The 71224-nt window shown below is 39.2% G+C and overlaps 5 protein-coding genes and 2 long non-coding RNA genes across 10 annotated transcripts; 4 read left to right on the forward strand and 3 right to left on the reverse strand.

Moving 5' to 3' along the window:
* Positions 1-2815: 2815 nt before the first annotated feature.
* LOC126619787 (uncharacterized) lies at positions 2816-5096 on the forward strand. Its single transcript, XM_050288200.1, has one exon. The coding sequence runs from the start codon at positions 2971-2973 to the stop codon at positions 4855-4857; it is 1887 nt and encodes a 628-aa protein (XP_050144157.1). The 5' UTR covers positions 2816-2970; the 3' UTR covers positions 4858-5096.
* Positions 5097-7843: 2747 nt separating this feature from the next.
* LOC126619740 (uncharacterized) lies at positions 7844-21006 on the reverse strand. The gene is made up of 8 exons (XM_050288155.1): positions 20847-21006; positions 20693-20766; positions 19462-19644; positions 19286-19342; positions 18290-18362; positions 18102-18155; positions 8343-8486; positions 7844-8149 (listed from the first exon to the last, which is right to left on the reverse strand). The coding sequence occupies exons 1-8, from the start codon at positions 21004-21006 to the stop codon at positions 7983-7985; spliced, it is 912 nt and encodes a 303-aa protein (XP_050144112.1). The 3' UTR covers positions 7844-7982.
* Positions 21007-26451: 5445 nt separating this feature from the next.
* Positions 26452-28506, forward strand: LOC126619789 (uncharacterized). Its single transcript, XM_050288202.1, has one exon. The coding sequence runs from the start codon at positions 26475-26477 to the stop codon at positions 28338-28340; it is 1866 nt and encodes a 621-aa protein (XP_050144159.1). The 5' UTR covers positions 26452-26474; the 3' UTR covers positions 28341-28506.
* A 1809-nt stretch (positions 28507-30315) lies between these two features.
* On the reverse strand, positions 30316-37614 carry LOC126619797 (uncharacterized). 2 transcript variants are annotated; one of them, XR_007622156.1, is made up of 4 exons: positions 37263-37614; positions 37093-37161; positions 36274-36333; positions 35309-35513 (listed from the first exon to the last, which is right to left on the reverse strand). It is a non-coding gene; the product is annotated as an uncharacterized LOC126619797 (long non-coding RNA). The 2 variants fall into 2 exon arrangements; XR_007622155.1 differs by lacking the exons at positions 35309-35513; positions 36274-36333 and adding an exon at positions 30316-31122.
* Positions 37615-37942: 328 nt separating this feature from the next.
* LOC126619796 (uncharacterized) lies at positions 37943-40608 on the forward strand. 2 transcript variants are annotated; one of them, XR_007622153.1, is made up of 4 exons: positions 37943-38237; positions 38341-38425; positions 39966-40109; positions 40303-40608. It is a non-coding gene; the product is annotated as an uncharacterized LOC126619796 (long non-coding RNA). The 2 variants fall into 2 exon arrangements; XR_007622154.1 differs by having other exon boundaries at positions 40017-40109.
* A 268-nt stretch (positions 40609-40876) lies between these two features.
* LOC126619795 (uncharacterized) lies at positions 40877-42692 on the forward strand. Its single transcript, XM_050288212.1, has 5 exons — positions 40877-40954; positions 41052-41193; positions 41720-41734; positions 41813-41857; positions 41982-42692. Exons 2-5 carry the CDS (start codon positions 41071-41073, stop codon positions 42099-42101), a joined length of 303 nt encoding a protein of 100 aa, XP_050144169.1. The 5' UTR covers positions 40877-40954; positions 41052-41070; the 3' UTR covers positions 42102-42692.
* Positions 42693-52538: 9846 nt separating this feature from the next.
* Positions 52539-58414, reverse strand: LOC126619794 (novel plant SNARE 11-like). Of its 2 annotated transcripts, none has more exons than XM_050288211.1 (10): positions 57729-58376; positions 57536-57628; positions 55981-56074; positions 55804-55841; positions 55188-55276; positions 54203-54282; positions 54029-54085; positions 53844-53936; positions 53665-53739; positions 52539-53012 (listed from the first exon to the last, which is right to left on the reverse strand). In XM_050288211.1, exons 1-10 carry the CDS (start codon positions 57803-57805, stop codon positions 52923-52925), a joined length of 786 nt encoding a protein of 261 aa, XP_050144168.1. In that variant the 5' UTR covers positions 57806-58376; the 3' UTR covers positions 52539-52922. The 2 variants fall into 2 exon arrangements, 1 of the variants encoding a protein (XP_050144168.1); XR_007622152.1 differs by having other exon boundaries at positions 52923-53012; positions 53852-53936; positions 57729-58414.
* Positions 58415-71224: the final 12810 nt, after the last annotated feature.

Consider the following 71224-nt stretch of genomic DNA (forward strand, 5'->3'; position numbering starts at 1 on the left):
TTCAAGAATATTAAAAAACTTGTAAAAGAAATGAATTTCTAAATCATGTTTCAAAATTTCTGAGATTACTCTAAATTCAAATATTCTAAAACTTTCGAATTTAAAAATTGTGATCCGATCTGACTTAATTCTACAAAAAAAAAAATGAAAACGTTGTGTTTCCAATTCATCTGTCTGACAATCATCCCCAACTGATTGAACCCGATCAAACTGCCTAATAATACAATCAATTAACTTTCCAGAGAGAGGCCAAAATATCTCTGCGAGTCTTCCTAACCCTCAGAAGGATAGACTGCTATGACGAAACCATCAAATGGTCCCCTTTAAAAACAACAAAAATTAAATAAAATTATCTTTCTAGGGCTTGGGGTTGAGCTCATCTATGCAAACTTTTTAGCTCATCTATGCAAACTCTTTTTTTAAATAAAAAAAAATTAGAACGTGTTGATGCACAAAATCAATAGGGACTTCGGTGCAACAGAAAATGTTAAGTTTGTGACCTTCGCTAGATTGCTCCAGTCACTAGTATGGGTAAGTATGTAAATGGATAGAGACAAAGAAGCAAACACAAGATGTACGTGGTTCGCCTAGATTGACTACGTCCACAGAGTAAAGGATTCTCATGAATTGTGAAGGGTTAACACAAATACATAGGTTCAAGCTCACATTTAGTAAGTGCTAGTGAATGATTTAGTACAAATGACATTAGGAAATATTGTGGGAGAATGATCTCCTTTTATAGAAGAGAGTTTCTAGCTTTGTTCTGACATTGACACGTGTCGTGTTGTGATTGGCTTCCGATGTTGACACGTGTCGCGCTGTGATTGGCCTCCTGGTTGGAGGGAAACTCTTCTAGGTCCTTGACGGTATAACGTTGATCGGTGCTCGGTAATTTCGGGATTGATCAAGTATGCTACAAACAGAACGTAAGATCTCTCACTTACAAATGAAGAAGAATACCACTAGACTGTAGTACTAAGGTGTTGTTATAATGCATTACATACTCTAATGTTCATTTACCATAAATGTATCGTGTTTGCGTCGTATGAAATAATCGTAAACTTAAACCCAATTTGTTAACCACCAATACCTATAATTTATCGTGCAAAATCTTATCGTTTTATTGTGTTGTATATTACTATCACATCAACTTCTGACTTAGATGCATTTAATCCACGAAAATCGAAATTCACTTTGAAATTTGAATATTAATTTGGTACATGAAATAATTTACCAAACAAAGATTCAGTAAAAAGTGACTACAAATACAACCAAAGGGTAAATAATGTATGAGAACCAATACATCCTAAAATACACCTTGTATACAATCAGAGGGAAGAAATCACTAGACCGTAGTACTAAATGACATGTATTTATTAAAATCCACAAAAATTCACTTTACTCATTCAATTTCTTCCTACCTGCTACCACTATTTATTTTCATTTCCAAATTTTCATGATGCCAAATGATCGTATTAGAAAACCTACTTGGTCAATGACGAAGATAAAAAGGAGTTTTGGTGAAAGTCGTTGACAAGAATGGGTTGGTTGTGTTATTTTTTATTATTTATCGGAATTTAAATTTGGAGGTTAAATGTTCATAAGTTGAGAATTATTACCTCAAAATGAGTTAGTGTCACGCACATGAGGCTAAATTAAAGGGCAATCTGAAAAACTAAATGAGAAAATTGTAGCAATGGTCTCTCAACTTTAACCTCAATAGGAGAAATGATCCCTCAACTTTAGCCCAATTGAAACAATAATTCCTCAACTTTAACCCAATTTTAGTAATGTTCTTCCAACATAGCTCATTTTGACGGAAATTCTGACATAGTTGACAAAAAGAACCATAGTTATACGTTTTAGTGAGTTAAGGGACAAATAGTAACATATTTTTAATTGAGAGAGCATCAATCTAATTGGATTAAAGTTGCGGTACCATTATAACTTAAATGAGATAAACCATACCAGTAAAAGCAATTTACATTGTAACAGCATCGTCGTCATCCTGTCGATGTTGAGATTTTGTTTGAACTGTTTGATTTGATATGCAGATACCCTACTTGGCAAAAGTCTCCTTGAATTGCAGATTTGTGATGGCACAAAATAATAAGGAGGTGATTAACTAACTTGTAGCTAATCGTGCTGATATGACAGTAAGTACCAGAAAGAAAAAACACGATGAACCAACTCCGGAGTTGAGCACAAGTTCACATGCACAACAAACTCGTATTCTAAATCCCATTGCAGCTGTCCAGGAGTCAAGGAATTATCCGAAGATCGCTTAACCGTAGCAAGAGGGAACAATCTCATTCTCCTTTTCTGTCCAGGAATCCATTTCTATCTGTTTCTCTTGTATTACTTCTATCTAGAACCGAATGCGGAAAATATGGGAAAGCATCTCGTGATGTATTTAACCAGAAAAGTTGTGGTGCAGGCCAATATCCCCACCATTCTCCAAGAATGCCAAGTTGCCAACTATATTATTTACATTACTAAGGAGTGGGAAGTGGGTTAAACCTCACAATAGGCTAGCAAAAATGTGGTTCAAATTCGCTCTTGATGAGAATTAAATCTAAGACATCTTACTTATAAGTAAAAGGAATATCAGTACTAAATGACATGTATTTGTTAAAATCCACAAAAATTCACTTTACTCATTCAATTCTTCCATTTTTTTTCTTCCTACCTGTAACCACTATGTATTTATTAAATCTTTTGCTTATTAAAAAGTGAAAGACGGTTGCAGTCCTAATTCTATTAAAACTGTGATTTTTATAAATCCTAATAGATTATTAATCGTATTACTTGGAAAACAAGGATAAATAATCATGAGAATTACATGACACGCACAACTCCCGGACCCAATTTATATCCTCATATCTTCTTCTCCAACAAATAAAGATCCACAATTCCTACTCCAACCGCCACCCAACAGAGAGGGACATAATTTGAATTTGAGATTTAGAGATGAAGAATCTGGCCAGGGTTCTGAAATTAGCAACACCAGGCAGCATTGTTTCTTTTCCTGCACTGACAAGGGTGGTTGGTGTCGCTCCTCCTCCGCAATTCCACCTCGCAACAAGATTCATAGCGTCCAAGGTGGCCGACGCCGCCGCTAAGCCTCAGATTATGGCTTCCTCCTACTCCTCCTCCTCCTTCTACAGCGACCCGTGCCTCGATATCTTTTTCAAGGTGCGACCACCACCAGCATCTGCCGCCCGTACTTCCCACACTGACACTGCCCTCATCAACTCTCTCGAGCAACGGCTCCCACTCGCCTGGTCCCACAACCCCCTCACCACCCTCAAGCTTATCTTCAACCTCTCCACAAATCACTTCTATCCGGAAGCCTCGTCCGCGGCCACGTCTTGGCTCCACCGCAACCACCCCAGAACTCTGGCGCATAACCTTGACTCTTTCGGGGGATTGTACGCCATTGTCGAGATTCTCTACAGCCTTCTCCTTCCGCAGGACCAGCAGGAGACGGAGGTGGAGGAGATGGAGGAGAAACACCGCCAGAGATACGACCGCGATCCGCATTACAAGTCCTTGCACGACCGCGCTATGGATATTTTCGTGGAGCGGCTCAAGTCCGATATTCAAAAGATGCAGCAGAACAAGCTGGAACTCAAGCCTTCTGATTATTTAACTGATGACGACGATCATGAAGAGGATGATTCTCGGGAACATGATTCTCCTCGGGAACATGATTCTGTTATACGTCCTATTGATGCTGATGCTTTTGCTGATCTCTACGTCTCCGAGGCCGCAGACTGTTTCCTCACCACATTCCCCTCCGACGCCCATGCCATCCGCGCCATTGCGCTTCGCGAAAGCACTGCCAGGCGGCTCTTCCCTTTGGTGTCGCAATCGCAACAACCAGATCAATCATCAAAGGAGGATGATCAGTGGGAGCGGCTGAGGAAGGAGTTCTTGGCGCCCTTGCAGAAGTACTACAAGCGTCAGGGCAGGTTCAACCCGAGACGGTGGGGTGTGGATATTAAATATTTGGAGCAGGTGAAAGCCTCAGCAGCATCAGCTAGCAAAGGCAATTTAAGCTGCGTCATAGAGCCCGATGCTTTGCTTCCACATTTTATCATACGATATTTGGAAGATGCGAATGTTGGGGAGGCGGCTGAGCTTCAGTGGAATGCATTGCTGCGCAAGCACAAGGAGGGTGCCAAATTCAGAAACTGCTTCGCTGTATGTAACATGGACAGAATTATGGGCGGGGCTAGGGAATTGATTGCGAGTTTGGGACTTTTTGTGAGTGAACTGAATGAAGAGCCAGCCTGGAAAGGAAAGCTGATCAGTTCCGCTCCTCTTCCTGCTGCTGCCGGGGATGACCACGCTCTGTTATTTAGTTTTCGTCTTCCTCATCTGTATTCAGTACCCCGCAACGATGGCCTAAGGTCCAAATTATCTTTTTTGAAGGGAATGGATGGCTGCCTGGTAGTTCATTTGCAAAAGGTGTTTGATTTGATCCTCCAAGTGACTGTCAATGAGAATTTGAAGCCAGATCAGATGATCCAGAAGCTCTTTATCTTCGACGACGACATGGGCCCTGATTTTTTTGATGGCGCGGCCTGGGAGACTCAGTACGAGGCCATAAGGACCATGTTTAAGGACAAAGGGTATGGGGATGATGCGGTGCCTCACATTCTGTTTTGGGATATTTGGTGCCGGGAATTGCCTTCAATCGCTTTGCCTCGTCCAGGGGTGACGCTATTGCGTGGCAGGTCTAATAATTTGGTCAGGTCCTTCTTGGAGAATGGTGGGGATATTGGCCCGCACCATGTCATGGAAGCAGCCTTCTCGGACGAACAGTTTCAAGCTCTTGCTGTTGTGGACTGATTTGCTCACTTGCTCATCGTGGACTCCGTTGGCAACTTGGCATTGTCATTGGGTTGATGCTCTATGTTCCGTTCGCATTCATCATCTTGTACTTGACATAATTTCCTGATCTCTCCCTCTTAGTTGTTTCTTTGCTCGCTAGCTACCAGCATTTTCTGCTCCGAATTTGAAAACTATTTGGTATATTATGTATTTGGGATTCATTTACTGAAATTAAGCTTATTCAGTTTTTAATTTTACGTATAATCTTTTAGTTAGGGATGTTATTCCTTTCTTTGTTACAAGTTTGGACCAAATTAATTAAGGAAGCCTGCGCCATTTGTTATTCAGTTTTTAATTAAGCTCATTCATTCAGAGGAAACGAAGCCATTGCCATTTGTTTCGTATAGCTTCCCTTCGATCTTCAAACGGAATGGGAATTAGATGTACCTACAAAAGGGTCTAAATCACTTGAGAATGTGGAAGCATCACAACTTTTCTGGTTAAATACATCACGAGATGCTTTCCCATATTTTCCACATGCAGTTCTAGCTAGAAGTAATACAAGAGAAAGAGATAGAAATGGACAGAAAAAAAGAATGAGATTGTTCCCTGAGGGGGCGTTTGTTGCGCCGGACTGTCTCGGACTGGACTAGCTGCAGGGACTAAGCTGGACTAGCTTAGACTAGACTAAGCTGGACTAACTTAGTGAAGCGTTTGGTGCAGTGTCGGACTAAGAAGCAGGATAATAAAAACAGTACTGTTCATCAGATTTGTGTTTGCTTACACTAGAACTACAAATTTTTGTCATTGTTTAATAAAGTAATGCTACAAATGTCATGAGAAGATACTTGTGTAATAGAGTAATCCTAAACTTTATGCAATAAAATCGAACATTAACTAATGATAGTTTTCTTGGATTATAGAGTTTAAGAAAACGGAACTCATATTAGATATTTGTCTGAAGCAAGTAAAATTGCCATGGAAAATGTCACTTAAGTTCTTCACGTGCATGATATATGGTGTTCTGGTTCTCTGTTGGGTGAAGATGACTAGGATCCAATGGTGGTAGGGTTTTGAAGGAAGGGGAAACGTGAGTACTAATACTTTGGTTTCAAGAATCCTCCAAGTGTACCCAACAAACCTTGCTCAAAAGAAAAGAAAATAGAAAAGCATGGTAATTAAACAGGCTATAAGGGGCCGTCTCTTTTTCCATGTGGCATAATTCATAGCTAACTAGATTAACAAGCAAGAGCAAGTACATAAGAAGATCTCCATAATTTACAAAATACCAGTGAACTATAGTATACCATTCAAAAGTAGATCTCCATAATTTACAAACTCCTAGTTAACATTAGCCAAAATACTTCATAGTGGAAAGCTAAGTTATAAGTCATAACCTAAGATTGTACGATTAATAAAATACATTCATATCAAAAGACACCACATAATATACTCATCCGCTTGCTTTGTCGCTTAAAAGCCTTTGGACAAACACTTTCTTGAGTTCCGGTTTGATTGCCCTGAACACTCCCACATTTTTTGGTTTATCCAAAATAAGAGACAATGCATCAATTTGATCCATAGGAGAAAGACCAATTTCTTCAAGTTCGTTAGCTATGTCACTATGATCTGCAGTACCTTGAACTAAAGCTTCAGTTACCATTTGCATCCTCTTCCCACTTTCAACATAAAATTCTTTCAGTCTACTGATAATTGCCTCGGTTCCATCACTTGAACTTCCCACACCTCTTTTCCTCTTTCGTTGGCTATTTTCATATGGGATGCTTTGTTGGCTTTGTTCGTTCATTGAAGAAACAAAATTTTCACCTCCAATATCACTTGCACCAACTTGATCATGACTTTGTTCCTCCACCATTTCAGCAGGGGTTTCGGCTACATTACCCGTAGCCCGATCTTTTCCAAATATATATGCGAATCGATCTTTTCTCAACATATGAACATTTAGCCTCCAAATTTAAATTCCGATAAATAATAAAAAGGGATGTGATATCCACACACTTCATTTTACTTCTCACACACCCTTCTAATTTTCGGTCGTCGGATAGGATGAATTGAAGAAGATCAACGGATAGAAATTAACAAGGGTGTGTGAGAAGTAATTTGGGGTGTGTGGATAGCACACCCCTAATAAAAAATAACACAACCAACCCATTCTTGTCAACGACTTTCACCACAACTCCTTTTTATCTTGATCATTGACCAATTAGGTTTTCTAATACGATCGTTTGGCATCATGAAAATTTGGAAATGAAAATAAATAGTGGTAGCAGGTAGGAAGAAATTGAATGAGTCAGGTGAATTTTTGTGGATTTTAATAAATACATGTCATTTAGTACTATGGTCTAGTGGATTCTTTCCTCTGACTGTATACAAGGTGTATTTTAGCATGTATTGGTTCTCATACATTATTTACCCTTTGGTTGTATTTGTAGGCACTTTTTACTGAATCTTTGTTTGATAAATGATTTCATGTACCAAATTTATCTTCAAATTTCAAAGTGAATTTCATGGATTGAATGCATCTAAGTCAGAAGTTGATGTGATAGTAAATTAATATATATCACTCCCTGCAAAACTCCAAAATCAGAAAATTGGAAAAATAAAATTTGATAACATTATACCTAAAGAAACCCCAAATTTCCAGTCAAAGGGAAATTAATACAATCTCTGCAAAAAATAATCAAGAGACAAAAACTCAAATCCCAAAAAAAAGAATCAGTAAATTAATCATATAAATTGTGATTTGGAAGAAAATTTAGGAGGGTAAGTCTGAAACGCACTAAGAGGCAAGCCTTGTATTTTTGCAATCCTTGTCCCATTGGTCCCATCACAAACTTCTCCGAGTACGATCCTACCTTTAACTTGATTCGAAGGAAGGGCATTGAATGTTGACTCAACAAAATTTGCAAGTTATGAAGTCGCGTAACAAATTTCACCTCAAAAGTTAAAAGGCACCAAGGTAAATAAGGAAAATTCAAACCAGTAACCACAGCAACCTGAGAATTGTATTTTAGTTTAGAGAACAGTCATACATTTTCTAGCAGCCATCTCTAGTCTACCGAAAATATCGAATTTGACTGAAGCAATCATCAACACACAATTTTCAGTAGAATTAAACCAGTTTAACTCTTTGGATCATCACCAATTCCATTGTTCACTGGATCCTCCTTGTCAAAATTTGATTGAGGAAGGTGTATGCTGCACTGAGAGAGCTTCTTTGGACTGCTAGATGTCCTCTTGTTCAATGAGCTGGTATACATCTCGAATGTGTGAGTATCCATAATAAAAACTGCACATGGTATCCATGACAAAATCAGCTTCAACAATTTAGTCCAAAGTCCAAATAGTCAAATGATGCATATGAATGTTGAAGAAAAACAAAAGTAAGGAGGTTGATATATAAAACTCAAAGCTGAGAGAAGAACAAACAATATATTTCATAAAATCCACAAAATCCTATACATGGAAATGTAAATACCTACCACTTTGTTTTGATTCTTTGGCAGAATCACTAATAGTATCCAGCCTTTTCTTGCTTGTAGATGCATAACTCAGCTGCTCATTATGTGGGGTGACTGGAAAACCAGTAGTCTCACCATTACTGACAATATTAATGCTCGAATCCTCTTCATTGGAAAACAATGCAAGAATTCACCAAATCAAAAAACGAAAAATTGATCGCAGCAAAAAGTGCGGGATTTATTTTATCAAGACTATGCATAAAAATATACACAATATTTCCAACCATATAATTCCCACTAATACGATAATATCAACAGACTTAGTCAAGTTGAATGTTTATTCTTCTAATCAGTTTATTAGAATTAAAAAACATCTAGAACTTTGCTTTATCCAAGATCAGTGTGTATGCATAGTTAAATACATACACACACAAAAATTAAAAGAATAAAGGAAGACAGAAAACTGAGAACTGTATGTACACTAAGATGCATGTCAAGTATGATTGATGAAAGAGATGCTCTTTTTTCTTTTCTTTTGACAATGTAACTAATGTGATTAGAAAACTAATTTACATGGTTGAATTGCTCTTATCAAACTTTATATCAGTTTCAGCCTCAATTCACATGATTGTGGGCATGCAAACATCGTGGCCTTGAATTTAAAAAACCTTAATCAATGCAGTGCATACTCAGAAATATGGAAAGTTCCAAAGAATATTATATTTTAGAAACTTGTGTTCGAATTTCAGAGTCAATATAACAAAGTCAACCTTGAATACAATAATTTAAAACAGAGAATAAAATGTATCTAAAAAAAAGTAACCGATGAAAAAAAAGAAGAAATATGCATGAACCTTGGAAGAGAGAATAACATATTGATGAATATGAGTAGGCAAAATATAAGAGGGGAAAAAATAGACAGAACTATTAGTATACATACAGTTCTCAGTTTACTTATCTCACTAATAAAATATAAATACGTTAATTAATACTTTTACTACTCCATGATCTCGTCGAATCCTTATGAAAATGAATCCAGAACAAAATCGCGCTAAAGCTAGGACGTCACCCGTAAGTGGCGCGCTGTGTGGCCTGAGCACAGTGATAAGTGAGCAAGGGTCGCTGTATCTCCATCGGCACCCGGATGCAGTGTTAAATGAGCAAGGGGGCCATAGAAACTTCTTTTCGAACGACTCCACTCAAAGTTGTTTGGGAGCATATGCTCCTATCAACTTTACCCGGGACACACAAAAGAAGTACTTTGATCCTATTAGACGGGGGAGGGTGAAAAAGCTAGGACAGAAGGGTAGAGTTCAAGAGAGCAAAATGCGTTTAGGAACGTGGAATATAGGAACCTTAACGGGAAAATCTATGGAAGTAGTGGAAGTTATGGTGAGGAGAAAGATAAATATTATGTGCCTACAAGAAACTAAGTGGGTTGGTAGTAAGGCAAAGGATCTAGAAAACTCAGGGTTTAAACTTTGGTATTCGGGCACAAATAGAACGAGAAACGGTGTTGGCATCATCGTGGACAAGACCTTGGTACAAGATGTTGTAGATGTCAAGAGGGTAGGAGATAGAATCATGGCAATCAAGATTGTAATAGGACAAGAACTTATCAATGTGATTAGTGCGTACGCACCTCAAGTAGGGTTGGATACGAGTTCGAAGGAGAAATTTTGGGAAGATCTTGGAGACTTGGTGCAAGGAATTGCTCAGACGGAGAAGTTATTTATAGGAGGAGATTTAAATGGACACGTGGGCAGGGAGACAGGCAACTATGGAGGTTTTCATGGTGGCCATGGTTTTGGGGAGAGAAACGAGGATGGGGAAGCTATCTTGGATTTTGCAATGGCATATGATCTCTTCTTAGCCAACACCTTCTTTAAGAAGAGAGAAGAACATGTGATCACCTACAAGAGTGGGTCGTCAAAAACACAAATAGATTTTCTTCTAATGAGGAAAGGGGATCGTATAACTTGTAAGGATTGCAAAGTTATACCAGGAGAGAGCGTGGCTAATCAACATCGCTTGTTGGTGATGGATGTACATATCAAAAGAGTAAGACAAAAGAACAAGACTTGGAAGTGCCCAAGGACTAGATGGTGGAATCTAAAAGAAGAAAAACAAGCCATTTTCAAAGAGAAGGTAATCACCCAATGTGTGTGGGATAGAGAGGGGGAAGCTAGCCAAATGTGGGATTCCATGGCTAGTTGTATCCGAAAAGTAGCAAAAGAGGTATTAGGAGAGTCCAAGGGCTTTGCCCCACACCAAAAGGAATCTTGGTGGTGGAATGAGGAGGTACAAACAAAGGTGAAGGCTAAGAAGGAATGTTGTAAAGCCTTATACAAGGAGAGGACTGATGAAAATGGTGAAAGGTATAGAAAAGCGAAGCAAGAGGCGAAGAAAGCTGTCAGAGAAGCTAAGTTAGCGGCTTACGACGATATGTATAAACGACTAGATACCAAAGAAGGAGAGTTGGATATCTATAAACTATCTAGAGCAAGGGAAAAGAAGACAAGGGACCTAAACCAAGTGAGGTGCATCAAGGATGAGGATGGAAAGGTTCTTGCTACAGAGAACGCGGTTAAAGACAGATGGAGAGGTTATTTTCATAATCTTTTCAATGAAGGACATGAAATGAGTGCTTCTTTAGGGGAGTTGAGTAACTCAGAAGAGTGTAGAAACTACTATTTTTATCGTCGAATCCGGAAGGAAGAAGTGGTTGTAGCTTTGAAGAAGATGAAGCATAAAAAAGCAATAGGCCCAGACGATATACCAATCGAAGTGTGGAAACTTTTGGGAGAGACAGGTATAACATGGCTCACTGACCTTTTCAATAGGATTTTGAAAACGAAGAAGATGCCAAATGAGTGGCGAATGAGCACTTTGGTGCCTATCTACAAGAATAAGGGCGACGTACAAAATTGCATGAACTATAGGGGTATTAAGCTAATAAGTCATACAATGAAGCTCTGGGAGAGAGTCATTGAGCATAGATTGAGGCAAGAGACACGGGTTTCGGACAACCAATTCGGGTTCATGCCAGGGCGCTCAACCATGGAGGCAATCTATCTCTTACGAAGATTGATGGAAAGATATAGAGATGGGAAAAAGGATTTACACATGGTCTTTATAGATTTGGAAAAAGCGTATGATAGGGTCCCAAGAGACATTCTTTGGAGGATTTTAGAGAAGAAAGGAGTACGAGTAGCATATATCCAAGCTATAAAGGATATGTATGAAGGAGCAAAGACTGCCGTAAGAACTCATGAAGGACAAACCGAAAGCTTTCCCATAACTGTAGGATTACATCAAGGCTCATCCTTAAGTCCTTACCTTTTTGCGTTGGTAATGGATGAGTTAACACGACATATTCAAGATGATATTCCTTGGTGTATGCTTTTCGCAGACGATATAGTGTTGATAGATGAAACTCAGGAAGGGGTAAATGCAAAGCTTAACCTTTGGAGAGAAGTGTTGGAATCTAAAGGTCTTCGCCTAAGCCGATCAAAGACAGAATATATGGAGTGCAAGTTCAGTGCAAATGGAGGCCAAAACGAGTTAGGGGTGAGGATCGGAGATCAAGAAATACCAAAGAGCGACCGTTTTCGTTACCTAGGATCTATCTTGCAAAAGAACGGAGAATTAGATGGAGATCTCAACCATAGAATACAAGCTGGATGGATGAAGTGGAAGAGTGCATCCGGCGTGTTGTGTGACCGCCGTATGCCACTGAAGCTCAAGGGAAAATTTTATAGGACGGCAATAAGGCCGGCGATGCTGTATGGCACAGAATGTTGGGCGGTGAAACATCAACACGTACACAAAATGGGTGTAGCGGAGATGAGGATGCTTCGTTGGATGTGTGGGCACACGAGAAAGGATAAGATTAGGAATGAGGATATCCGGGGTAAAGTAGGAGTAGCCGAAATTGAAGGAAAGATGAGAGAAAATCGGTTACGGTGGTTTGGACATGTGCAAAGAAGGCCTACTGACGTTCCGATTAGAAGATGCGACTATGGGACAGAGGTTCAGGGCCGAAGGGGTAGAGGAAGACCTAGGAAAACTTTGGAAGAGACTCTAAGAAAAGACTTAGAGTACTTGGATCTAACGAAGGACATGACACAGGATCGAGCACAATGGCGTTCTAAGATTCATATAGCCGATCCCACTCAGTGACTTGGATTTTCCAAGTCTCCAACCGAGAAGTTTTCCTCACTCGGGAAATTAAGGGAACACTACCCCAACCTACATGCTCCACTCAGAAAGCTTCAACATACAAGCTTTAACAAAAGAAAATTCAAAGAACTTAGCGAAGAAGGCTTTGGTGTATTTAACACAATACGTTGAAATGAAGGAAAACTTATTTATTGATATCCCCGATAAGCTACAAATATGTACATATACATGAGTCAAAATAAGCACACAAGAGGGAGCCTTCACAAAGGTTGCTTAGGAGAAGTCTCAGCAGTCGGTAGAGCCCCAGAAAGAGAAGGCACCGGAGGGGGATCATTTGGAGCCTCAGTACTGGACAGAACCCTAGAAGGAGGAGGCATCAGAGGTTGATCATTTGGAGCTTCATTACGCGGTACAGCCCCAGAAGACGAAGGCAATAAATGCCTTTGGAACAAACCCACAAATCTCTGATGATCAAGTAAAACCTGACCATCAGTTTCCTTCATCTGGTCAAGCTTCCTCTTCATGTTTGTAGCATAGTCATGTGCGAGCCGGTGCAACTGTTTATTCTCATGCTTGAGCCCTCTAATCTCCTGTTTGAGACTCATCACTTCAGCCGCCAATGATTCAACTTGGCGGGTTCGAGCAAATAGGCGTTGGGCCATATTAGACACAGAACCTGCACACTGAACACTGAGAGCCAGCGAATCCTTAACAGCTAACTCATCAGACCGTTTGGAAAGTAGTCTGTTATCTTTGGGAGTGAGAAGGTTCCTGGCCACCACCGCAGCGGTCATATCATTCTTCATCACGGAATCCCCAACGGTAAGAGGACCAGTAGGGGAGACGAAGGATGGGCGCCATATGTTGTCTGGAGAAGGCGGGGCTGCCTCTTCAACAAGGTTCAAGTCAAAACGACGGTCGGAGGGGCCAGACATTTTCAAAGGTGTTGAAGAGATAAGAGGTCGGACAAATCAAGATCTTAGAAGTGCAAGAATGAAGCTTCTACTGGTGGAGATTCAGGTGTGCTTTGGAACTTAATGCCAGCCCCTATAAAAATCTGCACTCGACGAAGCTTCAGAAATCGAAGAGGCGCCTGCTCAGAAATCGAAGAGGCGTTTGCTTTCTCAAAAGCTGGGCTGCTTAGAGATCACGAGGGTTGATCTCAGAAATCGAAGAGGCGTTTGCTTTCTCAAAAGTTGGGCTGCTCATAGACCACGAAGGCCGATCTAAAAAATCGAAGATGCGCTCGCTTTCTCAAAAGCTGGGCTCCCCAGAGACCACGAGGGCCGATCTCAGAAATCGAAGAGGCACCTACTTTTCCAGCCTTTTCCAGCCTTGTCAGCACCTGTCACACGCACTCAGTTTTGCGGAAATTATGGGCATTCTGTCAAAGACTTCTGGGGAAGTAGAAAACACATGAATCTTACTGTTCAATCACCCACTTCCCACACGCAACAATAGCTCATGGGTACCACAGATAACTTTGCCAAAGTTCTCTGCCAAAGTTGAGCACGTGAAGCTTGCAGCTCCCACTACATCGCTCTGACCAAGAAGGGTAAAAGAATAGCAAAGAAACAGCACTAACAAAGTTTAGACCCATAAATTTTGAAGGTCTAGCTACCATATTATTACCCACAAGGGTAAAGGAACAGTACCACTGCTGGATAATTGGAAAGTCCCTGTGTGTCAACCTTTGTGCTTCGTGGCAAGGTAGACTAGCAAACATGCCCAACCTTTACTCACATTCGAGAAAACACTCCCAATAAGATTGCTTGCTCCAAAATCGAAGAGGCACCGTCCTCCGAATCTCGAGAGCCAGACTCTCAACATGACTACTTTCTTAAAAATCGAAGAGAGGGTAAAGGAACAGTACCATTGCTGGATAATTGGAAAGTCCCTGTGTGTCAACCTTTGTGCTTCGTGGCAAGGTAGACTAGCAAACATGCCCAACCTTTACTCACATTCGAGAAAACACTCCCAACAAGATTGCTTGCTCCAAAATCGAAGAGGCACCGCCCTCCGAATCTCGAGAGCCAGACTCCCAACATGATTACTTTCTCAAAAATCGAAGAGACACTGCTCCCCGAATCTCGAGAGCCAGACCCCCAACATGATTGCTTTCTCAAAAATCGATGAGGCATCGTTCTCCGAATCAATCGAAGAGGCGCTCGCTTTCTCAAAAGCTGGGCTGCTCAGAGACCACGAGGGCCGATCTCAGAAATCGAAGAGGCACCTACTTTTCTAGCCTTGTCAGCACCTGTCACACGCACACTCAGCTTTGCAGAAATTATGGGCATTCTGTCGAAGACTTCTGGTGAAGTAGAAAGCACATGAATCTTACTGTTCAATCACCCACTTCCCACACGCAACAATAGCTCATGGGTACCACAAATAACTTTGCCAAAGTTCTCTGCCAAAGTTGAGCACGTGAAGCTTGCAGCTCCCACTACATCGCTCTGACCAAGAAAGGTAAAAGAATAGCAAAGAAACAGCACTAACAAAAGTTTAGACACATAAATTTTGAAGGTCTAGCTACCATATTATTACCCACAACTGTAAAGGAACAGTACCACTGCTGGATAATTGGAAAGTCCCTGTGTGTCAACCTCTGTGCTTCGTGGCAAGGTAGACTAGCAAACATGCCCAACCTTTACTCACATTCGAGAAAACACTCCCAATAAGATTGCTTGCTCCAAAATCGAAGAGGCACCGTCCTCCGAATCTCGAGAGCCAGACTCCCAACATGACTACTTTCTCAAAATCGAAGAGAGGGTAAAGGAACAGTACCATTGCTGGATAATTGGAAAGTCCCTGTGTGTCAACCTTTGTGCTTCGTGGCAAGGTAGACTAGCAAACATGCCCAACCTTTACTCACATTCGAGACAACACTCCCAACAAGATTGCTTGCTCCAAAATCGAAGAGGCACCGCCCTCCGAATCTCGAGAGCCAGACTCCCAACATGATTACTTCCTCAAAAATCGAAGAGACACTGCTCTCCGAATCTCGAGAGTCATACCCCCAGCATGATTGCTTTCTCAAAAATCGAAGAGGCATCGTTCTCCGAATCTCGAGAGCCAGATACCACAAACCACTTTTTCAAAGTGCTCTGACAGAGTTAAAACATGTGAAACTGGCAGCTCCCACTACCGTGATATGACCAAGCAGGGTAAAGGAATAGCATTACTACTTGTTGTTAGGGAGACTCCTATATATGTCGACCTCCATCCCCAACGGACAGGCAGACCTGCAAAAATGCTCAACCCTTCATCACTGAGAGGGCACTCCCAACGAAGCCTTTCGAAATATTCAGCTTTCTTTCCCCCCGATAATACCTCTGCAAACAAGCTATACTAGAGCAAGAATATCTCATATCATCAGGGTTAAAAGCAAGAGTATCCCATATCATGCTTTTTCCCTGTCTTTTCTTTTGGCCTTGTTTTTACCTGCAAGACAAGGAGAAAGAGAGCAATCAGTCAGCACTTGGAATCAAGCTTCCAGCCAGGAACTGACTGCCTGGAACCCCTTACCTGATTACTTACCTGGCATTGCTCTCGAGTACTCATCTTCAACATCTTATGTTTCCAGGGAAGATTCCGCATCTGCTTGAGGAACAGATAGGGCAAGTGCGAAGGATACAAGGAAGCATGTGGAGACAAGCGTAACAGCACACGTGCCGATACATTCATTACTCTGTCAAAAGCAAAAGTATCCCATATCAGCAGGGTGGAACGTACTCTAGATTTGATGGACTTGTTTTGACCCTCAAATTCTTCAGTCGGCCTTATACTCTGGAGGAAACCAGAAAACCCTCCAGCTCAGTTCAAGAATAAGCCTGTGGAAAGTTACTTCTTCAAAAGCAAAAGTATCTCATATCATCTCTTCTCATTTTTCTTCTCTTTATCCTTCATGCTGCTGCAAGATGGGGAGAAGGTGAACAATCAGTCGGAGCTCTGATTGCTTACCTTGTCTGTCACCTCTTTCAGCAGACCCCCTAGCTCGGCGACTTGGGGGACTCTTACTACATGGTTTGTATCGCGCTTGACCAAGCCTGAAACTACAAGTAAGCTTCAAGTGAAATTGATACATTACCTTGTGCATCTCCACCAGTTAAAGATACCACCCCTGGATGGAGGAAGAGTACTTCCAGAGAAGATGCCACATCTACCTATGAGACAGATAAGGCAAGTCAAGACGACACCACACTCCGATACTTAGAAGTTTCGTGATTACGAGATCATTCTCCCACAATATTTCCTAATGTCATTTGTACTAAATCATTCACTTGTACTCACTAAATGAGAGCTTGAACCTATGTACTTGTGTAAACCCTTCACAATTAATGAGAACTCTTCTATTCCGTGGACGTAGCCAATCTGGGTGAACCACGTACATCTTGTGTTTGCTTTCCTATCTCTATCAATTTATATACTTATCCACACTAATGACCGGAGCAATCTAGCGAAGATCACAAAAAGCGATCGTTTTCGCTACCTAGGATCTATCTTGCAAGAGAACGGAGAATTAGATGGAGATCTCAACCATACAATACGAGCTGGATGGAAAGAGTGCATCCGGTGTGTTGTGTGACCGTCGTAGGCCACTGAAGTTCAAGGGAAAATTTTATAGGACGGCAATAAGGCTAGCGATGTTGTATGGCACAGAATGTTGGGTGGTGAAGCATCAACACGTACACAAAATGGGTGTAGCGGAGATGAGGATGCTTCGTGGGATGTGTGGGCACACGAGAAAGGATAAGATTGGGAATGAGGATATCCGAGGTAAAGTAGGAGTAGCCGAAATTGTAGGAAATATGAGAGAAAATCGGCTCCGGTGATTTTGAACATGTGCAAAGAAAGCCGACTGACGCTCCGGTTCGAAGATGTGACTATGGGACAGAGGTTCAGGGCCGAAGGGGTAGAGGAAGACCTAGGACAACTTTGGAAGAGACTCTAAGAAAAGACTTGGAGTACTTGGATCTAACGGAGGACATAACACAAAACCGAGCGCAATGGCGTTCTAGGATTCATATAGCCGACCCCACTTAGTGGGAAAAGGCTTTGTTGTTGTTGTTGTTGTATCTCACTAAGAAAATGTACCTCATTTCACTATTCATTTGAACTTTCTCTCTCTCTCTCCCTCTCTCTCTCCTTCCATTTGTGAGCTTTTCTGCTTGGTGGGTTTTGCAGCATCAGTTAAAGACTCAAACTTTGGCTCTTTCTCTCTCTCTCTCTCCCCCCCTTCCATTTGTTAGTTTTTCTGTTTGGTGGGTTCTATAGCATCAGTTAAAGACTCAAACTTGGCTGCTGGTTTCTTTACTGCAGAGTTTGTTTGTTTGTGTTCTCAGGAGGTGCAATTCTCTTCCTTTTCAACATATTAAGATGAAAAGTTTGTTTCTTGAACTTCGTTTTGCTGAATTTTAGATGGATTTATTGCATAATTTCTGTTTTTGTTTTACATTTGTGGTTTTCTGCTCTGAATTTGATATGACTACTCACCTTGAGAATTAAAATTATTGTATAATTATAAAATAACTAAACTAAACTAAACTATAAATTGAAACTTTCAATTGAATAATCCCAGAATTTTAAATTACTTACCTTGAGAACAGAGGATTTTGCAGCCTACAAACAAACTCCCAAAATCTGAAAAACCTACGAACCCAAAATCACAAAAACACCAAACCTAAAACAAGGGATCACATTTTCTCAGCTACCGAGCAAAAAATTACTAATCCAAAACTAAAATAAAAAAATCCCAATAACTTACGGCTGGGTGAAGTCCGTACCTTGGATTTTGAGGAAACGCAGAAGAATATAGGTTCCGATGAATCGACAATGTTCAATATCAGCTTCAGTTACCTGCAATGGATGTGTTGTTGCATCATATTCAGTTCCTTGATACTATCTCTAATCTCACCAGACTTGGGACGTATCAATTTCAACAACCTTGCAAAGAAAGCAAATGCATCCGATCAGTCAGATTCAAGCAAAATCAGTGCTATTTCTTTTATGGTAACTTTTAGTTTCACCATCAACTCCTTTCAGAAAATCCATTCTTGAGTTGAAAATATTTCTGAACCCTATGACAGTCCACTCAAAAATATCAAAAACTCCAACAAAATACTGATATAATCAACAGATATACACCCCCCAAATAAATAGATAACAACAATCAGATATCTGAAATTCATACAAAAGATCTCAAACACCAATATGTTAAAAGCAACTATTCCAAATTTCCAAGAAACCCTTTAATAACCAATAATGATAAAGTCAGAACACATTGATCTACACTACCATTTGAGAAAAACACCCACCAAAATAAATAAAAAACCCAAAAAAAGTGCATATATAAATAGAAATATCGATGGAGATATACAAAAACCTACCTGGGCACCTGCCCATCAGGTTGAATTCCATGCTCGAGGCAGTCGAGCTCCCAGCATGAATGCCCACATGAATTCCAGCATGCTCGATATGAATGCTTATGATTTCTCTCATCTCTCTCTCTTTTCTCTGATAAAAATTGAAACTTTATGAACTGCTTTTTCGATAAAATGGGAATGGACAAAGATTTGAAGTCTGCTGCTAAAAAGGGGGGAAAATATTAAAAGTTTCTCCCCAAAAAACCCCATCTCTGTCATCAAACGAAAACTCCGAAAGCAACAACCCATTTAAAATTGAACCTAAAAAATTAAAAGCTTCTAACATCTAAAATTGAACAGAACACAATCCATACAGTTGCATAAAAAAGTTGTAGATGCAAGATTAGAACAACTCACCGCAAAACTATCCACTTTGAGACCAACAGAGGCGAAGAAAGAAGAGAGAGCAGACGGCTACGAAAGAAGAGATCGAAAAGAAATGGGAATAAAAATCAACCAAAAGCAGTGAAAAGGAACTAAAACATGAAGAGAACACGAAGCAGATTTTGACATGTAATAGGTGTAGAAGGTACCTGTGGTGATGAGGAATAGATGATGATGATCTGGGTTTTTTCAATTGGAAAGATCTTGAGCAAAGTTGCTGGTGAAGAAATCACGGAGGAAGAGATGACAAAGCAAAGATTGAAGAGCGCGAAGCAGAGATGGTAGAAAGATGGTGAAAGCTGAGTGCGGGTTCTGAAGAAATGGAGAGATTTCTATTGCACAGCAGGGACAAAAATGTCATTTTACTGTATAATAGACACAAAAAGTGGGTATACAAAATTGGCAAGAGATAAACTTGTTTCCTGAAACGCAGCTATGAGTGACGGCGATTAATCTCTCCATTTATTACACAATTAAACTTGAACCTATGCATAACCAAGGTTTGGAAACCTACTAAAATTAGGAATAGGCCCTTGTAAGTTGCAGTTCCTCAAACTCCTGAAAGAAACAATAAAAACACAAAGATATTCAATCTTGACATGATTCGTCGTGTTAAATATTAAGAGCTACTTCTCGATTGTCATTCCAAACAACCAGCACCATCACCTAATGTGATATAACATCAGATAGAAACGTGAGATGTTCCCTGCACAATGGTTGGAAATTTGTTTCACAACAAAAACTATGATTCCCTCTATTGTTGCTATGATTAATCACAAATCTTTTGGATTTACACCTCCATAGTTGGAGCTTTAAATCTGATGTATGAAAAAATAGAGATTTAAAGCTCTTACAACTTACTAAAAGACATAGAATCAGAAGCAGCACTTACAACTTGAACAGTTTAGACATGTTGCTATACGAATCTGGAATTGTAATCCCACCAAAGTTGTTGTCAACTTGACTGCAAAACAAATAAGATTATAGGGCTAAGAAACTTGATACGGGATTGCATTATGTTGTAGAAAAAGGAAAGTCTAGAGAATTGTTCCCAACAGTACGAAAATGCGAGAAAGGAAAGGATGAAAACATAATTAAGGCACAAATTTATGTTCCGAAGTAAGAAAACATACAAAATTAATAAGCTTGGCAACTCCGAGAACCCTGGCAGAAGATACCCATATAAGTTGTTGTTGTCAAGAAGACTGCAAAAATGTATTGGTCTGTAATGTGATTTGTTTTCTTTTCAGTGGACATCTGATTAGAGATAGAGTTTTTTTTTCTTTTTTTACTTTACGTTAGAATATAGGGGTTGATCTATGACATCTACCAACTGATAATATATGCATGCTCTAACCCAAGAATAAAATAAGAACATACAGTGTTGTGAGCTGCAGAGCCACCATACTGCTGCGCAAGAACATCTCCCATGCTCTGGTACATATCTATTCGAGCTGCAGCAACAGTGCTATCAGGATTACACAACAATAATTATTTGAATATTAGAAAGAAAATAAACAAACAAAATGATTACCTTCCCCTGAAGAGAGAGGTGAGAAGCCTCGAAAGTAATAACCAAAATGTTGACTCTGAAAAGCTAGAAAACTTCCATGCGAAGAAGGCAGCTTCTCTAAGAGACGTGGAGGAGCTACAGAGCCATAGGAGAGTTGTTGTTGAAGATTTCCAAGATGCATAAGCCCTCTGCGAGCTTGCCTCTTTTGAGGAGCATGATTGGAAAGTGGAAATTGTAATAAATGATGATAACTCTGGCAATTTCAAAAGGGAAGTACATGATGCGGGCAAAAGGGTGGGGATAGAGGTTACTCCAGAAAAGGAAAAAGTGCTCAAGGAGTATTAGGTCACTCCAGAGAAGAGAAGGAAGAAGTGCTGAAGCAGGCAGCATTAAGTAAGAGTGCTATTTTAAATATTTTAAATTAGGCGAACGTGGATGCACGTAAAAACGTTTTGCCTCCTAGATAAATAAATTAGGCAAACGTGGACGCACGTAAAAACGTGTATGTTATTTGCTTTCTATATATATATATGTATGAATTAATATAAAATAGAGTGGTTTAATGAATGGGTTTCGCAAAACATTGTTCAAACTAAAAGTAGTTTAACAAGCGTGGAACCATGGCAGCATGAGCTGCATGACAAGAACAAAGTGCTCAAGCAGCATTAGGTCACTCCAGAGAAGAGAAAGAAGAGGGCTGAAGGAAAGGAAGAAGTGCTGCTTGAGTAAGAGTGCTATTTTAAATATTTTAAATTAGGTGAACGTGGACGCACGTAAAAACGTTTATGTTAGTTGCTTTCTATATATATATATATATGAATTAATTTAAAATAGATTGGTTTAATGAATGCGTTTAGTTTAACAAGCGTGGAACCATTGCAGCATGAGCTGCGCGACAATTCTAAACCAAAGAAATTAGGAATGGCACACTGCTCAGCTCCAATAAATTGAACAAACAATCTTAATTACGTATTGAGCTAAAAATATTTATCAACCCAGCTGAGGTGAGGGATCAAAAATTATCACACGCTCTTTTAACGTTATTTATAAATGAAATGGTTTTGTAAAACGAAACAGAAAATTACAAACAAACAAATAGGAAAACTATTCTTCTGAACCGAACAATCATTTACTTTTTCTAAAATAAAAAATTCTTATTTAGAAGGATCAATAAGGCTTTGTTGTTGTAATTTTTGTTAAAAAGTGAAAGACGGTTGCAGTCCTAATTCTATTAAAACTGTGATTTTTATAAATCCTAATAGATTATTAATCGTATTACTTGGAAAACAAGGATAAATAATCATGAGAATTATATGACACGCACAACTCCCGGACCCAATTTATATCCTCATATCTTCTTCTCCAACAAATAAAGATCCACAATTCCTACTCCAACCGCCACCCAACAGAGAGGGACATATGAAGAATCTGGCCAGGGTTCTGAAATTAGCAACACCAGGCAGCATTGTTTCTTTTCCTTCACTGACAAGGGTGGTTGGTGTCGCTCCTCCTCCGCAATTCCACCTCGGAACAAGATTCATAGCGTCCAAGGTGGCCGACGCCGCCGCTAAGCCTCATATTTATTCAAAATCTCACTTAAATAGACATAACTACCCTTAATTTATATAAATAACTAATTGTTAGACTTAATACTTCTTATGCTATAATCTCTAACTAAAACTTTCTCCTTTTTTTTTCTTTTCTTTTCCAAACGAAGAGCAAAAATTTTCTCTCAATTTTACTTTAATAGATAATCAAGGAAACCTTTCTTTCTCACATGGTTCACAGAAAACACTTTAGTATGTTATAAAACTGAACTATTAGAGTAAAAAAATAAAAGTAATTATTTTTAATCGTCGGAAATTTAAAGAATTGTACGTACAACCAAAATAAACAATAAAATGATCAAAAGAAAATATTTATTCATAAAACTCCAATTTAAAAGGGTTCTACAAAGTAGGATGAAGTTGAACACGATTCCTACAAGTTTGTTTATAATGGCCATTTGAACCACATTTTGAACACTTTCGAGTTGATTTTTCTTCTCCACGTGATGGGATCCTCTTTTCTATGCGCCCACCATATCTTCTATGTGTAATTGGTGGTAGGACAATTCTTTCACTCACATCATCAGTTACTATCCAATCGGTTTGATCACCAACTGGCATTATAGCTTCTGCATAGGCAATGACCAAGGAGTTTGTAGTATAATAATGAGAACACATAGGATAACATGAAAGTTGTCGGTGTTTACATGCAGCACAAGCATGTGAGCAAGGGAGTTGGTCAAGATCAAATTGTCGGCATGTGCAACTCTTTTCCTCTCAATTCACAACTTCAATACGAGATCCATCATATACATGAAATAAGTAAGTCGCAATGGGCGATACCTACATGTTCGCATACATATATATTACTCAAACAAAAGAAGAACTAAACAACCAAAAAAAATATTCCGCATAAGAACTACAAAAGCAATTCGCAATTAGTGATCTGTAAGAGAAGTGGATGAATACCCTGAACTGCTGCATAAAACTACAAAGGCAATTATATAAATCCATAGCAGCAATTACGTTGAAGTTCACAAGATATGGTTTTTAACTTTTTTCTTGTCAAAGCCTAGGTTTTTTTTTACTTTAGCCTTTTACGTTGCAAACATACATTTATTATTTACTAAACATGGCAGTGATGGATAAAGCTACAGAGATGGGATATAAGAATCGGTAAAAATAGTTTAAAAACTTGAGAACAAATGAAAGTGTACCAAAATTAAATAGACAAATTGAACTAAAATCTATTTAAGTGAATTCAAAATACCTGTAATGATAATCCTTGCTTGTTATTTTCTCGCACTAATTTGTCTGCCCAATCTGTCAAATGTGTATTCATTTTAGCTGCCTCAGTTCGACGCTCATAAAACAACTTCTGCAGAATATTCATTCTTAAATACTCAAGAAATCGTGTGATAGGTAGTTTTCGAGCATCTCTAGTGATTGCATTAAGACATTCAGCAATATTTGTTGTCATGATGTTGTACCGTTTTCCATCGAAGTACGCACGAGTCCACTTTTCATATCCAGCCGAATTAAGATAATCACCCACCTCAGAGTCGACTTTATATATTTCTGTCATAAGACGATGAAATTCAGGAATTCGATATGCCTTAGTAGCTGTAAAATACAGTTTGTGTGCTCTCTCATGCTTAAAATGATGTCTAATGTTTTGACTTATATGAAATATGCATGCACAATGATGGGCATTGGGGAAAACAGTTGAGCGAGCCTTCCGAATGCTTTCATGTCTATCAGAAACAAACACCAATTCATCAATTTCCCCAATTGCTTCTCGTAATTTTGTCAAAAACCAATTCCATGATGCGTCATTCTCTGAATCTTCAACTCCGAATGCTAGAGGGTATATTTGTTTGTTGTCGTCCATGCATGTGGCAACAAACAAAGTGCCAAGATATTTACCCTTTAAAAATGTCTCGTTAACCGCTACTACCAGCCTAATAACACTTCTAAATCCTTTTATGCAAGGTCCAAGTGACATGAAACAGTACAAAAAATGATTATTCTCATCTGTTTCAATATATGTTATCGTACCTGGATTTTTGGCTTCTAACACGGCAAAATAAGATGGAAGTAACCAGTAAGATTCCTCTGGTGATCCCCTAACCAACTCCAATGCATGTTCCTTAGTTCTCCAAGCCTTCACATAACTTATACTCACACCCATGTCCTTCCTCATATCTTCTATGATGTCACGTGGTCTATGTAGTCGTGATACACCCTCGTACTTAGACTTTACGCATTGACCAATAAGAGAACTATTTGCATGTCGATGATGGCGATTAATAACGTCTAATGAGCATGAGTGCATAGTAATGTATTTTCTGACCTTGAAATATGATGATTGTTGTAATTTAGAAGCGGATAGTTTCCACTTGCATCCATCGCTGACACAACCAACTTCAAACCTTTCTTTGCTTGATCTCTTCACTCTGAACTCGTAATTGTTCTTCATAGCATGAATACCTAACTTTTTTTTTAAATCCTCCTTAGTCTTGTACAATTGGCCTACAACTATATCTCCATCTGAATTGTACAGGTCTGCCTTGTCTGATTCATGTACAATATTTGTAACCTTGTGAACATTTGATCGGTTAGAGCTGGGTTCATCAAATTGCACATTACCAGGCATAACATCACATACCATCCCTTTAGGAGGTAACTCATTGAATTCAACACTATCTTGGAACACATTATCAGACTCCATATTTGGCAAATTTTCAAATTCTTCATGATACGATGCATTCTCAACTTCTTGATTTACCAAGTCGTTATCTGAATCATGTAGCACAATATCTTCCAAATCACCTTGAGTAACAAAGTTAAGACCTGTTTGTAATGGGTCATCATTATCTTCTGAAGAAAATACTTTCTGCTTTAATGTAACACACAAGGGAATCTTCCAAGACCTGGAAAGGTTTTCAAAAATAAATGCCCTCACATCATCATCATCAACTATATTTGCAGGCCATGTAGTTTCCATTGCGTTATATATAACTTTCATACTTATCTCATACTCATTTGGGTCCACATTCACAATACCATGTACTTTCTTTTGAAGCTCTGCAAATGCAATTTTGTTTGAAACAAGTAATCCTTTCGTTTTGCAATTTTTGTACGTTGAGTCAGCCCACCTCCCACCATAGGTCACTAAAATTGTCAAACTAGACATTGTCCTAAAAAATAAACAAAAACAATAAGAAAAAAAATAAATGACATACAGACACACCTAAGATTGATATATATGTGCAAATAAAGAGGGTGTTGTGAAAACTGGACTGAATCATGAGAAAGGCTGGGCGTTAATATATACACAAAGCATCATGCATTTGAGCAATGGAAGAAGGACCTTGTTGATTAAGGTGCTACTCTGGAAGTTAACTTCCACTTTTACGCATTGAAAATAATTAAATTAATATTGCTTACCAAACCAACATAAGATGAATAAAAACATAGAAAGAAAAACTTTATTCCGTGAACCCTAATTGGAAAAACTTTACTCCGTAAACCCTAATTTTTCAAATATGCATTGAAGAACTATTAGCTTTGCCTCTAACTGATTGGCAAAAACAATTAGATTTGTCAATCTTCCATTGACACAAGAAACCTAATTTTTCTAATTTTACAAAAATTGACAGTTCGTTCTTCAATAAAATTCAACCGAACGAAGAAACTACAAAAGCAAAGAGAAAACATAGACTATGAAGAATGAAAAACTTAACCATCTACACTCACCTTTGTACGTTTAGGGTTGCACAAAGTCTCCACAGTTGCCGATGCCTTCACTATATCTCCACCATTTTTTAGGTTTTGCCGTCCAAAATATCAATCTAATAGGGTTTTGGATTTTCTAGTTTATTTGGTTTTAAAGTTTAAGGGCATTTATGTCTATTTAAGTGATATTTTGAATATATTTGAAAGTGTTTATAAAAACTGACATTTTTGAAATTAAGGATTAATATTTGGCTATATTTGATAAATACTCCGGACGGACCCAATTTATATCCTCATATCTTCTTCTCCAACAAATAAAGATCCACAATTCCTACTCCAACCGCCACCCAACAGAGAGGGACATATGAAGAATCTGGCCAGGGTTCTGAAATTAGCAACACCAGGCAGCATTGTTTCTTTTCCTTCACTGACAAGGGTGGTTGGTGTCGCTCCTCCTCCGCAATTCCACCTCGCAACAAGATTCATAGCGTCCAAGGTGGCCGACGCCGCCGCTAAGCCTCAGATTATGGCTTCCTCCTACTCCTCCTCCTACAGTGACCCGTGCCTCGATATCTTTTTCAAGGTGCGACGACCACCACGACGACCAGCATCTGCCGCCCATACTTCCCACACTGACACTGCCCTCATCAACTCTCTTGAGCAACAGCTCCCACTCGCCTGGTCCCACAACCCCCTCACCACCCTCAAGCTTATCTCCAACTTCTCCACAAATCACTTCTATCCGGAAGCCTCGTCCGCGGCCACATCTTGGCTCCACCGCAACCACCCCAGAACTCTGGCGCATAACCTTGACTCTTTCGGGGGATTATACGCCATTGTCAAGATTCTCTACAGCCTTCTCCTTCCGCAGGACCAGCAGGAGACGGAGGTGGAGGAGATGGAGGAGAAACACCGCCAGAGATACGACGGCGATCCGCATTACAAGTCCTTGCACGACCGCGCTATGGATATTTTCGTGGAGCGGCTCAAGTCCGATATTCAAAAAATGCAGCAGAACAAGTTGGAACTCAAGCCTTCTGATTATTTAACTGATGACGACGATCATGACGAGGATGATTCTCGGGAACATGATTCTGTTATACGTCCTATTGATGCTGATGCTTTCGCTGATCTCTACGTCTCCGAGGCCGCAGACTGTTTCCTCACCACATTCCCCTCCGACGCCCATGCCATCCGCGCCATTGCGCTTCGCAAAAGCACTGCCAGGCAGCTCTTCCCTTTGTTGTCGCAATCGCAACAACCAGATCAATCATCAAAGGAGGATGATCAGTGGGAGCGGCTGAGGAAGGAGTTCTTGGCGCCCTTGCAGAAGTACTACAAGCGTCAGGGCAGGTTCAACCCGAGACGGTGGGGTGTGGATATTAAATATTTGGAGCAGGTGAAAGCCTCAGCAGCAACAGCAAGCAAAGGCAATTTAAGCTGCGTCATAGAGCCCGATGCTTTGCTTCCACATTTTATCATAAGATATTTGCAAGATGCGAATGTTGGGGAGGCGGCTGAGCTTCAGTGGAATGCATTGCTGCGCAAGCACAAGGAGGGTGGCAAATTCAGAAACTGCTTCGCTGTATGTAACATGGACAGAATTATGGGCGGGGCTAGGAAATTGACGGCGAGTTTGGGACTTTTTGTGAGTGAACTGAATGAAGAGCCGGCCTGGAAAGGAAAGCTGATCAGTTCCGCTCCTCTTCCGGCTGCTGCCGGGGACGACCACGCTCTGTTATTTCGTCTACCTCATCTGTATTCAGTACCCTGCAACGATGGCCTAAGGTCCAAATTATCTTTTTTGATGGGAATGGACGGCTGCCTGGTAGTTCATTTGCGAAAGGTGTTTGATTTGATTCTCCAAGTGACTGTCAATGAGAATTTGAAGCCAGATCAGATGATCCAGAAGCTCTTTATCTTCAACGACAACATGGGCCCTGATTTTTTTGATGGCGCGGTCTGGGAGACTCAGTATGAGGCCATAAGGACCATGTTTAAGGACAAAGGGTATGGGGATGATGCGGTGCCTCACATTCTGTTTTGGGATATTTGGTGCTGGGAATTGCCTTCGATCGCTTTGCCTTGTCTAGGGGTGACGCTATTGCGTGGCTGGTCTAATAATTTGGTCAGGTCATTCTTGGAGAATGGTGGGGATATTGGCCCGCACCGTGTCATGGAAGCAGCCTTCTCGGACAAACAGTTTCAAGCTCTTGCAGTTGTGGACTGATTTGCTCACTTGCTCATCGTGGACTCCGTTGGCAACTTGGCATTGTCATTGGGTTGATGCTCTATGTTCCGTTCGCATTCATCATCTCTTACTTGACATAATTTCCTGATCTATCCCCTAAATTATAATATATGGATGATTGAGTATTATGCAATCATTTACTGAAATTAAGCTTATTCAGTTTTTATTTTTACTTGTAATCTTTAGTTAGGGATGTTACTCCTTTCTTTGTTACAAGTTTGGACCAAATTAATTTAGCCTTTGCCATTTGTTCTCATTTTTTAATTAAGCTCATTCATTCAGAGGAAACGAAGCTTTCGATCTTCAAACGGAATGGGTCTAAATCACTTGAGAATGTGGAAGCATCACAACTTTTCTGGTTAAATACATCAAGAGATGCTTTCCCATATTTCCCGCATTCAGTTCTAGATAGAAGTAATACAAGAGAAAGAGATAGAAATGGACTCTGGACAGAAAAAAAGAATGAGATTGTTCCATGAGAGCGCTCTTGCTACGGTTAAGTGATCTTCGAATAATCCCTTGACGCTATATATTGCTCAGCTGCAATGGGATTTAGGATACGAGTTTGTTGTGTTTGTGAACTTGTGCTCAACTCCGGAGTTGGTTCATCGTGTTTTTTCTTTCTGGTACTTACTGTCATATAGCACGATTATAGCTACAAGTTAGTTAATCACCTACTTATTATTTTTTGCCATCGCAAATCTGCAATTCAAAGAGACTTTTGCCAAGGAGGGTATCTGCATCTCAAATTAAACAGTTCAAACCAAAATCTCAACTTCGACAGGATGATGACGATGCTGTTACAATGTTGTTTGTACCATACTTGACCAATCCCGAAACTACTGGCACCGGTCAATGTTATACCGTCAAGGACTCAGAAGAGTTTCCCTCCAACCAGAAGGCCAATCACAAGGCGACACGTGTCGATATCAGAAGCCAATCACAGCGCGACACGTGTCAACATCAGAATCCAATCACAACACGACATGTGTCAATGTCAGAACAAAGCTAGAAACTCTCTTCTATAAAAGGAGATCATTCTCCCACAATATTTCCTAATGTCATTTGTACTAAATCATTCACTTGTACTCACTAAAGGAAAGCTTGAACATATGTACTTGTGTAAACCCTTCACAATTAGTGAGAACTCCTCAACTCTATGGACGTAGCCACTCCTCCACTCCTCTACTCAGAAGAATAGTTTTCCTATTTGTTTGTTTGTAATTTTCTATTTCGTTTTACAAAACCATTTCATTTATAAATAACGTTAAGAGAGCGTGTGATACTTTTTGATCCCTCACCTCAGCTGGGTTGATAAATATCTTTAGCTCAATACGTAATTAAGATTGTTTGTTCAATTTATTGGAGCTGAGCAGTGTGCCATTCCTAATTTCTTTGGTTTAGAATTGTCGCGCAGCTCATGCTGCAATGGTTCCACGCTTGTTAAACTAAACGCATTCATTAAACCAATCTATTTTATATTAATTCATATATATATATATATATAGAAAGCAAATAACATAAACGTTTTTACGTGCGTCCACGTTCATCTAATTTAAAATATTTAAAATAGCACTCTTACTCAAGCAGCACTTCTTCCTTTCCTTCAGCCCTCTTCTTTCTCTTCTCTGGAGTTGACACGCCCCGACCCTGATATTCCCTGAATACTAGGACCGACACGTGCTGGCCGACACCTGGGGGTGACGAAAGCCATTAATTGATACAAAAGCTAAGAATAAGAAATAAATAAGGGTTAGAAATTTAAAATACAATGAGTTAACAGTTTAGGAACGTGCTCATAGCATACAACTAAACATAATCACTAAAAAGATTTAAGATAAAATTTAATGAATAAAGGAGTGAGTCCTACATTCAAGAGGATCCGAAGATGCTGCTGCGGAAGTGTCTTCACGTCGGGATTATGTGCCTTGATTCTAAGTCCTAAATGGGGGCGCAAAACAAAGGTGAGTGGACCAAGTTTATATATATAATAATAAAACAGTTATCAAGATACTAATCCCCAAAGTTTAATAATGAAAACTACTAGTATAATAAGTGATGGATTTAAATCAAAATCCTAGCATGCCAAAATATCTCAAAAGTCACATCGCGGAAACGCATCACGGAAATCAAAACAGTAAACGCATCATAAATCGTCTCGTAAGCGCAGTGTGCTGCTAGTAAGATCACCGAATAAATATAACTCCCGGCCCAATGCCTGCACCTAAGTCTCTGCGCCCGTAGCCAGAGATAACTACCACCCGGCCCAATGCCTCTTCGTGTCCCTCAGCCCGTAGCTAGGGATTATTTCTCCTGGCCTAAATGCCAACACCAGATCCTCGCCCCAGGCGGCATAGTGTCCACTAGGTACGCACAAAATGTTACGCCTCTCGTAAATAACCACTTCATAGCATAGGTTACCGATCATCGTCTACACTATAAAGAGGGGTTCAAAACATGTTCTAGCATCCTATCGTCATCTGTCAGATAGTCTACCAGTTCATGGTTTTTATAGAAAATACGATATATTAAAATATAGCTCAATATAGGCTAATAAATAATTCCTCACCAAAACACGAGACGATAATCAATATATTAAATCATCAGGCTTCACATAAATCAAATCATAAATTCGTAGGCATGCTAATCATTTATGCAATTAAATTATCAAATCATGTAATTTTAGAACGGGTCCACTCACAGTACTTAGTTGTCAAAAGCTGCGCCACTAGCGAAGACGGAAACGTCACGATAATTGCCCCTAAGCACATTAAAGAGTCCAATAAATAAAACTATATAATAGCAATTGAATTTGGGAAAACGGACATTGGAAACGGATTCAGAATGTCGAATTACCCTAAGAAGGGTCCCGGACGAAAATCCGAAAAGTCAACCCTAAAGTCAACGTTGACCGGGGGTCAACGGTCAAATTAGGTCAAACGGGTTTTAGGCTTGAAATCCGGATTATGGTTTAGGTTTAAATAAAATAGGGGATTTGGGATTTGATGGGTTTAGGGTTTTAAAGAATTTTAGGACCCTAGGGTTTTGGGTTAAAATGGTTTTAGGGTGAGAATTGGGGATTGGGCTTTAGCCCAAACACACACATACTACAAATACACACACACACACACGGCATGCATGTGCATGCATAAACACATACACATACACACCTAACACACACACCCACGGGCACAAAATCACAAGGCCTTAAGGCCTTAATAAAAAATAAATAAAGAAAAACAGGGCTTTAAGCCCTTTCATTTAAATCCGGCCCAAGGCCCTTTAGGTTTTAAAAACACATAACTAAAAATAAAAAGGATGTGGGCTGGGGTACTGGGTTGGTCCAAAACGGGCTAAGGCCCGTTGGGTTTTCTAAAGGGCCTGAGAGGCCTGGTTTTGCCGAAGAAGAAGGCCGGAGATTCGGCCGGAAAACCACCCAACTTTAAACGGCAATAACTTTGTCACTACTCAACGAAATCAAGCAAGACAAAAACGAAAGTTGTAGCCCAGAGAATGATACCTCACACGACGTCTAACTCGCCGTGGTTTGGCCGAAAAATGCCTCGAAAGCCGTCGGACTCGCCGGAAACTGGGTAAGATTCAAATGAGTATAACTTATTTAATACTCAACGAAATTGAGTGAAACAAAAAGGAAAGTTGTAGTACTCGACGAGACGAAGAGATTGATACCTTGCACGCCGGCCAACTCGCCGTGGTTTGGCCGGAAATGGCCTCGAAAGAGGCGGTCTGCGTCGGAGCTGTCCGGGTTTTGCTGTCTTCGCAGCAACTAAGAGAGAGAACGAACTGATTATGATGATGATGATGCCGTTGACATCGGAGAGGGTGGTGTGGTGATGGGTATGCTCATGGGAGGACGAGAAGGAGAGAGACGAGGGAGAGAGAGCTCGGGAAAGGGAAGAAGAAGAGGAAGAAAGAGAGAAGAGGGTTGAGAGAGATGAGGGCTCGGGGGACAAAAAAATCAGGAGGGTGGGCCCCTTGGGCTCACCAATTTAGGCCTTAAAACAATTTTTAAAATAAAAAGGGGTTGGGGTGTTTCAATCTACCACCCTTATAAAAAAATTTCGTTCTCGAAATTTAAAATAACTCACTACACTGAAAAACTCGAAAATACGAAAAATGATATATATATGTATACGTAACGAAGAAATCAAGTCAGAACGGTTGCACAAAAGGGAAAATGCCATCCCGTCGCGATCGGGTTGCAATGATTCCATCTTTCGTGCCCCCAGGCTCAAACTTTCTTTCCCCATCAGTGAAAAAAAAATAGGAAACATACTTTAATAAAATGTAAAGTAAAAAACACAAAATAATTTAAGGCCAGATAACGTCAAAATAGATATGTACTGACATATAGTTCAAAAACTCGAATCAACTTAAAAATGAAAACAGAAATACTTTTCCAAAAACATTTGTAACGCCAAAACAATTAACTAGAGTAAATGAAGTTAAAATACTTATACTGAAAATCAAAACTGAAGAATGAGAGTGGGTCTCGCCCAAGAATTCGAAATGTCACATATTCCGAGAATAGATGTGCCTTTAGGTCGAGTCCCAAGAATAACAATTCTGAATCTGCATCAACTGCTGTAGACGAATCTTCTTGCCTACTTGCTTAATGAACCCAACAAATAAGTTATCGATATTACAGTCTGCAGCCCGTAATATCGACCTCACATTTGTTGTCTCGATAAGCAACTAGTAATTTCTCAAATGGTGCACAATTTCACATATTGTAGGATCGATCCTCCAAATACAAGTTCGCAAGACTTTTCAGTCAACCAGTGTTGTCCATGAAAAACTATCGTACCAGGTCGTAAAAAGTGCCATACACAAAACCGAACAAAACAGAAACTGTCGTCGTAAAACTCTATCCAGCACCAAGCATCTTATCCTCCTCAGTTCTTCCAAATGTGACCAACTACTCCAGTGTTTTGCCAACAACGAACCAATTTGAAAACTGTACCTTAGGATTCAAGAGAAGTGGCTACCATGTTAGTAGTAGACCCAAAAGCTCGAACCAAGCAAGCAGAAAACGAGAAGTCATCTTCCTCAACACGCAGTATCTCTTGGGAACTGTTGTAGTGCTCAATCCACCTCTCCATTTTTGCTTAGTTGCAGATTTCAAGTCAAACAAGGCCAAAGTTGGTGGAAAGAAGAACGACTCGCAAATGGTCAACCTAAAAACAAAAAAGAGTACACACCTTCGAGAGAAATGTAAAGATTATCCAATTCTCGCTTTGACCGTCCTGTAGTGCCATTCTAGAATGCACCAAACAGATCTGCTAGAAATGTTTTAACAACCACGTACTCACAACAATAAGGTTCAGAAGTGAAGCAGTGGGAATATGCGTTGAGACGTACACATATCGTTGGAAAATAACCGATGTGATGCCTATGAATTCTAGTAAGATGGTGATGCAATATGCTGACCTTCTACACCAAAATCTTCACCAGTCTCTTACCAAAATACAGCTTAAACCTCATACCCACAATGAACTCTTTATGGTAAGTCTGGTAAGCTTGTGAAAAGATTATGCTCCCAACATTCATGTCCAAATCGATAAGAATTGGGCGTACGCTTCCACCAAATCGATCGATTGTGAATTCCTCGCTGCATGAGTAAGAATCCACGTAGGCTAAAAGAACACCTAAGAATTTGAGGATCAAAACAAGTCCATTAAATATAGAGTAGAAGATATCAGGATTTAAACTAGAAACCATGCCGAGAACAAACGTTTTTTTTTTTTTTTTTGCCCTCAGTGTATTGTTCCGACATGACTCAGTTCATATTGAGAAACAAACAAGCGAAGTAAGGTAAAGATGCAGAAATAGAAGTCACTGTTTCTGATTATTTTGCAAATCATCACAGTATGGTCAACTGGTTTCTTAGCCAAAAGGAAATAGGTCTAAGCTCAAGAATAGTTAAGAACTGTCAATAAGATTTGACGAGGCCAAAGACATTTCGAAATTCACAATACTTTGTGAGAGCTGTTTCAAAGTTCAAAAATTAAACATAGAACCTCTGAATCAGCAGAATGACGAAGAAGAAAGATACAAAGCAGCCTGCGTATGCATGCAGTGACACAATTGGCTACCTTAAAGTGATGATATTGAGCAAACCAAAGCTCAATGAGTCCAGAGAAGTTTAGAGTAAAGTTCGATCTTCGTACAATGATGAATATGATAGAGTCTCAAGCCATTATACTGAAAATTACAAGGCTGAACATTTAGGTGGCAAACAAGAGGCTAAATTCACTTCCACTTAAAAGTACGAAGGCTAGGAGCTAAGGTTTACCACAAAGTACCAAACCCAGGTGAAGTTTAAGGAATCTGTTTATCCAAACAAGACTGGATATTCATCATCCAAATCCAACTACAACAACAACAAGAATTGCAACTCACTTTGGAAATTAATGAGAATAGCGTCTGCTACTGAGGAGTTTCTCAAGATTTCAATGTAGAGCCGACTCCGCCCGCAATTCCTAGGGAACACATGTTGCAGAGTGGCATCGCCATTTCAAATCTACAGCTGGTCTTAACCAGAATTCCTCAAATTGAGATTTCTAAAACATGTCGCTGAGTATCGATCCGATGCTGAAAGTCGTCCAACAATTAAAACACGTCACCGATAAGGCACAATCCCGACACGAATTCTTGAATTTCAACAAGAAGGTGACAATTCAAACAGAGAAAGGTTTGCACAATTGTGCCAAATTGCACCAAACCTAGAAGTCATGACGTCCAAATGATGTCAAAACCGACACTTTAAGAGAATAGAAGAGAATCCTAAGTATGCTCTGAACAAACCACGCTCTGATACCAATCTGACACGCCCCGACCCTGATATTCCCTGAATACTAGGACCGACACGTGCTGGCTGACACCCAGGGGTGACGAAAGCCATTAATTGATACAAAAGCTAAGAATAAGAAATAAATAAGGGTTAGAAATTTAAAATACAATGAGTTAACAGTTTAGGAACGTGCTCAGAGCATACAACTAAACATAATCACTAAAAAGAATTAAGATAAAATTTAATGAATAAAGGAGTGAGTCCTACATTCAAGAGGATCCGAAGATGCTGCTGCGGAAGTGTCTTCACGTCGGGATTATGTGCCTTGATTCTAAGTCCTGAATGGGGGCGCAAAACAAAGGTGAGTGGACCAAGTTTATATATATAATAATAAAACAGTTATCAAGATACTAACCCCCAAAGTTTAATAATGAAAACTACTAGTATAATAAGTGATGGATTTAAATCAAAATCCTAGCATGCCAAAATATCTCAAAAGTCACATCGCGGAAACGCATCGCGGAAATCAAAACAGTAAACGCATCATAAATCGTCTCGTAAGCGCAGTGTGCTGCTAGTAAGATCACCGAATAAATATAACTCCCAGCCCAATAACTGCACCTAAGTCTCTGCGCCCGTAGCCAGAGATAACTACCACCCGGCCCAATGCCTCTTCGTGTCCCTCAGCCCATAGCTAGGGATTATTTCTCCTGGCCTAAATGCCAACACCAGATCCTCGCCCCAGGCGGCATAGTGTCCACTAGGTACGCACAAAATGTTACGCCTCTCGTAAATAACCACTTCATAGCATAGGTTACCGATCATCGTCTACACTATAAAGAGGGGTTCAAAACATGTTCTAGCATCCTATCGTCATCTATCAGATAGTCTACCAGTTCATGATTTTTATAGAAAATACGATATATTAAAATATAGCTCAATATAGGCTAATAAATAACTCCTCACCAAAACACGAGACGATAATCAATATATTAAATCATCAGGCTTCACATAAATCAAATCATAAATTCGTAGGCATGCTAATCATTTATGCAATTAAATTATCAAATCATGTAATTTTAGAACGGGTCCACTCACAGTACTTAGTTGTCAAAAGCTGCGCCACTAGCGAAGACGGAAACGTCACGATAATTGCCCCTAAGCACATTAAAGAGTCCAATAAATAAAACTATATAATAGCAATTGAATTTGGGAAAACGGACATTGGAAACGGGTTCAGAATGTCGAATTACCCTAAGAAGGGTCCCAGACGAAAATCCGAAAAGTCAACCCTAAAGTCAACGTTGACCGGGGGTCAACGGTCAAATTAGGTCAAACGGGTTTTAGGCTTGAAATCCGGATTAGGGTTTAGGTTTAAATAAAATAGGGGATTTGGGATTTGATGGGTTTAGGGTTTTAAAGAATTTTAGGACCCTAGGGTTTTGGGTTAAAATGGTTTTAGGGTGAGAATTGGGGATTGGGCTTTAGCCCAAACACACACATACTACAAATACACACACACACACACGGCATGCATGTGCATGCATAAACACATACACATACACACCTAACACACACACCCACGGGCACAAAATCACAAGGCCTTAAGGCCTTAATAAAAAATAAATAAAGAAAAACAGGGCTTTAAGCCCTTTCATTTAAATCCGGCCCAAGGCCCTTTAGGTTTTAAAAACACATAACTAAAAATAAAAAGGATGTGGGCTGGGGTACTGGGTTGGTCCAAAACGGGCTAAGGCCCGTTGGGTTTTCTAAAGGGCCTGAGAGGCCTGGTTTTGCCGAAGAAGAAGGCCGGAGATTCGGCCGGAAAACCACCCAACTTTAAACGGCAATAACTTTGTCACTACTCAACGAAATCAAGCAAGACAAAAACGAAAGTTGTAGCCCAGAGAATGATACCTCACACGACGTCTAACTCGCCGTGGTTTGGCCGGAAAATGCCTCGAAAGCCGTCGGACTCGCCGGAAACTGGGTAAGATTCAAATGAGTATAACTTATTTAATACTCAACGAAATTGAGTGAAACAAAAAGGAAAGTTGTAGTAATCGACGAGACGAAGAGATTGATACCTTGCACGCCGGCCAACTCGCCGTGGTTTGGCCGGAAATGGCCTCGAAAGAGGCGGTCTGCGTCGGAGCTGTCTGGGTTTTGCTGTCTTCGCAGCAACTAAGAGAGAGAACGAACTGATTATGATGATGATGACGCCGTTGATGTCGGAGAGGGTGGTGTGGTGATGGGTATGCTCATGGGAGGACGAGAAGGAGAGAGATGAGGGAGAGAGAGCTCGGGAAAGGGAAGAAGAAGAGGAAGAAAGAGAGATGAGGGTTGAGAGAGATGAGGGCTCGGGGGAAAAAAATCAGGGGGGTGGGCCCTTGGGCTCACCAATTTAGGCCTTAAAACAATTTTTAAAATAAAAAGGGGTTGGGGTGTTTCAGGAGTGACCTAATGCTGCTTGAGCACTTTGTTCTTGTCATGCAGCTCATGCTGCCATGGTTCCACGCTTGTTAAACTACTTTTAGTTTGAACAATGTTTTGCGAAACCCATTCATTAAACCACTCTATTTTATATTAATTCATACACACATATATATATAGAAAGCAAATAACATAAACGCTTTTACGTGCGTCCACGTTTGCTTAATTTATTTATCTAGGAGGCAAAACGTTTTTATGTGAATCCACGTTCACCTAATTTAAAATATTTAAAATAGCACTCTTACTTAATGCTGCCTGCTTCAGCGCTTCTTCCTTCTCTTCTCTGGAGTGACCTAATGCTCCTTGAGCACTTTTTCCTTTTCTGGAGTAACCTCTATCCCTACCCTCTTGCCCGCATCATGTACTTCCCTTTTGAAATTGCCAAAGATCATCATTTATTACAATTTCCACTTTCCAACCATGCTCCTCAAAAGAGGCAAGCTCGCAGAGGGCTTATGCATCTTGGAAATCTTCAACAACAACACATCCATTGCAGGTAACTGAAGCTGATATTGAACATTGTCGATTCATCGGAACCTATATTCTTCTGCGTTTCCTCAAAATCCAAGGTACGGACTTCAACCAGCCGTAAGTTATTGGGATTTTTTTATTTTAGTTTTGGATTAGTAATTTTTTGCTCGGTAGCTGAGAAAATGTGATCCCTTGTTTTAGGTTTGGTGTTTTTGTGATTTTGGGTTCGTAGGTTTTTCAGATTTTGGGAGTTTGTTTGTAGGCTGCAAAATCCTCTGTTCTCAAGGTAAGTAATTTAAAATTCTGGGATTATTCAATTGAAAGTTTCAATTTATAGTTTAGTTTAGTTTAGTTATTTTATAATTATACAATAATTTTAATTCTCAAGGTGAGTAGTCATATCAAATTCAGAGCAGAAAACCACAAATGTAAAACAAAAACAGAAATTATGCAATAAATCCATCTAAAATTCAGCAAAACGAAGTTCAAGAAACAAACTTTTCATCTTAATATGTTGAAAAGGATGAGAATTGCACCTCCTGAGAACACAAACAAACAAACTCTGCAGTAAAGAAACCAGCAGCCAAGTTTGAGTCTTTAACTGATGATATAGAACCCACCAAACAGAAAAACTAACAAATGGAAGGGGGGGGGAGAGAGAGAGAGAGAGAGCCAAAGTTTGAGTCTTTAACTGATGCTGCAAAACCCACCAAGCAGAAAAGCTCACAAATGGAAGGAGAGAGAGAGGGAGAGAGACAAAGTTCAAATGAATAGTGAAATGAGGTACATTTTCCTAGTGAGATAAGTAAAAGTATTAATTAACGTATTTATATTTTATTAGTGAGATAAGTAAACTAGAGGTCGCACTTGGTGCGATGGCAAGTGCCTTCGCCCATGAGCGGTAGGTCTCGGGTTCGAGACTTGGGAGCAGCCTCTCCATAAATGGGGGTAAGGCTAGCCGACATTCACCTCTCCCAGACCCTGCGTAAAGCGGGAGCCTTGTACACTGGGTACGACCGACCTTTTTAGTGAGATAAGTAAACTGAAAACTGTATGTATACTAATAGTTCTGTCTATTTTTTCCCCTCTTATGTTTTGCCTACTCATATTCATCAATATGTTATTCTCTCTTCCAAGGTTCATGCATATTTCTTCTTCTTTTTCATCGGTTACTTTTTTTTAGATACATTTTATTCTCTGTTTTAAATTATTGTATTCAAGGTTGACTTTGTTATATTGACTTTGAAATTCGAACACAAGTTTCTAAAATATAGTATTCTTTGGAACTTTCCATATTTCTGAGTATGCACTGCATTGATTAAGGTTTTTTAAATTCAAGGCCACGATATTTGCATGCCCACAAGCATGTGAATTGAGGCTGAAACTGATATAAAGTTTGATAAGAGCAATTCAACCATGTAAATTAGTTTTCTAATCACATTAGTTACATTGTCAAAAGAAAAGAAAAAAGAGCATCTCTTTCATCAATCATACTTGACATGCATCTTAGTGTACATACAGTTCTCAGTTTTCTGTCTTCCTTTATTCTTTTAATTTTTGTGTGTGTATGTATTTAACTATGCATACACACTGATCTTGGATAAAGCAAAGTTCTAGATGTGTTTTAATTCTAATAAACTGATTAGAAGAATAAACATTCAACTTGACTAAGTCTGTTGATATTATCGTATTAGTGGGAATTATATGGTTGGAAATATTGTGTATATTTTTATGCATAGGCTTGATAAAATAAATCCCGCACTTTTTGCTGCGATCAATTTTTCGTTTTTTGATTTGGTGAATTCTTGCGTTGTTTTCCAATGAAGAGGATTCGAGCATTAATATTGTCAGTAATGGTGAGACTATTGGTTTTCCAGTCACCCCACATAATGAGCAGCTGAGTTATGCATCTACAAGCAAGAAAAGGCTGGATACTATTAGTGATTCTGCCAAATAATCAAAACAAAGTGGTAGGTATTTACATTTCCATGTATAGGATTTTGTGGATTTTATGAAATATATTGTTTGTTCTTCTCTCAGCTTTGAGTTTTATATATCAACCTCCTTACTTTTGTTTTTCTTCAACATTCATGTGCATCATTTGACTATTTGGACTTTGGACTAAATTGTTGAAGCTGATTTTGTCATGGATACCATGTGCAGTTTTTATTATGGATACTCACACATTCGAGATGTATACCAGCTCATTGAACAAGAGGACATCTAGCAGTCCAAAGAAGCTCTCTCAGTGCAGCATACACCTTCCTCAATCAAATTTTGACAAGGAGGATCCAGTGAACAATGGAATTGGTGATGATCCAAAGAGTTAAACTGGTTTAATTCTACTGAAAATTGTGTGTTGATGATTGCTTCAGTCAAATTCGATATTTTCGGTAGACTAGAGATGGCTGCTAGAAACTGTATGACTGTTCTCTAAACTAAAATAGACTTCTCAGGTTGCAGTGGTTACTGGTTTGAATTTTCCTTATTTACCTTGGTGCCTTTTAACTTTTGAGGTGAAATTTGTTACGCGACTTCATAACTTGCAAATTTTGTTGAGTCAACATTCAATGCCCTTCCTTCGAATCAAGTTAAAGGTAGGATCGTACTTGGAGAAGTTTGTGAGGGGCCAATGGGACAAGGATTGCAAAAATACAAGGCTTGCCTCTCAGTGCGTTTCAGACTTACCCTCCTAAATTTTCTTCCAAATCACAATTTATATGATTAATTTACTGATTCTATTTTTTGTCTCCTGATTATGTTTTGCGGAGATTGTATTAATTTCCCTTTGACTGGAAATTTGGGGTTTCTTTAGGTATAATGTTATCAAATTCTATTTTTCCAATTTTCTGATTTTGGAGTTTTGCAGGGAGTGATATATACTAATTTTTTGGGATTGTTGGTCTTAGCAGGGTTTTCGCTCGCCAGACAATGATAGGTGAATCACCGCAAGCAACAGCAATTATGCTGCAAACTGAATCCAAGATGACTAACCTGGAGTCTTCATGGTGGTCGCACCTCTCCTCATCTTTGCTCATCCTCCGAAACCCCTCTGTAGGTTTCTGAACTTAAATTGTATTTGCTCTCTCTTTCTGCCCTTTAGAAGGGTTTCGGAAAAATAATTTTTTTTTTTTTAGCCTGTCCATAAATGGGGGTAAAGCTAGCCGACATTCACCTCTCCCAGACCCTGCGTAAAGTGGGAGCCTTATGCACTGGGTACGACCTTTTTTTTTACTATAATTTTGGTTTTGATGATAAAATTTGGATTTGCCCATTTGGGGATTTTCCAGTTCAAGACCTAGGAAACAAGTAGCAATGCAGAGGCACTGTTGGAGAGATTGTGGACCTCTGTTAAATCACAGTCTAGTGAAGGGATTAGCCTGTCTAACTTTGTGTTTTAGATGAATCCGCTTCGGAAGGGGGAAAATTTAAACCCAGAAAAAGTTGGGTTTCCTGGTGAGTTGTCCGGCAGATTTCAGGTGGCTAATTTCGTGATTACAGTTAATTTTGCCTCATGACATTGTGGTATGCTATTGAATCTAATTGGCGATTTTTTTGTATGGTTTTTGTGTGGATGCAGGTCACCAATGAACAGGTTGATCACATCTTGAGTTTTCCAACTGATTTATTCAATTCTATCGGTTTTGATTCTGTCCCTCCATAACATTTGCAGCACCATTTGCCTTGCTCTCATAATAGCTTGGCTTTCAGTTCCTCAGGTAAAGTTTCCATCTTTTTTTCTTCAGGAAAATAACAAAGATTCCAAATTTATTGAACTATTTAGTGATTTTCTGTTGAGTTTCTTCTTAAAATTTTTAATTAAATTTTTTTGAATTGAAATGGGGGGAATGGTGGATGTGAGAGTCTCTTTTACAGCAATTCAAAGGGAAGAGCTTGAGAGACAGTGGATTCTTCCCCTATTCCTCCACATTCCATTTTCCCAATTTCCAAGAACGCATTAAATTCCCTCAAAATATAAATCGAGGTATGGAAAAGCTTTGAATTCCTTGGTTTCCTCCAATTAGTATGCAGAACTTTCAAAAAATAAAGAAGTGAGGGTTGAATGTCTACCCTCATATGTACACAGAGAGATATGGAAAAAATTAGAATGGTGAAGTGAGGGTTCAATGACTTGTTTGTGTATCAGTTGCTGACAGAATGGATAGGGTGCCAGAAAGAAAGTTTTTGATAGAATTAGAGTTTGATCTCTTCATTTGGGTTGTGCATATTTCGTCGACCTGACAATCATCTCCAACTGATTGAATCGAATCAAACTGCCGAATAACACAGTCAATTAACTTTCCAGAGGGAGACAGAAATACCTCTGCGAGTCTTTCCAACCCTCAGAAGAGTAGACTGCTATAACGAAACCATCAACTGATTCCCTTCAAAAAAAATTAAATAAAATTATCTTTCTAGGGCTTGGAGCTGAACTCATCTATGCGAACTCTCTATTTTTAAAATTCGAACGTAAGATCTCTCATCTACAAATGAAGAAGAATACCACTAGACTGTAGTACTAAGATGTTGTTATAATGCATTACATTCTCTAATGTTCATTTACCATAAATGTATCCTGTTTGCATCGTATGAAATAATCCTAAACTTAAACCCAATTTATTAACCACCACAACAACAACAACAACAAAGCCTTTTCCCACTAAGTGGGGTCGGCTATATGAATCCTAGAACGCCATTGCGTTCGATTTTGTGTCATGTCCTCCGTTAGATCCAATTACTCTAAGTCTTTTCTTAGGGTCTCTTCCAAAGTTTTCCTAGGTCTTCCTCTACCCTTCGGCCCTGAACCTCTGTCCCGTGGTCACATCTTCGAACCGGAGCGTCAGTAGGCCTTCTTTGCACATGTCCAAACCACCGTAACCGATTTTCTCTCATCTTTCCTTCAATTTCGGCTACTCCTACTTTACCTCGGATATCCTCATTCCTAATCTTATCCTTTCTCGTGTGCCCACACATCCAACGAAGCATCCTCATCTCCACTACACCTACGTGTTGATGCTTCACCGCCCAACATTCTATGCCATACAGCATTGCCAGCTTTATTGCCGTCCTATAAAATTTTCCCTTGAGCTTCAGTGGCCTACGACGGTCACACAACACGCCGGATGCACTATTCCACTTCATCCATCCAGCTTGTATTCTATGGGTGAGATCCCCATCAAATTCTCCGTGCTTTTGCAAGATAGATCATAGGTAGCGAAAACGGTCGCTCTTTGATATTTCCTGATCTCCGATCCTCACCCCTAACTCATTTTAGCCTCCGTTTGCACTGAACTTGCACTCCATATATTCTGTCTTTGATCGGCTTAGGCGAGGACCTTTAGATTCCAACACTTCTCTCCAAAGGTTAAGCTTCGCGTTTACCCCTTCCTACGTTTCATCTATCAACACTATATCGTTTGCGAAAAGCATACACCAAAGAATATCATCTTAAATATTAAGTTTGTGATCTTCGCTAGATTGCTCCGGTCATTAGTGTGGATAAGTATGTAAATGGATAGAGACAGGAAACAAACACAAGATGTACGTGGTTCACCCAGATTGGCTACGTCCATGGAGTAAAGGAGTTCTCATTAATTGTGAAGGGTTTACACAGTATAGAGGTTTAAGCTCTCCTTTAGTGAGTACAAGTGAATGATTTAGTAAAATGACATTAGGAAATATTGTGGAAGAATGATCTCGTAATCACGAAACTTTTAAGTACCGAAGTGTGGTATCGTCTTCACTTGCCTTATCTGTCTCATAGGTAGATGTGGCATCTTCTTTGAAAGTACTCTTCCTCCCTCAAGGGGTGGTATCTTTAACTGGTTGAGATACACAAGGTAATGTATCAATTTCACTTGACGCTTACTTGTAGTTTCAGGGTTGGTCAAGCGCGATACAAACCATGTAGTAGGAGTCCCCCAAGTCGCCGAGCTAGGGGATCTGCTGAAAGAGGTGACAGACAAGGTAAGCAATCAGAGCTCCAAGCAATCAGTCCCAGATCAGAAGTTTGATTTCGAGTTCCGACTGATTGTTATCCTTCTCCTTATCTTGCAGGTAGCATGAAGGATAAAGAGAAGAAAAGGAGAAAAGGTGATATGAGATACTTTTGCTTTTGAAGAAGTAACTTTCCACAGGCTTATTCTTGAACTGGGCTGGAAGGTTTTCTTGTTTCCGCCAAAGTATAAGGCCGACTGAAGAATTTGAAGGTCAAAACAAGTCCATCAAATCTAGAGTACGTTCGACCCTGCTGATATGGGATACTTTTGCTGTTGACAAAGTAGTGGATGTATCGGCACGTGTTCTGTTGCGCTTGTCTCCATATGCTTCCTTGTATCCTTCTCACTTGCCCTATTTGTTCCTCAGGCAGATGTGGTATCTTCTCGGGAAGCATAAGATGTTGAAGATGAGTACTCGAGAGCAATGGGGTTCCAGGAAGTCAGTTCCGGACTGGAAGCTTGATTCCAAGTGCTGACTGATTGCTCTCTTTCTCCTTGTCTTGCAGGTAAGAACAAAGCCAAAGGAAAAGACAGGGAAAAAGCATGATATGGGATACTCTTGCTTTTAACCCTGATGATATGAGATATTCTTGCTCTAGTGTAGCTTGTTTGCAAAGGTATTTGCGGGGGGGAAAGAAAGCTGAGTATTTCGAGAGGTTTCGTTAGGAGTGCCCTATCAGATATGAGGAAGGTTTGAGCATTTTTGCAGGTCTGCTTGTCCGTTAAGGATGGAGGTCGACATATATAGGAGTCTCCCTAACAAGGAGTAATACTATTCTTTTACCCTGCTTGGTCATAGCACGGTAGTGGGAGCTGCCAGCTTCACGTGTTTTAACTCTGTCAGAGCACTTTGAAAAAGTGGTATGTGGTATCTGGAAAGCTGATGTTACGTATGAAGATTACAGACAAGCTTTATCCAAGGAGATCTGGCTCTCGAAGTTGAGAAAGCGGTGTGAGGATTACAGACAAGCTTTATCTAAGGGGCTCTCGAAGTTGAGAAAGCGGTGCCTCTTCGGTTTTCAAACAAGCAATCCTGTCGGGGATCTGTCTCTCGAGATTCGGAGAACGGTGCCTCTTCGATTTTTGAGAAAGCAATCCTGCTAGGAGTCTGGCTCTTGAGATTCAGAGAGCGGTGTCTCGTCGCTTTTTGAGAAAGTAATCATGTTGGGAGTCTGGCTCTCGAGATTTGGAGGACGGTGTCTCTTCGATCTTGAAGCAAGCAATCTTGTTGGGAGTGTTTTCTCGAATGTGAGTAAAGGTTAGGCCTGTTTGCTAGTCTACCTTGCCACGGAGCACAGAGGTTGACCAACAGGGACTTTCCAATTATCCAGCAATGGTCCTGTTCCTTTACCCTTGTGGGTAATAATATGGTAGCTAGACCTTCAAAATTTATGTGTCTAAACTTTGTTAGTGCTGTTTCTTTGCTATTCTTTTACCCTTCTTGGTCATAGCGATGTAGTGGGAGCTGCAAGCTTCACGTGTCTAAACTTTGCCAGAGATTTTGGCAAAGTTATCTGTGGTACCCGTGAGCTAATGTTGCGTGTGGAAAGTGAATGATTGAACAGTAACATTCACATGCTTTCTACTTCACTAGAAATCTTCGACAGAATGCCCGTAATTTCCGCAAAGTTGAGTGTGCATGTGACAGGTGCTGACAAGGCTGAAAAAGCAGGTGCCTCTTCGATTTTTGAGATCGGCCATCGTGGTCTCTGAGCAGCCCAGCTTTTGAGAAAGCAAGCGCCTCTTCGATTTCTGCGATCGACCTTCGTGGTCTTTAAGCAGCTCAGCTTTTGAGAAAGCAAACGCCTCTTCGATTCCTGAGATCGACCCTCGTGGTCTCTGAGCAGCCCAGCTTTTGAGAAAGCAAACGCTTTTTCGATTTCTGAGCAGGCGCCTCTTCGATTTTTGAAGCTCCATCGAGTGCGAATTTTTATAGAGGCTGGTATTAAGTTCCAAAGCACACTTGAATCTCCACTAGTAGAAGCTCCCTTCTTGCATTTCTAAGATCTTGATTTGTCCGACCTCTTTTCTCTTCAACACCTTTGAAAATGTCTGGCCCTTCCGACCGTCGTTTTGACTTGAACCTTGTTGAAGAGGCAGCCACGCCTTCTCTAGACAACATATGGCGTCCATCCTTCTTATCCCCTACTGGTCCTCTTACCGTTGGGGATTCCGTGATGAAGAATGATATGACCGCTGCGGTGGTGGCCAGGAACCTTCTCACTCCCAAAGATAACAGACTACTTTCCAAACGGTCTGATGAGTTGGTTGTTAAGGATTCTCTGGCTCTCAGTGTTCAGTGTGTAGGTTCTGTGTCTAATATGGCCCAACGCCTATTTGCTCGAACCTGCCAAGTTGAATCATTAGCGGCTGAAGTGATGAGTCTCAAACAGGAGATTAGAGGGCTCAAGCATGAGAATAAACAGTTGCACCGGCTCGCTCATGACTATGCTACAAACATGAAGAGGAAGCTTGACCAGATGAAGGAATCTGATGGTCAGATTTTACATGATCATCAGAGGTTTGTGGGTTTGTTCCAAAGGCATTTATTGCCTTCGTCTTCTGGGGCTGTACCGCGTAATGAAGCTCCAAATGATCAACCTCCGATGCCTCCTCCTTCTAGGGTGCTGTCCAGTACTGAGGCTCTGAATGATCCCCCTTCGGTGCCTTCTCTTTCTGGGGCTCTGCCGACTGCTGAGACTTCTCCTAAGTAACCTTTGTGAAGGCTCCCTCTTGTTTGTTTATTTTGACTCGTGTATATGTACATATTTGTAACTTCTTAGAGATATCAATAAATAAGCTTTGTTTCATTTCAACGTATTGTGTTAAATACACCAAAGCCTTCTTCACTAAGTTCTTTGAATTTTTCTTTTGTTGAAGCTTGTATGTTGAAGCTTTGTGAGTGGAGCATGTAGGTTGAGGTAGTGTTCCCTTAATTTCCCGAGTGGGGAAAACTTCTCGATTGGAGACTTGAAAAATCCAAGTCACTGAGTCGGGTCGGCTATATGAATCTTAGAACGCCATTGTGCTCGATCCTGTGTCATGTCCTCCGTTAGATATAAGTACTCTAAGTCTTTTCTTAGAGTCTCTTCCAAAGTTTTCATAGGTCTTCCTCTACCCCTTCGGCCCTGAACCTCTGTCCCGTAGTCACATTTTCTAACCGGAGCATCAGTAGGTCTTTTTTGCACATGTCCAAACCACCGTAACCGATTTTCTCTCAGTTTTCCTTCAATTTTGGCTACTCCTACTTTACCTCGGATATCCTCAATCCTAATCGTTTATTGCGCTGTATATTACTATCACATCAACTTCTGACTTAGATGCATTCAATCCATGAAATTCACTTTGAAATTTGAAGATAAATTTGGTACATGAAATCATTTATCAAACAAAGATTCAATAAAAAGTGCCTACAAATACAACCAAAGGGTAAATAATGTATGAGAACCAATACATGCTAAAATACACCTTGTATACAGTCAGAGGAAAGAATCCACTAGACCATAGTACTAGATGACATGTATTTATTAAAATCCACAAAAATTCACCTGACTCATTCAATTTCTTCCTACCTGCTACCACTATTTATTTTCATTTCCAAATTTTCATGATGCCAAACGATCGTATTAGAAAACCTAATTGGTCAATGATGAAGATAAAAAGGAGTTGTGGTGAAAGTCGTTGACAAGAATGGGTTGGTTGTGTTATTTTTTATTAGGGGTGTGCTACCCCAAATTATTTCTCACACACCCTTGTTAATTTCTATCCGTTGATCTTCTTCAATTAATCCTATCCGACGACCGAAAATTAGAAGGGTGTGTGAGAAGTAAAATGAAGTGTGTGGATATCACATCCCTTTTTATTATTTATCGGAATTTAAATTTGGAGGCTAAATGTTCATAAGTTGAGAATTATTACCTCAAAATGAGTTAGGTGTCATGCACATAAGGCTAAATTAAAGGGCAATATGAAAAACTAAATGAGAAAATTATAGCAATGGTCTCTCAACTTTAACCTTAATAGGAGAAATGATCCCTCAACTTTAGCCCAATTGAAACAATAGTTCCTCAACTTTAACCCAATTTTAGTAATGTTCTTCAAACATGGCTCATTTTGACGGAAGTTCTGACGGAGTTGACAAAAAGAACAATAGTTATACGTTTTGGTGAATTACGGGACAAATAGTAACATATTTTAATTGAGAGAGCATCGCTCGAATTAAATTAAAGTTGCGGTACCATTATAACTTAAATGAGATAAACCATACCAGTAAAAGCAATTTACATTGTAACAGCATCGTCATCATCCTGTTGATGTTGAGATTTTGTTTGAACTGTTTAATTTGATATGCAGATACCCTCCTTGGCAAAAGTCTCTTTGAATTGCAGATTTGAATGGCACAAAATAATAAGTAGGTGATTAACTAACTTGTAACTAATCGTGCTGATATGACAGTAAGTACCAGAAAGAAAAAACACGATGAACCAACTCCCGAGTTGAGCACAAGTTCACAAACACAACAAACTCGTATTCCAAATCCCATTGCAGCTGAGAAATATATAGAATTATCCGAAGATCGCTTAACCGTAGCAAGAGCACTCTCAGGGAACAATCTCATTCTTTTTTTCTGTCCATTTCTATCTCTTTCTCTTGTATTACTTCTCTAGAACTGCATGCGGAAAATATGGGAAAGCATCTCGTGATGTATTTAACCAGAAAAGTTGTGATGCTTCCACATTCTCAAGTGATTTCGACCCTTTTGTACGCACATCTAATTCCCATTCCGTTAGAAGATCGAAAGGAAGCTATACGAAGCAAATGGCAATGGCTTCGTTTCCTCTGAATGAATGAGCTTAATTAAAAACTGAATAACAAATGGCAAAGGCTTCCTTAATTAATTTGGTCCAAACTTGTAACAAAGAAAGGAATAACATCCCTAACTAAAAGATTATACCTAAAATTAAAAACTGAATAAGCTTAATTTCAGTAAATGAATCCATAATACTCAATCATCCATATATTATAATTTAGGATACCCAAATACATAATATACCAAATAGTTTTCAAATTCGGAGCAGAAAACAATAATTATTTGAATATTAGAAAGAAATCAAACAAACAAAATGATAACCTTCACCTGAAGAGAAAGGTGAGAAGCCTCGAAAGTAATAACCAAAATGTTGACTCCGAAAAGCTAGAAAACTTTCATGCGCAGAAGGCGGTTTTTCTAAGAGACGTGGAGGAGCTCCAGAGCCATAGGAGAGTTGTTGAAGATTTCCAAGATGCCCCTCTGCGAGCTTGCCTCTTCTTCTGAGGAGCATGGTTGGAAAGTGGAAATTTTAATAAATGATGATAACTCTGGCAATTTCAAAAGAGAAGTACACGATGCGGGCAAGAGGGTGGGGATAGAGGTTACTCCAGAAAAGGGAAAAGTGCCAAGAGTGCTATTTTCCTTCTCTTCTCTGGAGTGACCTAATGCTCCTTAAGCACTTTTTCCTTTTCTGGAGTAACCTCTATCCCCACCCTATTGCCCACATCGTGTACTTCCCTTTTGAAATTGCCAGAGTTATCATCATTTATTAAGATTTCCATCTTCCAACCATGCTACTCAAAAGAGGCAAGCTCGCAGAGGGCTTCTGCATCTTGGAAATCTTCAACAACTCTCCTATGGCTCTGAAGCTCCTCCACATCTCTTAGAAAAGCCGCCTTCTTCACATGGAAGTTTTCTAGCTTTTTAGAGTCAACATTTTGGTTATTACTTTCGAGGCATTTTGTGTTTTGATTACATCTAGGAGCACCTTCAGTGAAGAGGGGAAAAACGATCGGTATCGATAGACACCCATGGAATTCAATTTGGTTTTGGAGGGGTGGAGATTGAGTTGGGACCGAACAAACCCTTCTAAACTTGAAAGTCATGCAATTACAATGCCATTTTCTTGTCATGAACTTATCCTTGCAATGCAACTCGAATGATATCTTGCAAAAGACCTTTTTTATTGGGCTAATTAGGGTTAATTAGGCATGCAATTACAAAGTGTCATGAACATATCCTCACAATGCAACTGACATGATAAAATTTCACAAATTTATCTATATATTCATAAACTTACATGAAAAATACAATATACATATCCCACTTATATTAGGGAATCACAAAAGGACTTTCTTTTTATACTCTTGGGCTCTTTTGGTGGGCTAGACAGGAATGGGCATCAGGTTAGGCTTTGTAAAACAAGACTTGTAACTTGTGCGATATGATAAGCTAGATAGCTCACTCTATTATAGATTCATATCTCATCATGTATAATCTAGTTCATCTCATAGTTTGACATAACAAATAACGGAGTGAACTCAAATCCATTTTAATTGGTCACAACATATAGTCCAACTGGCCCACCAAACAGGCCCTTACATTCTTATATGACCCTGCATGCTCACAAAAAGTGTGGATTCACTCCCTTAATGCAATATTTTGCGTATGGAATATGGAAATGGGTTTCTTTACTTATTTTCTGGGTTGATGATGGGAAGATGTCAAAATGTAGGTTGGTTGGTCTATATGCATTTCTTCAAAACCAAACGTAGGGAAATATGTCAAACATGAAATTATTGACATAACCACTGCCCGTGCTTGACAGTGTCTACTAGAAATTTTCCCATGGGTTGGTTTTATTTTTTCTTTTCCTTGTGTGTTTTTAAGTGAGTTAAAAGAGCGTTTATGTGTAGAGTTAGCAGTTGACAAGTGTCAAATCCCGACATAGACCACATAAAAGTCACAAAGAGCTTTGGGTGCAAAAGATTTGAATTTGCATTAGCATTAAGATTAGAGGATGAGGATTTTCTCCGGATTTTCTTTGTGAGGATCCTAGGATCCTTATATTTGAGTTGTTCATAGTATATCGTGTGGTCAGCTTTCATTAAATACTATTTGTGTTTAATTTTAAATAAAAAGTAACCGCACAATGTATGATAAACGGTTAGAATGTAAGGATCGTAAGATCTCCACAATTTGAATTCGAATAGAATCCAAATTCGTCTATAATTAGGATCAGGGGTGGTCAATATTAATTGTTTTCTAAGTTAGAAATTCCTTTTATAAAAAGAAGTTGCACACATCACACGTGTGAAAGTATTATATGTCACAATTCAATACATAACTCATGGCACACGCAGCAACCATAAAGAAAATACATCTCACTATCTCCAATTCCCACTAAGTCACTAATCCAATCATTTTTCTTTTTATCTTACACCAAAAGGCATTTGTTTGACCAAACAATGTATTACATAACATCTTAGGAAGGCTGCAAACAAAAATAAAAAATAAAATATTTATCCAAAAAGACTATGAAACGTTCCAAAATATTCCAGTTTTTTATATTTATTTACCAAAATTATGTCCTGCAATCAAGTTTTGTATTTTATTGTTAATTTTGAATGCACTTTGTTTATTGTTTTTATGTTAATCATACACTTATATATTAAAAATGAAAAGCATATTTTACAAAATAAACTGGATTTATATATAAGCATATACGGTATATCAAATATTGAAAAATAATAATAAATCTGTAAGTACGAAAAAAATTCAAGAATATTAAAAAACTTGTAAAAGAAATGAATTTCTAAATCATGTTTCAAAATTTCTGTGATTACTCGGAATTCGAATATTCTAAAACTTTTGAATTTGAAAATTGTGATTCAATCTAACTTAATTCTACAATTTAAAAATAAAATTACCTTTCTAGGGCTTGGAGCTCAACTCATCTATGCGAACTCTCTATTTTTAAAATTCAAACGTAAAACCTCTCACTTACAAATGAAGGAGAATATCACTAGATTGCAGTACTAAGGGCTGGTTTGGTATTGCTGTGCTTTGAAAAAAAGCTGCTGTGAAAATAAGCGGCTATGAAATAAATCAGCAGAGCGTTTGGTAAACTTTTTTGTAAAAGTGCTTTTGGAAAAAAAAGCAGTCTGATAGTGGGTCTTTTCATTAAAGTAGCACTATAGCTCCGTGTGCTTTGAAAAAAAACCAATTTTCCAAAGCTACAAATAGCAGCTTCAGTTTTTTCCTTTGATTTCTGCTTATTCTCACAGCAGCTTCCAAAATAAGTCATTGTTTTTCAGTTTACCAAACACCTAAAACCCTCATAGCTTTTTTTCACAGGTGCTTTTTTTTAAGCACCTCACTCCCAAACTAAGTCTAAGTGGTCATTATAATGCATTACATACTCTAAGATTCATTTACCATAAATGTATCGTGTTTGCGTCGTATGAAATAATCCTAAACTTAAACCCAATTTGTTAACCACCAATACCTATAATTTATCATGCAAAATCTTATCATTTTATTGCGTTGTATATTACTATCACATCAACTTCTGACTTAGATGCATTCAATCCACGAAAATCGAAATTCACTTTGAAATTTGAATATTAATTTGGTACATGAAATAATTTACCAAACAAAGATTCGGTAAAAAGTGACTACAAATACAACCAAAGGGTAAATAATGTATGAGAACCAATACATCCTAAAATACACCTTGTATACAGTCAGAGGGAAGAAACAATGATAATACATATCTCATGCAACTGAAGCCAATAACACAAGGCACAACAACAGTGGTAAGACTGGCTTTCTCGAAAATCAGCTGGCCTTCAGAGCAAAACTTACCGGGATATAGCTTCCGTATCTGTTCCGTAAAACAGGGTAAAAGCTGACGTTCATTTGAGCACGAACCATCTTGGCAATCTCATGACATGGTCCATTTTGATCTCTCCTCAGTATGGATTCCACAGTAACTTTCGAGTCATTGCAGGAGGGGCTAATCCAGGAATATCTGGAATGTTCTTGTTGTTTGGATGAACCAGCTGAAATTCAAGATAAAAAATAAAAAAAACAAGTTAACCATATATCCACCAGACAACATCCAACCATCTGAACTCAAGTTCCTAAACAGGAACTACGTTTCTCAGAATCGCTTATAAATATGAGAAAGTTACCGCACAAACTCTCATAACTCACGTTATAAAGGTTCAAAGAAACAGAAGAAACAAATATTTCATGATCATAAGGCAAATTAGTTCATTGCCTAACTAGGTAACTAGGAAATTCAAAATCTACTTGAATCTGGAATAATGATTAGTAGGAAATTATGTCAGAAGAATACTTGCAACCAAGTAGAGACGTTCAAGTACACCTTATCGCTTCATTACTTGCTTTCAGAAGCAATGACTATACTTCCACAACATATGATATTATTTAATATTTAGAAAACGAAACTGCATTGAAGCACTGAAGGTGTTGTATGCAATTGAAGGTCAGGAATAGATCTTCAGCATATAAAAAGCGAACAATCTGAGTGCCTTCAGCAGCAATAAAATGAAAATGATGAGGGTAAAATAACAATACTTCTCTAGCATCTATCAGGCTACACTTTGCGTAACAAAATTAAGAACTCAATTATGTCGATGGAATTTAAAACACTTTGGAAACAAAACTAGAAGCAAGCGTGTTTCGTACCTTCACAATAATGATGGCTATGACCCCAATGACAATCAAGACAAGTAATCCCATAATACATCTATCAGTTGCAACCTAACAGGAAATAAAATGGGAAAGAAAGAAGTTCATAATGAGTAATAAAAGTAGCAAATATCATCAACATACAAAAAAAGCAAGTGGATAATTCAGAAATTGACCTGCCTACCAATTTCCTTGACCAGCTTAGAAGCTTTCTTGATTGAGAAATGAATAGAGTCCAGCTCGTTGACAATCCTGCTCATTTGTTCAGTCTAAACATGAAAATAAAAAAAATAAAAATTAGTTACCATGCCTCTGCAATTTTTATAAGGAATATGAGGAAATACAATTGAATACTAATTACTTGAGCCTTGAGAGCTTGTGTTGTCTCTGTTCCAACATTGATGGTTTCATGAACAACCTATTACAAACAGGAACACAAAGAAAAGTCATACTCGAATCATTTTTAACAACGGATAAGAGCAGGAACAAAGTTTTTCTTCCAATAATCAAATTGATATTTTCCAGATGCACCCACCTTTTTTGATCTCTCAATGGCTTGATCTGTCTCATTCATCATTTGGTTTCCATTATCCATAAGTTGTTGATTCGTCATAGCTGTCAAACATATGGACTCTGGTTAACAAGTAACTCATGTAGAATATATGTTTAGTGTCTTTCAGGTAACACAACATGGCATGATTTGTTAGTTGTTACATCAAGCAGAGTTTCTGAACGTTTAAGAAAATGCATCGATCATTTTCAGCATTGCATCTAAACAAAATACTAGTGTCAGAATTATTACCTGAATGCATCTCTCATAGGAACTTCTCTAAACATTAATATGCATTACTTTTTCTTTGTGATATCAAGTGTAACCTCTAACCCTATACCAATTATTCAGTCCTTTGTAATTGATAGCCAGAGGCATATATCCATTATGCAGTCGCTGTTTTCAATCATGAATTACTGCAATATAACTCATTCCATACTAGGTAGGAAATCGTTTGATAACACTTCTCACTATTTCTTAATGTTTTAAGTGAACATAGATTGACAAGTACTTTGATAGAGTCAAATTTACCTGTAACTGATTTAATGAACCTCCAACTTGTGACAAAGCATGTACATCAAGACCACCAAACCAATTATATAATACAACCAAACAAATAGAGGAAAAATTGTAAAAGGTTGTATGTGGTATCCCTTTGAGCTTCAGAGAGAGAGAGAGAGAGGATCTATGTAAGTAAACATTGCATTTCAATCAGTGTCTCTCAAGTTTCTATTTTCTTCTCTCCACATCAACCATGCAGGATGTTATGGCATCCACTATATATTTGTATGAGTGTAAGTCTGTCAGTATGAGTGAGTGAGGGTATGTGTGCATGTGCACGAGCATGTGTGTGAGCGCTATATGTAAAACCATAGAATATTAGCGGATGGGTAATATGTTGATAGTGAATTGTTAAGCCCATAATTAGTGCTAAAGTATACAAGGCCAGATTGCATGTTAACATGCTTACCCGAGGCTAGCAAGACATTTTGTTCCCCAAAGTCTTCTGCCGGCCCATCAAAGAGATCAATTTTCTTGTTTTCAAGGTTTGATGCGTATCTGTACCAAAGGCACACCAAATGTTTCTATAAAATTATTATTATTAGAAAAAAGATATATCATCAATTAAAAAAAAAAAAAAACCAACTTTGACCCAAGCATAAACCAGAACTTTGAGCATCCAATGGGACAATTTCAAGAATAACAACAACAAAGCCTTTTTCAAGAATAGGACGGAGACATGTTCATCACTACATCAGTCTAAAAAACATCCACGTTAAATATTTGGTAAATATGGGAACGTTGGATAATCATATGTGAAATAATAATTAAGACTCAGAAAACAAGGTGTTTTCTAACACAGGTATTTCATTCTCCAAATTGATATGTAATGAACCTATATATCAACGAAATATCATATATGTAAGCCTGGGGTAATAGATGTCAAAGTCAGATGGATACAATACAGTTCATCCACACAAAAATAACTAATATAATGTACACTTAAGAAATACCCAAAAAGGAAAATGAATTGGGTATTTCTGCTAAGAATCAATGAATGTAATTTCTTGCTGATGCTAACTTACTGTTTCTTCAGAGCCACATATGAATTCAACTCTTTGATCTGCACAAAAGTTCAAGCTATTAACACAAGTATAACGTGTTAAAAACAATTAATATACACAAGAAGATAATTAAAACAAAGGAAAAAAAAAAAGTAAGCATAGCAGAGTCTGGAAATGAAATAAGGATTTAAAACACACCATTGACTGCTTTTTCTCATTCAGCATTCTACTGGTATTTGGGTCATTTATTCTCTCCATATTCTTGACTTCTCGATCAAATTCTTTGATAAGCCTGAAAACAACACAACATATAACCTTATTCACAGGACACCCAAATTGATGAGTGTCACAGGTTTGAATTCAAACATCAGAAAGAAGTTGAGTTGGATAACCGCAACTCTTACAAACGAAGGCCAGAAAATCTGAAGGCAGGAAACCCCATATGCTGGCCAAAACAAATAAACTAAGCACAGATCCATAAGATTATAGCATTTGTTTCTCAAATGACATGTCAACACAAATAATACATTAGTATATGGAATTTAGGTGTTTAGGTAACAGATACTATTGGGTAGAAAAGTAAAAAGGTAACCAAGAAAATCCAGAGGTCTACATAAAAGGAACGAGTACTGAATTAATATGCATATCTGGGCATAAGAAGCAAATAATGTTCATTGCTGGTCACTTGGTCAGTGGTCACCAATCCCAAACGTGACATTAGACAAGATATTTCCATCCCTTACATAAAATGGAGCAGGATGCCACTAAATGTCAGCTTAGTTGCACTTTATCACATTTTCAGCATTAGTCACAAATTGTATAAATATTCCACTCCCAAGTATACTATTTTTTTGTCGATACAAATTTTATTACCAAAAATGGATAAACAATCATAAAAAGACATTTAAAATGGAACAAACAAAACTTTCCCCTGCCCTCCAAAATAATGGCATCCCCCCAATCTGAAAAGGAAGAAACAGGAATTTCGCAAAATTCTAAGGAACTGAAGCTCAAAGTAATGATTAAAATTAACGGTAAACCTCCGCATCTCCCTAATGCTATCACATATTGTCTAATTTATTACTGGCTACACCACCCAAAACACATCCATCACCCAACACCTCCGTAGGCCTACACACTCTTCTTCCGTCCCCCAAATGCCTTGTGCTCACAAAATAGTGCCATGAAAGTTGCCGGAATTAGGCAGCTTAAACAGCCTCCCAAAGGACCCAAACAATATCCACCCCCTATTTCTATATACCTCAAGAAAAAACATTCAGGTAAACCTCTCTGAGTATTGAGCATCTTTCTATTCTTCAGAAACAACTTCTCAGTAAATAAATTCAATCACAAACCAAAAATAAAATAAAAAAGATGCTCTAAAAAGTTCCTTTCTTTATCATCATTTAGCTTATGAATATAATTTGAGGAAAATCATTGATTCTAACTTCAATAAATTCAAGTCAAATCGAACCCTTAAACGTGAAAAAAGCCAAGTATAAATTCCTGCATCAAGATCTAATGGAGCGTAGTGTACTGAAACTCATTTATTTCTTGGCCAACTTCTTGACATTAAAGCTAATTCAATTGCATTACCTTCAATCACAGTCAAGAACCCAATTTACCATTCAATAACTGGCAGCACAGACACTCACCAACTTATGAAGAAAATTGAATTGAAAATTAACCCACACTAAGTGGACGATAAATAAAGAGGATAAAACTGTAGAAAAAGAAAAAGAAAAATTAATACCTCTTACAGTCTCGCATCTTGTCAGTGAGCTCTTCCAGCTGCCTACTCTGCCTATTCGAGTCCTTAATCTTCTCCAGCTTTTGAAACCCATTTCTGCCATATATCCAAACACTAGACTATCAGAGCCTGTAACTTTCAGGAACCACAAAATACTCAGAAATTCGATCCAAAGCAAAGCCAAACAGATGCTTACGACAATGCACGGAAGATATCGGCGATTTGTCCGTCGATCTCCGCCAGCTCTTCGCTGATTGCAGATAACGGATCCATCTCTCCAACACAAAGCAATCAAATCAAATCAAATCAAATCAAATCCAATCCAATCCAATCCAATCCTTCAGATCATCACAAAGCTCACAGATCCTCAGAAATCTCCCAATCAAATCCACTCGGCTTCGAACCGCCTAACCGAATCGAATCGAAACAAATGCTAATACAAAGAATCAAATCGCATTCAAAACAAATCGAATAAAAAAAAAATTAGAAATGCGCGATGGGATCCGGGGCAATGTGGGTTACGATGGGGATCGGAGGGTTGGATTGGAAGTGGGAACAGTGTCCCCCCGATCTGAGAAAACTCTTTCTTTATAATCAAAGAGCTTCCTCCTCGTGATTTACAGAGACAAAACAAATTATTTGGAATTTTTTTTATATTTAATTTTTGTTTTTGGTGGGGGAGTCTGGAGAGATGATGAGAGAGAGAGAGAGAGAGAGAGAGAGAGGGAGAGGGAGAGGGAGGAGCGCGTTTAAAATTTACGCCAAAACATTTGGCCGTTTTGAAACGCTTGTTGGTTCGTTACGAAGGAGGTGGGTGGGACCCCTATCCGGAAAGATAAAACGCGTTTTTGTGCCGTTGTATTGTTGTAGCCCGCCGGCGGTAGTTTTATGCACAGAAGTCGCAACGACAATACTCCAATGTTTTTCTTTCTCGGTTGGAACTTGGAGGGTTTGGGTTGGGAGGGGTTTGCTACAATTTTATTGATGCATGATACGATTCTTACAACCTCTTTTTTCTCGAGAAGAAACGATAGTTAATTTATACATTGTTTGTACGACTAAGAAAAAATGTTTACGTTACATTCCATTGTGAAAGATAGCAATGGGTCAAAGCAGTGGTAGGTATATCATTATCGTTCGCATTCCAATTAGGATTTTCCCTTCATACCCGTAAGTTTCAAATCAAGGATTCCCCATCCCCACTCCTAATGGGGAACAGCTTCCCTGCCCCGTCCCAATTTAATTTGCGGTGATAGGTACATTACTATGTCTGCTTCATAGGAAGGATGGATGGCCTCAAACTATTTGTGTAGTGACATTGAGGCAAGTATGTAGGTGCTCATTATAGAGAATGAATTCGTTGAACACAATCAAACGAGAGTAATTGCATGAAGTTCTACATGCATGTCAAGCAAGCAACTCTACAAGTTCAAATTATGCATGTAATCCTTTGACCTGAGACATTATAGTTGTCTTAGGGATACATTGCTGATCAATTGACAAGAACACATGACTGTGGAGCCAAAAACAATCAAGAGGTGACACGTGGATTTTTGGGTAAAAAAGAGAAAATTACCCTTAAGGCACATCGAGATTTCTACGTGCGAGCAGCGGGCAATCATCCCTCAACCAAGTCAAAAGTGCCTAAAATAGGTATTAATTCAAAAACTATTTCATCCATCCTCATCAAATCTTCTCCACAAGGTAACCCCCAAATCATTCATTTTTAATCATATTAATTAGCTAATTAATTGATTTATTATTCCAATAATTTACTAATTAGCTACAAATCAAGAACCTAACCCAAAAAGCCATCCAAGTGGCCGGTCCCTCTCCTCCTAAGGGGGCCGACCACACCTCTATATAAACACTCTCATTCTCTCCAAAACTCAATTCCAATTCTCTTGCTAAATTCTCTAAATTCTCCAACACTTTTTCCTCAAAATTCTAACTTTGGCATCGGAGGTTCTTCGACCAAAGCGCCGCCCCCTCCCCCCCCCCCCCAATTCATCGTGGGCGAGTGAGGTTCTTGGCCTTGACCTAAGGTGTTATTTGTTTTGTAGGTGCAATTTTGTCCAAGAACAAGGAGGAAGAAATTTGCATCCACAAATTGGTGCTTTCATTTAGAGCTGAGTCACACGCTTGTAGAAGACTCTCGCATCTAAGGTTTCTTGTTTCTTTGTCTATTTGTAGATTTTTTGTACGTTCTTATTCTAGGAATTTTTATTTCTAAAAATCCTTTGATAAAACGTGAAAGAAAAGTACAATGGCAAAAGATTCGGAAACCTCGACGAACGAAAATTCCAACGTTCAAAGATTAGGACCGCGACGATCTACAAGGCTCAACATAGCGATGAGTGGAGCGACACCTCCACGAGGCACCACCGTGGCAACCACCATGGTGGCCACCACGACAGCCATCCATGGCAAGGTTCATGGCGCCACAACCACAGCCCGAGCCATGCCACTTCAACCTTCAAAGGCCCAAGCCCTAGCCAAGCCGGCCTATGCCGCCCAAACCCAACGTGAGCCCAATGCGTTGCTAAGCCAAGCCCAAGCCTCGCACCCGTGTACGCCACACGCCGAGCAACCCACTCCTGGGGCCTAGCCTGCTCCAATGGTTTCCTAAGCATCCCAAGATTAGTCCAACTATCCCGGCTTCAAATTTCAAGACCTACAGTTAAGCTAGGGGCATCTTCCTCACATTTCTTCGCCGATTTGACATTTCCCAACTCAAATCTCACGCCCAAAGTTTACCACCCTTCCACTGCTTAAATAGGCGCATTCCTTCCAAGCTCTTCCAATCCGAATGGCGAACAACACTTGTCTCGACAAGTCATAGAGTTGACAAGCGCCCTTACACAACAAACGACCTTGGTGAATCAACTTTTAGAGCACACCAAGATCCAATGTGCCCTAGACGAGGTGTCCCGAAGTAAGACAAGGGCAGACGAGGAACCTCTCTAGCAGCGTCTCGGCAAACAGCCACTCAACCAATCATGAACCAAGCATCCATGCAGCTTACATTCCCGATTGGGCCCCCGAGATAGCATATACTCCCGTCTTAACGCGCAGAGGAGCATGCATTCTCGACTAGGCCCACAGACGAGCATACACTTACGGTTAGGGCCATACTCTGGTAATCAACATGAGTAGCCTTCCAGGCGAAACGTTTATTCGTGGCTAGGCCTGTAATGAACATCCTCCACATCACATCAGAGTAGGCAGCACGAAGGACGGAGAGAAGCAGTCACTCAATTCGGCTCAAGTTCGATCAACAGTTTGTGAAGATTTCTTTGCTTGCTAGGAACGGACCGCATGCACCGCCGCTGCGGTATGGACTGATAGGACCATATTTATGCGCTTTAGTTAGTTAGTTCTTATGCATTTATGTTGTGTTTTCTTAGTTAAGTTAGTCTTTTAAGCTATTTTCATGTGTTTTCAGGTTTTAAGGACAAAGTAAGCAAAAAGATGCAATTTGGAGCATTTTGGAGCAAAATTGAGCTAGAATGGAGCTCATGCATGTGGAGCACAAAGAATGGACGAATTTGAAGGATTGAAGAGCTAGGAATGTGTTTCAAAGTTGAAGACTTGAAGATGCAAAGTTTCCTAATTGAAGTGGGAAAGTGCTTAATTGAAGATGAAATCCTAGTCAAACATGGATTCCTAGTTGAAGAAGGATTCCTAGTTGAAGAATGATTCCTAAGTGAAGTTGGATTCCTAGAAGATTGAAGTTTCCTACTCAAACAAGGTTTCCTACTTGAAGAAGGGAAGTTAAAGCCAAAGAATCAGCTCAAGTGAAGAAACCTTATCCAAAACATTATCCAAACCCTATCCTATCATATCTTATCCTAATCCTAATCCACCTATATTTCAGCTACTTGGGAGGATTCCTAGCTATATTAGGATGCTTAAAATCAGATTTCTAGAAAACCTAATCTTTTCCTACGAAAATGGCGCCTAGAACCTTTCTAGAAGACCTTTGCCTTGCATTGCAAATCAGCCACTTTCCCTCCACTTTGTGCCGTGAGTTTTTACCCAATTCCCTTGGGATTTTGGTTTCTAGAAGCCCTTATCCCTTCCTAGATAAGTGCCGCACCTTATCCTCCCATTCCCTTTGGATTTCTGACTTGTTTTCCTTCAAGGATTGTGTTTTATTTTCCTATGCAACTTAGGCCTTTAAATCCTTTTCCTTTGCTACCTAGGGGCTATGATTTTCAGCCTATATATATGTAGTGCCGCACCCTTTCATTCTCACCACCCTCTACCAGATTTTCACTACATCATTCACCCAATCATCCCTCTTGTGCCGTGAGCTTGCAAAGGAGAAGGAAGGAGACTCTTGGAGCCGTGCATGCCATTCAAGGAGCTTGGATTGTTGGAGCGTTTCTAGGTGTTTTCTATCTTTATGTCAATGTTTAAATTTATTTATCTTTGTTTATTTGCGAACATGATGAACTAATTTCTTTATAGTTAGAGGGGAATTCAAAGTCATGATCATATGTTTTATATGACTTGATTTCCTCCAGTTATGATTTCATAAATCGTGAATGTGGTTTACTTATCTATTTGATTGATAACTTGTTCTTGTGTATTAATTAAGGATGCATACTTAGTTCGCATGCATGAATTTGACGCTAGAGTATAAGGGAATTTCACCTAATCGTTATTAACTTATATTCATAAGTAGTAAAAGTCGCTAGTCACGATTGTGTTAAGTAAATCCTTGGCAAGAGTAACATGAGTATTCCATAGTTATGAATGCCTCGTCAATGTTTATGATTTCCATTGAACTTAATGATCTTTGATATGTGTCTCTATCATGCGTATTCCATAGTTAGGGTCCTTGATAAGAATAATTTGGTTGTAATGCGTATTCCATTCAATTCAATGAATCTAGGGAAATCTGAGAATTAATTGGTGCAATCTAGTTAATTTGGGACATTGTCATTCATGGTTTGTTGAAAGAGTAACTGGAAATCGAGTCGTATGCATATGTTTCATGTGTGGAGAAGGAACCCTCTAACTAGGCTTTCACCATTCTTTTTCATCCAAAATCGTTTTTGTTAAGTTTGTTTTTAAAGTTTATGTTTTAAAGTCCAATTTCGTCAAAACCCAACCCCTTACTTTTAAGTCTTGTTTTTAGAGTCAAAACTTGTTTCCTTTAAGTCTTTTGAGTCTTTGAAGTTCTATTTTCGTCCAAATCAATTGTAGGTTTAGAATTGAGTCTTTTTTATTGTTATTTGCTGTTTTGAGTGTTTTGAGTTAGTTTTGAGTCTATAGAGTCTAGTTTAGTGTTTTTAAGTCTTATTTGTGTTGATTAGCATCCCTAGTTAATCCCAGGTCTAGAACGATCCCTACTTGCATCATTACTACAATTGTCATCAATAGGGTTTAATTTGTGTGTCAACTTAATTTTCACATCAAATTTTGGCGCCGTTGCCGGGGATTAGCAAAGTTACTAATCCCTTGGATTGTTTTATTTTAGTTTGTTTAATTAATTCCAGATTCTGACTTTGTTTTTGTTTCTTGTTTTAGGTACTAGTTTATGACTCGGAGTACTCATCCGATTCGTGAACACATCTTGGACTTCGACGACAATTTTGAGCGAGAGTTGAGACGAAAAAGGAAGAATCCAGAACCTAGTGAATCAAGTTCAAACTCAGAAGCCGAAGTTGAGTTTGAGGAAGAGGAACCCACGACAAGAGTGGGTGAAGTGGAGGAAGCCATGGCACAAGACAATCGTACAATCAAGGAGCTTTCGGCTTCGGGATTGGACAATGCCGCACCTCTATGTATTCAATATCCCGTAGCTGCCCAAGGAAAGACCGAGGAATTCGAGTTGAAGTCAAGTTTGCTACACCACATTCCGAAGTACCATGGGTTGTCCATGGAGGATCCTAACAAGCACTTGAAAGAGTTCGAGGTGGTTTGTTCAAGCATGACTCCAATCAACGTCGATGGGAGCATATTAAAGATGAAGGCCTTTCCCTTTTCTCTCTTGGAAAAGGCGAAAGATTGGTTATATGAATTGGCTCCCGGAACAGTCACATCTTGGGAGAGCATGAAACGGGCCTTCTTGGAGAAGTTTTTCCCAACTTCTCGAGTCATCCTCCTACGAAAAAGGATAAGTGGAATTCAACAAGAGGAAGGTGAATCTTTTCCTACTTATTATGAACGTTTTAAATCTCTTGTTGCTTCTTGTCCACAGCATCAAATGAAGGAGGAGCTTCTTCTACAATACTTCTAAGAGGGGCTTCTACCAATCGAACGTCAAATGCTAGATGCCTCGGCGGGAGGAGCCTTGGTGGACAAGACCCCTACGGCTGTGAAGACATTGATTGCCAATCGAGCATTAAACGCTCAACAATACGAAGGTGTTGGACAAAGGAGCAACCCACGGCAACACCAAGTGAATGAGGTAAGTGCCATAACCGAACTTCAAAATCAAATGGCTAACCTTACTACTTTGCTTTCTCAGGTGGTGGAAGGTCCAAAAGTGCAAACCGTGGCAGCTTGTGGCGTATGCTCCATGCAAGGACACCCTACGGACAAGTGCCCACAATTGATAGAGAATGGAGGGTGGGAGACCCTCAATGCCGTGGGATTTGGCAACCAATACCAACAAAGGAATGACCCCTTTTCCAATACCTACAATCCCGGTTGGCGTGATCACCCAAATTTAAAATGGCGAGAACCCCAACAAGGCCAACAACAAAGCACGTTTAGGCAACAACCCCCGGGTTTCTATCAAAAGCCGTTTGCACCAAATCAACCCCAAGCACAACCCGCCAAAAAATCAGGTTCTTCTATTGATAATGATCAGATTTTTAATTTACTAACTTCTATGGCGCAGGGCATGCAAACTAGGGACAAGAAGGTGGACGAGTTGGAGAAGCAAGTGGGGCAAATTGCTGAGTTTATGGGACAGTTTCGAGACCAAGGAAGACTCCCTAGTTCAACCGTTGCAAATCCAAAGGAGGGATTCGAAACCGCCAAAGCAATCACATTGAGGAGTGGCAAACAAGTTGGAACTGAACCCAAAGCATCCAAATCAAGTCATAAAGAGGATGAAATGTTGCAGTTTGAGGAGGAAACACAAGCCACACCCACGACAAGGATGGAACAACCTTTGCCGCAGCCATCTTGCCTTTCCAACCCATCTAATTCGACCAAGGTAAGTGCAAAACCGAATTCTCCTAGTTCTATTCCACTAAACGTGCCTTTTCCTAGCAGGTTGAGGCAATCCAAGAAGGAGGAGAACGAGAAAGACATTTTGGAGACGTTTCGGAAAGTGCAAGTCAATATACCTCTTCTTGACGCAATTAAGCAAGTACCTAGGTACGCCAAGTTTTTGAAGGAACTATGTACAACAAGAAGGAGAATTTCAAACAAAGAGGTTGTCCAGGTAAGTGAGAATGTTTCCGCTGTTTTGCAAAGAAAATTACCCCCTAAATGCAAAGATTCTAGGAGTTTTACAATTCCATGTGTTATAGGCAATACTAAGTTTGAACATGCTATGTTAGATCTAGGAGCTTCAATTAATGTCATGCCATACTCAATATATGCATCTATGAACTTATGAGAGCTTAAAAACGATGGTGTTATAATTCAATTAGCCGATCGTTCTAATGCATATCCGAAAGGAGTTTTGGAAGATGTGTTGGTGCAGGTGGATAACTTGATATTCCCAGCGGATTTCTACGTTTTAGAGATGGAGGACTCACCAAATGTCACCCCATTGCCGATTTTACTTGGGAGGCCCTTCATGAAAACAGTACGCACCAAGATCGATGTGTTCAAAGGGACGTTAACAATGGAATTTGATGGGGAAATTATTAATTTTAACATTTCTGAAGCTATGAAATTTCCTAAAGATGATCATTCTTGCTTTTCTATTGATATATTGGATGAATTGGCGCAGGATTATCTTGATATGTTGGAAGACGATCCCCTTGAAACAACAATTACACAAGGAATTGGAATGAAGCCCAATCTGGCCGTACCTAAGGAAGAACATGCCGAGCTTGTGGTTGCCTTTGAATCATTGCCACAACATCGTGGTAAGCCTTCTAACCCAATTCCAATTCCCGTTTCCACTAATACGTTGTTACCTTCTGTGATTCAGGCCCCCGTTCTTGAGCTTAAACCATTGCCGGATCATTTAAAGTATGTATTTTTGGGAGATGAAGAGACGTTGCCCGTCATTGTCTCCTCATCACTCACAGCATTAGAGGAGGAAAAGTTGATTCGGGTGTTGAAAGAGCACAAAACAGCCATTGGATGGACATTGGCCGATATTAAAGGGATTAGCCCTACAACATGCATGCATCGCATATTTCTAGAGGAGGGGGCTAAACCAACTCGAGAGGCTCAACGCCAACTCAACCCTTCGATGATGGAAGTTGTGAAAAAGGAGATTATAAAGCTTCTCGATTGTGGAGTGATTTATCCAATTTCGGATAGCCGTTGGGTCTCACCAGTTCAAGTTGTCCCAAAGAAGTCCGGAGTTACTGTGGTGAAGAATGCCGAGGATGAGCTTGTACCAACCCGTATTCAAACAGGTTGGAGAGTGTGCATTGACTATAGGAAGCTCAACAACACCACAAGGAAGGACCACTTTCCACTACCATTCATCGATCAAATGCTAGAAAGGTTAGCCGGTCATTCTTTTTATTGTTTTCTTGACGGTTATTCGGGATACAATCAAATTGTCATAGCTCCGGACGACCAAGAAAAGACCACCTTCACGTGCCCATTTGGTACTTTTGCTTACCGGCGCATGCCATTCGGTTTATGCAATGCACCGGCCACGTTCCAAATATGCATGGTAAGTATCTTTTCAGATTTTATTGAGAAGATTATTGAGGTATTCATGGATGATTTTAGTGTCTTTGGCGATTCGTTTGATGGTTGCTTGGAAAATCTTACATTAATCTTAAAACGATGCGTTGAAACTAATCTTGTTTTAAATTGGGAAAAGTGTCACTTTATGGTAAAACAAGGCATCGTTTTAGGGCATATCATTTCTGAAAGGAGAATTGAGGTTGATAAATCAAAAATAGATCTTGTACGCTACTTACCCTCTCCAACTTCGGTTAGAGAGGTTCGTTCTTTTCTTGGCCATGCAGGATTTTATAGGCGATTCATCAAGGATTTTTCAAAGAATTCCACACCCCTATGCCGACTTCTCCAAAAGGATGTGTCCTTCGAATTCAACGAGGAGTGTGAAAAGGCGTTCAAACACCTCAAGGAGATGCTAACTTCGGCCCCCATCATTTGGCCACCAGATTGGAGCATTCCCTTCGAGCTTATGTGAGATGAGTCCGATTATGCTCTAGGCGCTGTTTTGGGACAAAGGAAGGACAAACAGCCACACATCATATATTATGCCTCTAGGACCTTGAACGACGCTCAATTGAATTATTCCACAACGGAAAAAGAACTTCTTGCTGTTGTTTTTGCTTTAGATAAGTTTCGTTCTTATTTACTTGGTACTAAAGTAATAATTTACACTGATCATGCAGCGTTGAAGTACTTGCTCACTAAGAAGGAGGCTAAACCAAGGCTTATTCGATGGATGCTTCTTCTCCAAGAGTTCGATATCGAAATCCGAGACAAGAAAGGAAGTGAGAACGTGGTGGCTGATCACTTGAGCCGTTTGGTGCATGAAGAAGATGTCGTGCCTATCCCAAAGACATTCCCGGATGAGCAATTGATGTCCATTGAGGTTAGTGTGCCATGGTATGCAGATTTAGTTAATTATTTGGCATCTAAAGTCATTCCAAGTGAGTTAAATAAAAACCAACGTGATAAACTCAAGTATGATGCACGAAATTATGTGTGGGATGATCCTTATTTATGGAAATATTGCTCTGATCAAATCATTCGTAGGTGTGTGCATGATTCTGAAATTCAGTCTATTCTAAACTTTTGTCACACTTATGCATGTGGAGGTCACTTTGGCACTCAAAGGACTGCACGAAAAGTACTTGAATGTGGTTTTTATTGGCCTATCATCTTTAAGGATGCTAGAACTTTTTGCATAGCATGTGATCGTTGTCAACAAACTGGAAATATAGGACCAAAAGACCAAATGCCGCAAAGCCCCATATTTAATGTAGAAATTTTTGATGTTTGGGGCATTGATTTCATGGGCCCTTTTTCCTTCATCTCATGGTTTTGTTTATATTCTACTTGCGGTTGATTATGTTTCGAAATGGGTGGAAGCAAGAGCCACCCGTACTAATGATTCTAAAGTGGTTGCAGATTTTGTTAAGACTAACATATTTGCAAGGTTTGGAATGCCACGGGTACTTATAAGTGATGGGGGCTCCCATTTTTGCAATCGAACAATTGAGGCGTTACTCAAGAAATATAATGTCACGCATAAGGTGGCAACACCTTATCATCCTCAAACAAGTGGGCAAGCGGAGGTTTCAAATAGAGAAATCAAGCAGATTTTGGAGAAGACCGTAGGGCCAAACCGGAAAGATTGGAGCTTGCGCTTGAATGATGCATTGTGGGCGTATCGTACAGCCTACAAAACACCAATTGGAATGTCCCCATTTCGGCTAGTTTATGGGAAACCATGCCATCTTCCAGTTAAATTGGAGCACAAAGCACATTGGGCCATCAAAACTTTCAATATGGACATTGATGCCGCATGACTCCATAGAAAGCTTCAATTGAATGAGCTTGAGGAAGTTAGGAATGAAGCTTACGAGAATGCTCGCATTTACAAGGAGAAAACGAAGGCATTCCATGACAAGATGATTCGTAGCAAGACATTCTCTATCGGGCAGAAAGTGTTACTTTTCAATTCTCGCCTTCGGTTGTTTCCAGGTAAGTTGCGTTCTAAGTGGATTGGTCCTTTTATTGTTACTAATGTTTTTCCACATGGTGCAGTTCAAATTCAAAGTTTGAAGACGCAACAAGAATTCAAAGTCAATGGACATCGTTTGAAGCCATATTACACAACTTTTGAGGAGAAGGCCGTGGAGGAAGTCTCCCTCCATGCCGTGGGCACTATTCAAGCTTGATTGGAGGCATCGTCCGACTGGAAGATGTTAAAGCAAGCGCTTCGTGGGAGGCAACCCATGCGAATAAAGAAGACCTAGGAAGCTCCGGCATCACAACCAGATTTGCGTTCCTAAACCCTACTCTTTATTGCTTTTACTTTGCCATATTTGTCATGTTTGCTAGTTGTGTTGTTTGCTTGTTTTTTGTGTGAGTCTATGTTTGAAACATTGAGGACAATGTTTGGTTTAAGTGTGGGGGGGTAAACAAGTGTTTTTATTGAAAAATTCGTAGGATTCTACCACCTAACATTTCAAAAGTTGTTTTTCACTGTTTTTAAGTGTTTTTAGTGTGTTTTGAAGCATTTTAGTGTGTTTTAACATGAAAATCCGAAAATCCCATAAAAATTTGAAAAAATTGTTTTGACAAACCCAAAAAAAAAAGAGTCGTTTTTGTGTGTTTGTTTGTGTACCTTCCAACACAATGATGAGGATTCGGTTTTTAATTGCATGACTGTTAAAGAGAGTTGTAAACATGGATGAAAGTTTGATTTACTCTTTGGTTTATGCTTGGTTGTGGTTATAACTTATGAATTCACAGATAATCACAAAGAAAAAAAAAAATCAGTTTTTGTAACATGCTTGAAGGAAGTAACTCAAACTAACGCTACAACCCTGAGAGACTTGAGCCTAAACATTCTTTGGAGAGTTAATAATCTGAGAATTTGTTGTTTTCTAAAGTCGTTGCATGATCTCATCATTCTTTGCTTGGTTGCTACTTAGAAGGCGTTTCATCATTATAGATCCAAATATTAGAACTCCTACCCATTTCATTTAAAGCATAAAATTGATTAGCATAACTAATAAGATGAAGTCGTTTAGTAGTTACCACCAGAGCAAAAAAGCCTTCATACCATGCATTTGTTTTGTATGTTTACCCTTTTGAGCCTTAGTTAGCCATTTTCTTTGTTAGCCACATTATCCTTACCTAGCCTAGATTAGGACTATCCATACCCTTGTTCTTAAAGGATAATAAAGCATGACTTAGAGGGAATTCCTTTTGATCAACATTGTGCAGAAAAATAAGTGTGGGGGAAGGGAAATTTTGTGTGCCAAAAGAAGTAGAAGGGCACGGGTTAGAAAAAAGGAAAAAAAAAAGAAAAGAGCAAAATTCGTAGAAAATGAAAAAATGAAGAAAAAAATGTGAAAAGAATGAAGAAGAGTTGAAAAATGTGTGAAAAGATGCTCTAAAGTGTTGGTTGTTGAAGAAAGGGTCCACAAAGCTTGAATTTGGCCCTAAGTGTTGCATGAGTCTTCCCCTTGTGTTTAAAAATTGATTTTTGCATGCAAAAGTGAATTCTAAGTGTCAATTTCATTACTTTGCTTATTATTCTTTAAGAATGTTTGTTTATCCTACCCTTTCTTTGTTAGCCAATACCTTAGCCCTGTTACAACCCTTTGCTTCTATCTTGATTGTTATGTGTTTCAATATGTGGAGTTTGGAATTGGTATGAGCATATGATATCTTTGGTTCTCGCATCTAAGTAGTAGCATTCCATTCATGAGATCATATCTAAATGCTTATTAACTCCAGAAAATGCTTTCTTCGTTATACATATATGTGAGCGTTCGTTTTCATATTTACATCAATCTTCTCACATATAACTAGTATAGAGTGTGTAGTTAGAAAAACTGTGTGAAAATTGAGTGCATATCTAGTAAGGAATTGAGCAAATTCTCTAAGGCATGTTACTACATTCAAAATCATGTTTTAATTGGTTAAATGTGAACTAGTACGTGGTGACTATGATTAAGTATGTGCTTAAGTGTGGAGATGACTAAAATCTGTGGGAATGATGATTTTTAATATGTCATGTGCATTGGGAATCCCTGAGGCAAACGTTGGAAGGTTTAGATTATGTGTTGATTACTTTGTTTTGTTTCGTTTTGTTTCTTTGTTTTGCTCGAGGACTAGCAAAAGCTAAGTGTGGGGGAATTTGATAGGAGCATATTTATGCGCCTTAGTTAGTTAGTTCTTATGCATTTATGTTGTGTTTTCTTAGTTAAGTTAGTCTTTTAAGCTATTTTCATGTGTTTTCAGGTTTTAAGGACAAAGTAAGCAAAAAGATGCAATTTGGAGCATTTTGGAGCAAAATTGAGCTAGAATGGAGCTCATGCATGTGGAGCACAAAGAATGGACGAATTTGAAGGATTGAAGAGCTAGGAATGTGTTTCAAAGTTGAAGACTTGAAGATGCAAAGTTTCCTAATTGAAGTGGGAAAGTGCTTAATTGAAGATGAAATCCTAGTCAAACATGGATTCCTAGTTGAAGAAGGATTCCTAGTTGAAGAATGATTCCTAAGTGAAGTTGGATTCCTAGAAGATTGAAGTTTCCTACTCAAAAAAGGTTTCCTACTTGAAGAAGGGAAGTTAAAGCCAAAGAATCAGCTCAAGTGAAGAAACCTTATCCAAAACATTATCCAAACCCTATCCTATCCTATCTTATCCTAATCCTAATCTACCTATATTTCAGCTACTTGGGAGGATTCCTAGCTATATTAGGATGCTTAAAATCAGATTTCTAGAAAACCTAATCTTTTCCTACGAAAATGGCGCCTAGAACCTTTCTAGAAGACCTTTGCCTTGCATTGCAAATCAGCCACTTTCCCTCCAT

Source organism: Malus sylvestris, chromosome 4, assembly GCF_916048215.2.
Source record: "Malus sylvestris chromosome 4, drMalSylv7.2, whole genome shotgun sequence".
Classification (NCBI taxonomy): Eukaryota; Viridiplantae; Streptophyta; class Magnoliopsida; order Rosales; family Rosaceae; genus Malus; species Malus sylvestris.

Bases quoted from the DNA above. Each gene is read 5' to 3' on its own strand.
- LOC126619740 (XM_050288155.1), bottom strand. From the start codon at position 21,006: ATGCATCTTGGAAATCTTCAACAACAACTCTCCTATGGCTCTGTAGCT. The intron at 8,487-18,101 runs GTAAGTAATTTA...TTTCCAATGAAG, and splicing joins CAAAATCCTCTGTTCTCAAG to AGGATTCGAGCATTAATATT. The intron at 8,150-8,342 runs GTAGGTATTTAC...TACCATGTGCAG, and splicing joins CAAAGAATCAAAACAAAGTG to TTTTTATTATGGATACTCAC.
- LOC126619794 (XM_050288211.1), bottom strand. From the start codon at position 57,805: ATGGATCCGTTATCTGCAATCAGCGAAGAGCTGGCGGAGATCGACGGA. The intron at 57,629-57,728 runs GTAAGCATCTGT...GATATATGGCAG, and splicing joins GATATCTTCCGTGCATTGTC to AAATGGGTTTCAAAAGCTGG. The intron at 55,842-55,980 runs GTGTGTTTTAAA...ACTTTTGTGCAG, and splicing joins ATGAGAAAAAGCAGTCAATG to ATCAAAGAGTTGAATTCATA.
- LOC126619789 (XM_050288202.1), top strand. From the start codon at position 26,475: ATGAAGAATCTGGCCAGGGTTCTGAAATTAGCAACACCAGGCAGCATT.
- LOC126619787 (XM_050288200.1), top strand. From the start codon at position 2,971: ATGAAGAATCTGGCCAGGGTTCTGAAATTAGCAACACCAGGCAGCATT.
- LOC126619795 (XM_050288212.1), top strand. From the start codon at position 41,071: ATGATAGGTGAATCACCGCAAGCAACAGCAATTATGCTGCAAACTGAA. The intron at 41,858-41,981 runs GGTAAAGTTTCC...TGAATTGAAATG, and splicing joins GCTTGGCTTTCAGTTCCTCA to GGGGGAATGGTGGATGTGAG.